This window comes from Perissodus microlepis, chromosome 17 (assembly GCF_051167445.1).
Source record: "Perissodus microlepis isolate ML-2025 ecotype Zambia chromosome 17, ASM5116744v1, whole genome shotgun sequence".
NCBI lineage: Eukaryota > Metazoa > Chordata > Actinopteri > Cichliformes > Cichlidae > Perissodus > Perissodus microlepis.
The window spans coordinates 28981900-29052736 of NC_140477.1; the positions used below are offsets into that span (position 1 = coordinate 28981900).

At 39.8% G+C, this 70837-nt stretch overlaps 5 protein-coding genes and 1 non-coding gene across 13 annotated transcripts in view; 4 read left to right on the forward strand and 2 right to left on the reverse strand.

Moving 5' to 3' along the window:
- The window catches only part of aspm (assembly factor for spindle microtubules), a 30461-nt gene extending 25532 nt beyond the window's left edge, over positions 1 to 4929 (reverse strand). The window contains exons 1-4 of the mRNA XM_084910410.1: positions 4126 to 4929; positions 3850 to 3993; positions 1545 to 3090; positions 740 to 835 (exon numbers count right to left, since the gene is read on the reverse strand). Of these exons, the coding sequence (XP_084766536.1) occupies positions 740 to 835; positions 1545 to 3090; positions 3850 to 3993; positions 4126 to 4401 (2062 nt within the window). The 5' untranslated portion in view covers positions 4402 to 4929. The remainder of the gene's footprint in view (positions 1 to 739; positions 836 to 1544; positions 3091 to 3849; positions 3994 to 4125) is intronic.
- Positions 4930 to 4994: 65 nt separating this feature from the next.
- Positions 4995 to 5066, forward strand: trnah-gug (transfer RNA histidin (anticodon GUG)). The gene has a single exon. It is a non-coding gene; the product is annotated as a tRNA-His (tRNA).
- Positions 5067 to 12275: 7209 nt separating this feature from the next.
- On the forward strand, positions 12276 to 20423 carry depdc1 (DEP domain containing 1). Its single transcript, XM_084910982.1, has 12 exons — positions 12276 to 12496; positions 13937 to 14202; positions 14326 to 14470; positions 14618 to 14748; positions 14864 to 14994; positions 15326 to 15373; positions 15530 to 15667; positions 16028 to 17029; positions 17575 to 17747; positions 17907 to 18083; positions 18306 to 18512; positions 18955 to 20423. Exons 1-12 carry the CDS (start codon positions 12449 to 12451, stop codon positions 19090 to 19092), a joined length of 2604 nt encoding a protein of 867 aa, XP_084767108.1. The 5' UTR covers positions 12276 to 12448; the 3' UTR covers positions 19093 to 20423.
- A 1839-nt stretch (positions 20424 to 22262) lies between these two features.
- Positions 22263 to 32747, forward strand: LOC146369831 (retinal Mueller cells isomerohydrolase-like). Of its 4 annotated transcripts, none has more exons than XM_084910335.1 (15): positions 22272 to 22373; positions 22491 to 22602; positions 23255 to 23337; positions 25361 to 25511; positions 25928 to 26035; positions 26938 to 27079; positions 27309 to 27456; positions 27893 to 27974; positions 28114 to 28246; positions 28524 to 28666; positions 28757 to 28886; positions 30202 to 30316; positions 30454 to 30548; positions 30654 to 30765; positions 31431 to 31707. In XM_084910335.1, the coding sequence occupies exons 4-15, from the start codon at positions 25399 to 25401 to the stop codon at positions 31574 to 31576; spliced, it is 1467 nt and encodes a 488-aa protein (XP_084766461.1). In that variant the 5' UTR covers positions 22272 to 22373; positions 22491 to 22602; positions 23255 to 23337; positions 25361 to 25398; the 3' UTR covers positions 31577 to 31707. The 4 variants fall into 4 exon arrangements, with proteins under 4 accessions (XP_084766460.1, XP_084766461.1, XP_084766458.1 ...); XM_084910332.1 differs by lacking the exon at positions 22491 to 22602 and adding an exon at positions 32660 to 32747 and having other exon boundaries at positions 22335 to 22373; positions 31431 to 31597; XM_084910334.1 differs by lacking the exon at positions 22491 to 22602 and having other exon boundaries at positions 22263 to 22373; positions 28757 to 28850.
- On the reverse strand, positions 31796 to 40458 carry LOC146369832 (putative methylcrotonoyl-CoA carboxylase beta chain, mitochondrial). Of its 3 annotated transcripts, none has more exons than XM_084910330.1 (12): positions 40334 to 40458; positions 38603 to 38767; positions 38179 to 38375; positions 37848 to 38026; positions 37630 to 37710; positions 37109 to 37287; positions 36816 to 37023; positions 36610 to 36701; positions 35840 to 35996; positions 35581 to 35703; positions 33796 to 34026; positions 31796 to 33684 (listed from the first exon to the last, which is right to left on the reverse strand). In XM_084910330.1, exons 1-12 carry the CDS (start codon positions 40360 to 40362, stop codon positions 33598 to 33600), a joined length of 1728 nt encoding a protein of 575 aa, XP_084766456.1. In that variant the 5' UTR covers positions 40363 to 40458; the 3' UTR covers positions 31796 to 33597. The 3 variants fall into 3 exon arrangements, with proteins under 3 accessions (XP_084766456.1, XP_084766455.1, XP_084766457.1); XM_084910329.1 differs by having other exon boundaries at positions 38603 to 38770; XM_084910331.1 differs by lacking the exon at positions 38179 to 38375 and having other exon boundaries at positions 37848 to 37983; positions 38603 to 38770.
- Positions 40459 to 44715: 4257 nt separating this feature from the next.
- fnbp1l (formin binding protein 1-like) overlaps positions 44716 to 70837 on the forward strand; it is a 50983-nt gene continuing 24861 nt past the window's right edge. Inside the window, exon 1 of one of the 3 annotated variants that reach the window (XM_084910850.1) lies at positions 44716 to 44876. In XM_084910850.1, the coding sequence (XP_084766976.1) occupies positions 44853 to 44876 (24 nt within the window). In that variant the 5' untranslated portion in view covers positions 44716 to 44852. The remainder of the gene's footprint in view (positions 44877 to 70837) is intronic. The other 2 variants (XM_084910848.1, XM_084910849.1) reach the window with 2 other exon arrangements.

Below are 70837 nucleotides of genomic sequence, written 5' to 3' on the forward strand. Positions count from 1 at the left end.
ACTCCTATCTGACCATACCTTTCAGCCACCCTGAAATTCCTACATGTCTTCATACATGTCTTGCACCACCCTCACATACTTCACTGTGACTCCTGACTCCCTCATAAATTACCACAGTTCCACTCTTGGCACACAATCACATGAAGTATTTGGTTCTTTGCTGCAGTTAAACATATATTATGTTATATGTGTTATATTATGCCCTTTTCCAGCTCCATACTTTTATCTTTGGACTCACACAGATCAAAATAATCTGTGTTTGTCTTATGGCTGTGATGGAGTAGTCAATTTTCTTTAAGGAGGATGCTTATTGAATGAAGTGACTCAAAGCATCTCTGATAACCATAATAAGAAAAAGCTAAATGATTGACTGGCAACCTGTCAGGGTGTAGCCTGGCATTCACCCTGTGACAGCAGGACTACGTCCATCCCCTGCAACCCTGAACTGGATAAGTGATTAAGCAAACAGATGGATGATAGCACTTCATGTCACTTTATAGGCTAAACACACTCTTTTCCAATCTTTTTAATTAAGCTGTTTTGTTTTTTTCCCCACCAATGGTACATTTCCTATCAAAGTCAAGGAAAAGAGTTTTGAGCTCGTATGAATGACTTGTATGCAAGCTAACTTATTACTTAAAACTTTGGCCCTGAGTTGTACGAATATCCATTTCTGTAACAGTGCAGAAAGGATTATAAGCATTATTTAACCCCAATTTATCAACATATTCCTGTATACCTTGTGAGATGGCTTTGGAGTGTGGTAGCTTAGCCTGGGCGGGAACTGCAGACTTCATAGTCCTTAGAGATGATGCGGTCACTGAGCGAACTGAGCCTACGGGGAGGGATAGAAATTGCATCAGACTTCAATAAATCCACAATATAAGGACATTAACCGTCAGCAGTTTATGCACCTTCAAACTGCAAATATTACAAACACGGCCTGAAAATAACACCCCGTGCTCCGAGTCCAGCACCAAAGTTTAAAATAACGATATCTTTTCAGTTCTTATTTTATTTTACAGCCCTGTGACAGACTGAGAGGAACTCCAGCTTCCCATGATGGATGGCTAAATTTTATTTTTTCTGTCTGTCATTTAGCCCTTTGTTTAGGGAATGAAATCTTTTTAAAATCAACTGAACTGTCACTGGTTTTGTAGCCAGTTTGCAAAACTGATGTGACAGATAAATATCAGCCAGTGACATCCACTAATAATCAGTCAGCAAGGACAACATTGGCTGATACCAACATCAACCGATACTGGCATGAGCCCTATATCACTATCACCAGCAACCCTTTTATTGAAAGTGAAATAAATAAATATGTGATACAAAAAGAAAACAAATGTGTTGAGCATAAGTAGCTTAAACAATTCAAAAGGTGCTGATTTAAAGTTTGTGGAGATATCGTCTAGATTTTTTTAATCCTCCTTTCTCTGAACATAATAGAGCTGTTAGTACAAAGCATATCTAAAACAGCAGACACACAAGCTACAGCCTCCAGCTCAACAAAGACATGAACAACCTTCTTGAAGGAGGCTCACCTGATGTTCTCTGCCTTTGTGATGCACCTCTCCTCTCCTGGACTGATCGGGAGGTCTCGGTTTTCCCAGGAACTACCTTGCTCCTTTTTACCTGCTCAGTTTTCCTGTCATCTTCAATCTTCCCATCAGTTTTCAGAAATTCCTCACTCTTCCTCTTCTTGCTCTTCGCTACTACGTTAACGGGAAACAAGTCTTCCTGAACATGAGGAGGTGTAAAAACTGCTAGGGGCTGCTCGTACACTTTAGATTTTGACAAAAGGTCATGATGATGAGGAGAAGATGAGCTCACAGGTGTTGGAGAGGCGATGGTAAAAGCAACAGGAGCAAGGACTGAATGAGGTGGGGACGTTACTGAGAAAGAAAAGCGAGAAGGAGCCACAGGTGGAGGGGAGGAGACAGGGAAGGTGATGGGTGCAGGTGAGGCAGCGAGCCTCGGGCTGGTGCTGGAGGAGATAAACTCTGGGACCTGAGGTTTGTCATCACACGGGCTGATTCCTTTGTCCGAGTCTATGACAGGAAGGCTAGGACTTTCTGGACCTGACTCACACGGACAGCTGCCATCAGACAGCTCCAGCGTTTTCTGCAGGAGCCTTCGTCGTGACTTCTTTATTTTCCTTCCACTCGAACCATTTGCCTCCACCGGTGCCTTACCCTTTGTCACTGTGGCAGAGGTGAAAGAACCTTTTTTTGTCCCTTCAGGAAGTTTATCACCCTCTGAAACACCCAGCTCTCTCACTTTCTCTGCCTTTTTGCTGACAAAGAAAGTAAGTCTGGGCTCGATGGACTCTGACAGCTCAGGGCTACCAGATGACGCTTTGAGGACATCTGTGTCAGGTCGACAGCCGTGTTTTTCACTGTTAGATTCGAGCGAATCTGAAAAGTTACAGCTCGAATTATTATCTGGAGGGCTGGTGTTAACATCGATCAGATCAGAGTCGATGAGAAACAGGGCCTCTTTCAAAGACGGGAGGGGGCTTCTAGGTAACTCACTGTCAGCAGCAGCAGCTGCAGACTTTGCAGTAGCAGGGAGTGGGTTTTCTGACTCAATCCAAGGCATGAGCTTCTTAAACCTCTCTGGCGTCCCAATTGGCGACAGCGTCCTGTTGAGGATTTTGGAAAGATCTTTGTTTTCAGGTTTTCCTGCAAGGACATCTGGGCTCGCTGACATGCTACCAGAGTCTACCACCTGTGCAGCCGGGACAAGCAAAACCAACGGAGAGTTCCTATTAAGTTGTTGGACGTTCTCCTTTTCTGGCAAGACCAGAGACTGTTGCTCCTGGCTCAGATTTAAGGCTTTCTGCTTGTCTGATTTCAGGCAGCGATCCCCAGCGGGGCTGTGCTTGGTTAGGGACCTCTCTATGGCACCTTTGCCCTCGTTAAGTGAAGCGAGCGGGCTGCGTGGCTTGTCCCGTTTGTACTGCGGATTTCGAGACACTTGGAAGGTTTTATTGGCAGCCATCTTGAGAGGCGGGTGCTCGACCTTCCTTCTGAGTGTTGTCATTTTTTCACCCTCTCTCTTGCTTTTGATTGTGTCCCATAAGGTCTTCTGAAAACACACACACATTTTCAATGATGTGTAAAGTTGCAGCCTACAAAACAAATCATACAAGCTAGGCCTCCAGTTAAGGCTATAACTGCCTCATAATAATCAGACTAAAGAGTCATACCAGTTATTACTGAAAGCACACGTCACAACTGCACTGAACTCACCAAATATCACCAAAAGCCTTACTTTTGTATCTTACTGTTGGTACAAAAAAGGCAAGGCATTTTCTCATTTGATGAGGTCAAATGTGATATTCTTTACCTAAAATAGCTTAAAGTCGTTCATTCACATACAGCCTAACTTAACCTCAAGCGAGACAGGCCAGTGGATGCAATGTATGTTAAAAACACTGTTACAATAGGCAACATTAAAATTAAAAAAAAAAAAAAAAAAGCTGAAACCAGACACAACACAATGATGAACATCCTGATATAAATATATCTCAGTTTTCACTGAGTCTGTCATTACGTGCACATTACAATTTACAGATCAATGACCATATTTCATATCCAACAACTTGTCTTGATCTAAAAATGCTTTTGTTTTACTTTTCACATGGTTTCACTTCTGTTTAGTGACTGACATGACCTCCGATGATTAACAGTGCATTTTGGAATAAATAATGTCTTCACTGCTGCTTTCTTACTTGGCAGCTGCTCATCAAAACATACTGCAAAGTGAAGGCAGAAAAAAAAAACTTCAGCTATCTGAGAGTAACATTAGCTGTAAGAGCCTCCGTGTAAAGCTGTGGATGCTTACCTTTTTCCTTTTTGGTGCCTCTGTTCTCCCCAGCAGGACAGCCTGGTGTTTGAGGACACCACTGGCATTTAAGACGATTAGCTCTCTGATCCCACCTTCTTCGGTTGGCGTCCAGGTCACCACCAGAGTGAACGAGCCCCCAGGCTGGAAACAAGGACCGACTCTTATAAACAGAAATCTTTAAGAGTGTATTTAATGATATGAAAATCCCCGTGGAGTTTGGAATCTGGTGTGTGAATGGGTACTCGTGTATTTTCTGTATAAGCTAAAACATACCTGGATTTTGAACGTGCTGCAGTCCACTGAAAAGCCTTTACTTGAGGGGATCTTATCAACAGAAACCTCCGCTGCAGCATACTCTGTAGGGTTCTCAATCCTCAGAACAGCCGACTTGGAGGTACCCAGCTTAACCGATCCAAAGGTTACGAAAGGAGCCTTTGAAAACTGGATCAAACTCAGGACGGGAACATCGTTCTCTTTGTCTGTGTAGTCTCTCCTTGTTGGACTGAAGTCCAAAAATCCTCTCTGTCCCGAATGTACGCCTTGTGCCATTTGTAATTAATAAAGTCAATCTTGTAGCTTAAAAAATGAATTAGAAAAAACAGCTTAGTTAACATTAATTACATGTTAACTGTTTCCAAATGGCCGTTTAGACCCAACACTTGTTAGCTAGCAAACGTTCACTCTCGCTTCCTTCGACAACACACTGACAGACAATCTAGTTTGAAATTCGGACGTCTTGTTTATTGAACCAATGATAAACGAGAGATAACGACCCCGTAACCAATGGGTAAAGAGAATGCATTGAATCCGTATGAATACACGACGGTTGACCAATCAGCAAGCGAATACGTTTTTAAAACGCCGTAGGCTACGCCCACACCACGAGGCACAGAAAATATGTCCACTCTACTACGTGAAGAAAGTAGAGCCATAAGCAAACAGACCGCAAACGTGTCTCTCACCGTTTTAGAAGTAACTTGCTGCTCGCTCAGCAAAGTCTGATAAAAACTGTAATTCGAATTTCTAAATGACTTTTCTGTTGGTCCCGTATTGGCCATAATTAATAGGATTTTAGTGTTTCACCACCATGCGAGCATAGGGGTTCTGTCAATGACCCATGCTTCTCATCCCACGGATAGCTCGCCGTGATCGTATAGTGGTTAGTACTCTGCGTTGTGGCCGCAGCAACCCCGGTTCGAATCCGGGTCACGGCAGATTTTTCCCTGCAAAAAATATTTTGCATCAATATTTAACTGAAATAAAAAGTAACACAATTCCTGTCGGATCAGGCATATTTTAAGTTATTTCTGAACTAGGAAGTAAAAAGAAAACATAACTGAATTGTAATTGGAAACCAACTTTAACTAGCACTTTGGCTGTCGTCCTTAACACTTGTAAGATCTTTATTCGCTCTCTAAGATACGATGAGATAAGATAAGATAAGATAAGATAACCTTTATTAGTCCCACACGTGGGAAATTTGTTTTGTCACAGCAGGAAGTGGACAGTGCAAAAGTTATGTAGCAAAAATTAGAATATAATAAGAATAAATACAGTACACAACTGTACAGAATAAAATAAAATACTATAGTGACGAGTACATACCCCAAAATATTCCCGTTTGTCTTTGCTATATATAAACAAGCGTAAAAACAAAAATACTGAAATTACCAAAGAGTGACTAGGTTTCCAAAAATGCAGTAGTTCCCTATTGTGCCCAGCTGGGGGCAGCCTTTCTCATTATTTCAGCAACAGCTTGTCGATTTCCGTTCAAGTCATACAGTAAAGACACAAATACAGTCTTCTCGGCTGGGAATGAATTAAATCAGTTCATTACGTAGTGAATGAAACGTTTTCAGTTTTTTAAATAATAACTATAATGATAAGCAGAAACTCGATATTACACTTTTCAGCACATACACAGCAGACCCAGAATTCTAACTTAAATCTTAAAAATGGTTGAAAAGGACCCCTATCAAGTATTGTTATATATGACATTACTGTAGATTGCCTTCACTGATGCATTTTAGTGATCTATGCATTTTATTTGGCATTTTTATGCCGATTGCCCTTCCTGACCCAGCTCTCCCTATTTAATCAAGCCTGGGCCTGGCAGTGGCTCAAGGCCCTCGCTGTAGCTATGTTCACTTATGCAGCGATCCAAAAGCAGCATTTTACTGTTGTAACTCATCCACGTGATGTTAGTTTTGTCTACTTTGTGCATCAGAGGTGGGTTACAGTTGCAAGCTGGCTTCCTTCAAGGGGAACCAAGACAAATTATATCTCAGTCTCTGATTTCCTCAGTTAGTCTGCTGACTTGATCTATGGAGCCCATCTTTTAGGGCCTTTGTGGCCTGAACATCTGGACAGCAGCTAACGCATGAAAAAAGCGTGAGAGGATTGGGGGGGAATTATTGTCTGGAAATCTTGTTTGGGAACCACTGGGGAATAAAAGTTATAATCTCATAATCCATCAAATGATCCACAGATATTTTCAATGTCAAATATCAATAGAAAAAAATGCAACTGTAAAAATACAAGGGTGCATAAAATAGGAAATATCTTGCCACTCAGAAAATAGGAGCAGCTCCACCAACCCCAACTTAACAAACCAAGATGGTGATAGTTCAAGTAGACATCAGTAAAACTGTAAAAGCTTCAATATGTACTGCCACTATTGAGCTTTTGTGACTCGCTAAATGAGCCAATCGCAGAGCATTGACCAGGCTCTATCATTAGGATAGAAAGCCAAGCATTCAGTCTAGGACTCATGTCACTTCCAACTCCAATATCCAACTTCAGAGGCAAGTGGAAGGAATCATTACTGTGTGGCCAGAGTCAACCACATCCTCCTGGTATCTATCCCTTTAGAATTGTCTCTAACACCCACTGTCTTTTTTGTCTTTCATCTCTTTGTGGCTGTAAATGATTTCCCCTACAGAGTGCTTTTAAAGATATGCTAATGTAAATTCCATGCCATGCCTATGCATCAGTGAATGCAAAAGGCCTCCCCAGGAGGACTTGCTCCTTCACTTAAGACAGGCTGGAACAGAAGGATAGTCCGAACAGTAAAACACTCACATCTTTATATAAAATGTATAATTATTATTATAATTATTATTTTTATTAGAAACCTTTCAAATAGAAACCCATGTGCAAAGAGCATGAAGTTTAAATATAAGCTCTGGTGATGAGCCTGGTTCTATAGCTGGGCTTTGTAGTCAAATATGTTTGAGTTTTTGGTTGAGGAGGAGCATCCAGTGTGTTTAAAAGCAAAGATTAATGAGGTTTTTAAGAGCCATCAGAGTGCAACAGTCAAAGGCATACTTTTAGATGTTACATTGGTTTACAAGTATAATTATACAAATCTTAAATTGGCATCTAGATACCAAATGCATTATACCACTGGCTTATAATTACTGAATCTTCAGGTCTAAAACACAAATACAGCGTATGATAGAGGTGGGAAATTCCTGGAATTAACTTTAACAGCTTACCCCCAGCCAACATTTATATGTGGGGCCCATATGGTTTGGAAATGGGCTGAAAAATGGGCCCCATATAGGATTGTCCGTAGGTTCCGTAATGGCCCCATGTTAAATGCCCATATAGGTGTTATGTTGGTAAAATCTGGGAACTAAATGGGCCCCAACTGGGCAAAGTACACAGAAACCCCCCCGGGCCCCATCTTTCAAGTTTTTTGTGGGTACCATGTGGGCACCACAAAGACTAAAAAGTGGGTTTTAAGTGGGATTGTCCGCGGGTTCCATAATGGCCCCATTTTATAAGCCCATCTCGGTGTTATATTGGTAAAATCTGGGAACTAAATGGGCCCCATCTAGGCAAAGTACATAGAAACCCACCCGGGCCCCATCTTTCAAGTTTTTTGTGGGTACAACATGAGCTAAAAAGTTGGAATGGCATTATCAGTGGGTTCTGTAGTTGCATCTTACTTCTAGTTTGAATTGGCTAATTTCAGGCACTGGGTGGGCCCCATGTAGCAAAACAGTGACAAAATCAATTTATCAGACGGCCAATACAACACCAAATATATTAAAGCTGACCGCAAACAAAAACAAGTTTGTAAATAAAACCATTTCAAAAATCACGAAGGTACACAAAACAACATTTTTCACATTTATTTTCTCCAACAACCGTGACTTTACGTAACTGTATTCCAAAGTGCGTAAACTTTTAAAAATTACACAGCCTTTGTACGTGCTATGGAGTTTTTACGTGTTTTGGGGTTTGTACGTGCTTTGTCTCTAGCAGGCACCATAAATATACTTTTATTTATTCACTCCACATAAAATATAATAAATAAATCATATAATACAAAAACCAACTATTTACATTTCAACTTTTAACCATTTAAATTTTCAGCTTTTTCCTTTTAACCCTTAGATGCACACGTGGGGTCAAAAATGACCCCACGGGTTGTTTTTCTTCAAAATCTTTAAAATGAAAAGTTGTAATATATTCATATTCCAGGTATTCTTCATAAAATATGTTTGTAACATGAAGCCATTTCTATTTTTATTTATTTTTTCATTAATTAAAAAAAAATGCAGTTTTTGTATCACTACCCCACTCTTCCAAAGTGGGGTCGAAAATGACCCCAAGCAGTTCCTATGGAATCTTCTATGAAACTTTCATTGTTAGCAACAAATAAAGAGGGTCTCGTACATTTACGAGCATTTAATTTCCTGGATTTAACGGTTTAAAAGTTTAATAGGTCTTTGAACTCGATAATAAAATTGAGTCCATTATTAGCAAAAAGAATAAAAAAAGAGCAAAAAAATGCTTAATAAATAATAATTGTTTTAAACTTAAGCTTTGTAATTGTAGCATATTTCATTATGTCTGTAATTTTTTATTTAGCCCCACAGTAGTAAAAGCCATAAATGGGAGTTAGATTTATTACTAGTATTTTACACAGCATTCAGCTATAGTAACATGTTTTGCATTTTCCTACTTCACCGAACAGCTGCACTGTCTTAATAAATTAATAACCAAACATTTCTCAGTAACCAAAAACTAGATGGAACAGCACAGTATCTAAGAGAGAGATCAGACAGTGTTTGAGCTAAAGAAGCTGTGTGCTTCTTTTGGGGGCTTTTTGCACACCGATCCACCACCGTTTTCCTATAGTACAACGCATATCTGGTAACATTACCGTAAACGTGACCAGTAGGTCCAGGTTCAGATCAGAAAACCGTTTCAGCTGCAGGCATCTACTGCTGTAATTTAAACAATCACCTCATACGCCTCATGTTTTACACCCCTATACGGTGAGCTTGCTACACTGCACATGAATATTACGTGACATGGCATGACTAGCTCATGTTCAAACATTTAAGATACTGTTCAGCCATTTTGTTTACTGGGTAGTGCATAATGGCCGAGTTACCTGAGTGGGAATCCAGTAAAGCCAAAAAAAGAATAATTTTTTTTAAGATAAGATAAGATACCTTTATTAGTCCCACAAGGGGAAATTTCATGTTAATTAATTACAAATACCTTATAGGAAAACCTAAGAAAAGGTTGCAGAAGTACAGAAAAAAACTGCCGTGTACGTTACAGTATGTAAATTCAAAAACTGTAGAGAGAGAATGGCAGAATGAAAACAGAATAAGAAAAGATGAACTTTATTGAGTAGAATATAGGCAGTAAGAGTTTAGTAATTAACTTTTAATTATGTTTGCCAAAGACAATGACAGTAAATTAACCCAGTTCTACCTGCTAGCTAAAGATGTTATGCTTCTCCCCCTGAGGGACTAGTAAAAGCGCTATACAAATACAGGTCATTTACCATTTATACCGTTTAGGACAACTATAGAAAGTTACTAAAATAATCATTGATGAAAACTTATCAAACTTTCAGTATTTAGCTTTGTCATAGTTTTTGATTCTTTGGTATCCTTTTGTCCTCCACGTTCTCAAACACCAGGGAGAGAAAAGGCCACAACTGACGAAAGACCGCGAAGACTAGACGCTAGGCGGTGCAATCTGCTCCTCCCTCTTTTTAAACGAGCCAATAGGAGCTGCTCACATTAAAAACAACTTTATTTAAAAAGTAATTTTACACCTGATACAAACATTTTAAAAGTCAAACAATACACAAGTTTAAAAGAAAAAAATTATTTTTAAGAGTTTTTTTTAAGCATAGGGATGGTTAATATGTTTAGAAAATTAATATATAATATTTGTCAAATAATTGTCACCCAAATCAACATCATGATAAAAATATAATTAATAAAATATATAATAATGATGATGAGAATAATAATAATAACAACAGAAACAGTTTACCTAAAAGCTCTTCTAACATTAGACTGCTTTTGAAAAGTTTCAATAGTGTCAATACACCATAAGGACAAGGGAGTTACACAGTTGAAGTGTGACTGCTTGAAAGACCCCATTCCCTCTCCTTTCTACTATTTGAAAGAAAATATAAATTATTTCTGGTTATATAATTTGAGGGCACAAGTTTGAAGAGTAACATTTTAACAGATCGGTAATATACTTCAGGAGCTTTACTGGATCTGATTAACCAAAACTTCCAACTTCCATGTACTGTCTTTTCTCTAATACAGTAGAGTGTATCTGATCTACTAAAAATCCTCAACCGCATGTTTGCTCAAGTAAATAGTCTTAATTGTTTGAACAACCAGTAATCCTTAATTTGCAAATGCCAAATCTGGATTTTGTCTGTGTAATTCACTTTTATCTTAGGTTTTTTATTTGTATTTTTTGCTTTTCTTTTTTTCTACTCTTGTGTCTGTTTTAATCACTTATTATTGCTGCTGTGACAAGTGAATTTACCTAAGAAGAATCATGAAGTCCTTATTTGATCTTATCTGAGCCTCACCATGCAGCCTACCATGCAGAGTACTGAAAGTTCAAATTAAGTACTTAAAATGAAATCTAAAATTAAAAAGTAACCAGTTTCAAACCAGTTATTTGGAATAGTGTGCGGAGTGTTTTGAGTAACATTGAACGTTCAAAAACACCAAAGTTCCTATAGTCTCACTTGACAGCTGGGTTGTAGTGTCTGATAACACATAACATCTTGAGGTCTCAACGTGGACTTTGAGTACATTCGCTAGCCAAGGCTAAATACTGAGAGGGTCAAAAATGAAGGGTAAAGAACATCTGACTGTACGTAAGGATAGCAAAAGTGATAGACTGAGGTTGTGCCAAATATGTTAAAGTTAGGGTGATTTGTTAGAGAATGGTACCCCATGGGTGCCGTCTGCAGGTTATAAAAGAGAGTTATGTTCATACTTTCTTTTGAGATTCTTTTTACAATTTGACTTTCAGAACTCCCTGGGTTGTGTGCAATCTGTGATGGGCTTGTTTGGAATGAATCCTCCTTTATTCAAATAACACTTTCTATGGCTCTTCACAGAAGAAGAATCCTCACATAAGCATGTGCTACCATTTTGAACCAATGTACACATTTACCATCACTGACCCAACTAGGACCTACATTGGATGCCCACCCATATGGCTTTAATGTGAGAAACCCAAGTGGGTCCCATATATACTAAACAATCTTGAGCCCACATAAAATATATGCCCATATTAACTTAACATAAACCGTATGGGGCCCACATAGACATTTTTCAGGGTCTGACTTGCATTTGCCCATGTGCGACCCATATAGTTTGACCAGGTGGGCCCCACCTGTGTCATCAGTGCTAAAAAAAATATATTGATTACCACAGTTTGCCCCATATGGGGCCCACATAGACATGTTTTCAGGGTCTGACTTGTATTTGCCCATGTGTCACCCATATAGTTTGACCAGGTGTTCCCCACCTGTGTCATCGATACTAAAACATATATTGATTACCTCACTTTGCCCCACCTGGGGCACACAACAACAGCCTATCCTTAAATGACTGTGTTTGCCCATGTCTATCCCAGGTGGAAAACCCAAGTGGGTCCTACATGTGTTTCCCATTTTGGACCAAGTTAAGTGTTTCCCATGTTTGACCCAGCTAGGACCTACTAAAAGTGCCCACTTGGGATTGCCCATATGGGTTTAATGTGAAAAACCCAAGTAGGCCCCATACAAAAAGCCCAGTTTGAGCCCATGCCCACATGGTACCCATTCAGACCAAGCAAAAACCAGGTGGGGCCCATATATACATGTTGGCTGGGACGTGCCGGTGATTTAATGAATATTATTGTATAAGAATGCGCAATGTAACGAAAACTGAAGAAAAGGGTACCGTAGCACACGAGGAAATACACCTGCATGGCCTTTCAACATATAGCAATACAGTCAACTGGAAGAATTTTCAAATAGCCTTACTACCAAATACCCTACAGTCCACTTTTTGTTTTGATCCTCCACCCTCTTCTGTTAGAGGCTGGTCACGTGACCAGAACGTCCATCCAATCCGGTGGCAGAAGCACAGGGCTCGTAATTTTGAACAGATGGGGAGCAGCCAGGCAGTGGAGAGTTTCTCCGTAACTAAACTAAAGGTTGTAGCGAGAAATGCGTAAATATTTCTTCGAGTGATGGATAGTATCCGTCGCTACAGTGAATGAAGGAAACCCTTAGCGCTGCCCTTCCGTGATAAATATGAGTTCTCATGTTATCAGCCCTGGACCGTACCGAGCCACGAAATTGGTAAGTTAAAGTTCACGAGCTAGCTAATACCTAGCTACTCAGTGTAAGATCGTCATCAACGGAAGCGCTAAACTCAGCTGCAGCTGCTTTTAAACACACGCGTTTTGCCGGCTTCTCTAAAAGCAATACTGCAAGAAATTCACAGTAAAGTATCCTCTCTGTGTTTCAGCGTTGCAAAATTGTGGCTCTCTCTGATTTAATATCATCTTCCTGACTTTGTTTCAGCAACAAACGTCACCTGTAATCCAGCTAACGAGACCGATTAGTTTACATGGCGTTTGAAAACCGGACCTTAAAGTACGAATTTTCATTAACGACACTGATGTGATTTTAATCCAATATATGCGGTGGTGTCTTTTAAATATATATGTCAACAACCTTTGTTCAGTGAGCTATAGTCACTCACATATTTGAGTTTCTAATAAATATTAGTTCATTCATTAAGATCAATCCTTATCCTAAACCAATAATGTTTGCAATTAACGTCCCATGGCTGCTCGATTACTCTGTTATTGTATAAGTGTAACAGATGCGCAGGTATCATAGGGCTGACATATATGGTTCTTAAAGAAACTGTGTTTATATGTTTTTAAAAAAGAAAATTCACGATCGCTCGTAATCGGAAGGTTGCCGGTTCGAGTCCCGGCTTGGACAGTCTCGGTCGTTGTATCCTTGGGAAAGACACTAAACCCGTTGCCTACTGGTGGTGGTCAGAGGGCCCGGTGGCGCCAGTGTCCGGCAGCCTCGCCTCTGTCAGTGCGCCCCAGGGTGGCTGTGGCTACAATGTAGCTTGCCATCACCAGTGTGTGAATGTGTGTGTGAATGGGTGGATGACTGGTTGTGTAAAGCGCTTTGGGGTCCTTAAGGACTAGTAAAGCGCTATACAAATACAGACCATTTACCATTCACCTTTAATGGTGTACCTAAAGGATAGATCACCTGTCAATCCGGTTGCTGTCAAACCTCCAGTCCATCAGTGCAGGAATTTATTCCACAACTTAAGTGACTTCTGCAGTGGCTGCAATGACAACAAGTAAACATTTGTAAATACTAACTTGTTTTTGAGGTCATTGGTCTTGTGATTCCTGAATCTGCAATATGCCTGCAGAAACCAAAATAGTTTGTTTTAAAGTAAAACTGGTCTTAACGCTGCACATGCTTTTTGAATTTTGAGCATAATGAGCTACCAGTTGATGAAATGTGTACCAACGCTTGGATATATCTGCCAGCATCTGAATCCGCAGATACTGTGCTGGCTTAATTACAGCTTAGCGATCTTCTCTGTAGTAGAAGCATCCTGTCTTACCCACTGTTACTTCTCACGGTCAATTGTCATTATATTGTTGTGCACTTTTATCAGCTTTCCAATGGAGCAATTATGTACCGTATGACACATTGTCATCTTGTTTCCTTGCTTGAACTGTGCCTGTCCTGTTTCAGTGGAATGAGGTGACACGTTTGTTTCGGGCTGGCATGCCCCTCAGGAAGCATCGCCAGAACTTCAGGCACTATGCTTCCTGTTTCACTGCTTCTGCTGCTGTTGATTGGCTGCACCAGCTGCTCTGTAACAACAGCAACTTTGGCCCCGACGTTACCAGGCAACAGACAGTTCAGCTTCTAAAGAAGTTTCTGAAGAACCATGTGATTGAAGATGTAAAGGGACGCTGGGGAACAGAGGACCTGGAGGACAACAATGTACTGTACAGGTAATCTGTTGGCAGAAATGTGCTTTTGGGGATTATTTAACAAAACGGGGCTTAATATGTTGATTGTGCTCCACACAGCATCAAGCAGTCTGTTTTTTTTGGTTTTGTTTTCTTTGTCCAAAGGTTTCCTTCCACTTCTCCTCTGAAACCCATCCCCTGTTCAGCTCCAGCCTCAGAGTCCAGATCCATAAAAAAGAGACCTTCATTCAAGGACAAAGAAGGTTTCTTCAGGTTTAGAAGCACAAGGAGGCAGGAGAAAGAAACCCAGGTGAGTTAGATTTATCACTGTTTCAATTTAAAACAATAATATGTTGCATTTGAGAGAAAAACAAGTTCATAGATGCAGTTTTGCACTAATAAAAAAAAATAAGATTCACTCTGTGATGTTGGTTCTTGTTCCGTACATGTGTTTCAGGAAAATGTGGATCCTGCACTCCGAATACAGCAGGAAGGCGACAATCAGCCAGAAGAAGAGAAGCAGAAACAGAGACGAGAGCTGACAGTGGAGGATGAACAGGAGATCTGGAGAGACATCACGCTGACCCAGTATAAACACACAAATCTAACCCCCCCCCCCAAAAAAAAAAAAATCATTCTGCGCAAAAAAAAAGAAAAAGAAAATGAGAAAGACTTCAATGTATATCTAAAACTTGTGTTTCAGTCTTCAGAGGATTCTGGATGTTCCATCTCTTGACGAGGTTTTAGACCATCGTTATGTGAATCCACAGAACATCATCCACAATATGACCAAAGTCAACAAACACGGAGTGGTCACACTAGACGACAAGACCAGTAGGTTCACACACCAGTATAAAGGAAAAAAATGTACGGGATAGTTTATGTATAAAGACCTCATCTTTGAAAAAATACTTTTTACCATAAGGATGTGCTTTGAATCACATACTAAAGTCCTAGAAGTGCCATTCTCCAGTGTAAAAGGCCAAAACAACATAATAAATATTTTTTTCTTCAGGTAAAAGTATCTGTGAAAATGTGGTGTTTCTGGGCAATTTTGAACCAAAAAGTCTGGACATAATTTAATCCAGAGGTCTCGAACTTAAATGAGTTTGACTCATTATACTGTAAACCAACAAAGAGTCTAACATTAGAACTGCCTCCATAGATGACCTTCCAGACTGGGTTCTGTCTGCCATGAGGAGCCTGGCCAATTGTGAGTAGCTGCAACTATGTCCTGCATTAACAGTTTTAAAAGGAAAAAGCTTTTTTTTTTATATAGATTTTTTTTTTTATGTGGTTTAATGGATCTATTTACTGAAGATATTATTCAGTGTTGTTACAGTTGCAGTAACATGGCGTTTATTTCCAGGGCCAAAGTACAACGGCACACAACAATCCTATCCTGGCTTTGAAAGAGATGTCTTCAAAACAGTGTCCGATTACTTCTACAGCCTCCCACAGCCACTGCTCACATATGAACTGTATGAGCTGTTTATCAATGTTCTAGGTGGGTTTGCTGCTTCCTGTTAATCTTTTAGGCCTTTCAGAATCTACATGTTGGTGTTGTGTTAGGATCAAATTTGGCTGCAGGTCTTTTCTGACATGTTGTCTCCAATGTGAGTTGAGTGTTTGACCTCTAACAGTGCTTTGTGACCCCCTAACAGAAGTTTTGGTTGTTTGTGGAATCCTAACTGTGATGTGAGCTGCTGCACTTTTTGTTTTTGTTGTGCCTGATCAGCTGTATGAACAGTAATGGTTTGAACTAACTAAACCTTCTCCTTCCCCTTTGCTGTCTGCTTGCACTGACACCCTGCCTGCCCCCTTGGCTTTCTCTGCCCCCCTTCTCCGTGTCTTCATCCACTTTCAGTGTTCTGCGGCTACGTTGCAGCGCCTTCTATGCGCCAACATTTGAAGCGCAAGAAATCAGACCTTCCTGCAGTCCCCCCTCCAGCCAAGTCGTCTTTTCGCTCCACGGAGTGTCTCCTCCTGTCGCTGCTCAGACAGGGGACATGCGACGAGACAGAATCCCCCATGAGCGAGGTAATTGGTGGGAAACTTCAGTCCCGGCTGGCAGCACTGAAAGGAGGCGGCGGTGCCGATGACGGCCCATTAGGAGGCAGCTGCATCAGCCTCAGTACAGTTGTTCCCACAAGACCTCAAACAAGGAGTTGCTCCCTGGAAACCATCCTGGATGACTCTGCCCCTCTTACTAGACAACAGCTGTTTCAGTCCAGTGACAGCCTGGCATCCTTTGCCTATAGCAGCAGGAGCCAGGACGACAGCTCTTCCATCACAACACCTCACACTCGTTCATTTGGGACATCTGTGTCCAAACCAGCACCCATTACTTCTGAAAACGCTCCAGGAGTTACAGCCAGAAACAGGCTGTCTGTCATACCCTTGGCTGGACTGTCAGCTTCACACAGGTCTCGTTCCTTACGGCCTCACAGCTTCAGCAGCTGCCTGGACATCGTCATAGAGACCAGGGAGGAAGATGTCAAAGAGCTTAAGTGGCAGGGTCGAGCAGCAAGCTGCCTCAGTGTAAACTCTCCTTCCAGTCAGTGTCAGGCTTCCTCAGCTTCACATCCTCCATCACTGTCTTCCTGTCATCCCTTCTCTTCCTCCTTTCGTCCTTTCCCTTCTTCTTTCTCATCTGCTGCAACCAAAGCACAAGGGTCTAATGCTGCTACAGGACCCAGACCGGCCTCCAGCACCTCTAACCTTTGGACGCTTCCTGCACCTGCTGCTGTTCGCCGCTGCCTCAGCTCTCTGGAAGTGTCCCACCTGTCACAACCTGTTTCACTGCTCAAAGCGCCTGTGTCTGTGTCCGCCGGCAACTCCCAAACCCCAAAAAACCAAAATGAGCACAGTAAGACCCTCTCACCTCTACCTGTCTCTGTGTCTATGTCTAATCAAATTAACCTCATCTAACATCTCACCCCTACTAGCTCCAGTTTGTTCCCTCACTCAAAGCAGGAAGGCCAGTTCCAGAAAATGGCCTCTGTTTTTGTATTCAGCAGTTGACCTTTAACATTTAACAACAGGAAAAAGGCAAAAGTCTGTTTCACAGATCATGTAGCTGCAGCACAGTTTAGCCAGATAAATAGACCTTGTTTTCTCGTACAGACCCACAGATTTCATTAAAATCTATAGAAACAGTCTAAAAGGAAGATGGCATAGGAGTCCTTCATTCCTGGATGACAGTCGTGCTGCAGTGTCATGTTCACAAGCTTTACCTGCCTCATTTCACACCATAGCTGTAGTCGATTCATTTTCTCATTCATACATTCATTGTGTAGTCTAGCAAGTGTGACGTAGCAATGGATGAATGTGGTCCTGAAGTGTGGTTCTTCAGTTTGACTGAAAACACTTACTTGCGTGTGCGTGACTTTCTAACGGTGTTCCTGTATGTAGGCGTTCTCCAGCCTCAGTGTGAACGTGTGGCCATCGAGGCCCTGCAGCTCTGCACCCTCCTCCTTCCACCCGCCTCGCGCAGGAAGTTGCAGCTGCTCATGAAGATGGCGTCACGCATCAGCCAGAATGTAGACATGCCTCGCCTCCACCCTGCTATCGGCACCCGGACATTGGTAAGGAGCTAGCAAATATTTTTTGTTCCTGTCTAATACTCTGAACATTCCCTAAAGAAGTGTGAGCACAGACATGTGTGTCATGTTCTTTTCTCATGATGTCCCTGTTTGTTTACCTTTTATTCACTTGTGTATCTGGATGTTTGTTGTGGATTTCAGATGGTTCACACATTTTCAGGCTGTGTCCTGGGCAGTGCTGAGGATTGTGATTTGGATGAGCTGTTAGCAACCAGGCTGGTGTCATTTTTAATGGATCATCAGCAAAGCATCCTCTCAGTCCCAGAGTACCTGCTTGGTGCCATCAGTGACCATATACAGTACCTACGAACATCACAGGTATACCTTCAAACTGTAAACCACAACCAACTAATTCTTAAAGAAGCAGAGTAAGTGATACCCTGCGTGTCTGTTCAAATACAACCTGCAGAAGCAAGCTGATAGCTGTGAATGCTCAAAATACACCTTTTCATGCTGCTGGAGGAACCTGCCAGCTTCATTGGGAGCTTTAAAATCTGTTAACATGTTGATTTCTTCATGTTTGTACTGTCCTGATTTCAGGTCCCAATTGACTCTGTTTCAAAGACTGACAAAAGCGATCCGGTTTGCCCTCCAGTGCCAGTCTACACGTTCTGCCATCAGATCAGTGGCGCTGAGTTTGAACAGCAAAAACTGGAGTCTTCTCAGAAGGCCATGGAGGAGCTGCTAGAGATCCTGGTGACAGATCAAAACATCAGTGAGAAGGACAGACGCAAGAAACTGAAACAGGTAACGGTCTACTGAAAGTCCAGGCGATGCCTCAAGTCTGGTTCTGTTTGCACAAAGATGCAAAGTGAATAAAGAAGTGTCCCTCTTCCTGTCTTGATTTGTAACCCTCGTACTTGACCAATGAGTTTCTCATCAAGTTTCAAATTTCCTTCAGTATGGCGTGATGTTTTAAACTGTAACAGTGGTAGCTAACATGCCAAACCCCATGGTTTTAAACAGTATCCCACTTACTTATGGGAGAGGTAACAGTGGCTATCTTTGATACACACTCACACATATTTGGTTTTGAGTCAATTTGCAGTGTTTTCAACTTGAAAGCTATTTTCAGTAGCCTTCAGATTCCTGAAGTTCACACAAGGATATAACAAGTCACTTCATATCCTCAAAAATGCTGGAAATCTGCAGACTCAGCAAAGTGTAATTTTCTTATTGTTCTCCTAAGTTTCAGAAGCAGTACCCAGACATCTACAGGCAACGATTCCCCTCCCCAGACCGAGAGAGCAAGACTGACAACAAACCAAAGATTAAACCTCCACTAATCAACATCAAGAAGACCAAAGCTTTCAGCATCAGGAACTGAACGACTGCAGGAGGCGCGCTCTCGCCGCTTACGTCGTGATCGCTGCACTGATATCACACTCCGGGCAGGACAATTGAGAAGTCGTTTTTCCCATGGCAGCCAAAAGCAGTGTGTTACATTGGAAATGCTGTTTTTACTGTTGTGTTTATTGTAAGTAAATGTAGACTGGATGATTTTAACAGGAGTTGATTTGTGTATTCATGTGTTGTGTATATTTGTATTGAGTTTTGTGTGCTGACTTAGATGAAGGCTTGTGACCGTAGCTCTACAGAGTCGTTCATACCATTTAGGTTCTCTGAATACATGTTTTATGAAGAAAGGTACTTTACCTGTTGTCCCCTCACTTTTCTTTTCTGTGTGTGTGTGTGTGTGTGTGTGTGTGTGTGTGTGTGTGTGTGTGTGTGTGTGTGTGTGTGTGTGTCTTTTTTCAAGTAAGAAGCAAGCTCAAAAAGGCAATTGGGAGAAAAATATGCAATTCTAAGATCACTGGTCAATATGGGAGCAATTAGATTTCTTAATTTATATGAATACTGACAGCAGGAGGGAGTGCTAGTTGTTGTTTGTTTTTTGTTATGCTAATGTTTTTTGAAGTTTCAATATTTTCTATCATAGATGCTTAAGTTTTATTTGAAACTATTTGTCAGGCCTGATGTTGAGCATTTTCTCTTTCTTTGCCCTCATCTTATTTTTCCCTCTGTCGAGTATGGAGTTTTTAAAACTCATTTTGAAATCTTAGTTTTATTTCTTGGTGATCTTTTTTCAGGATGCCAGCCTTTTCATATCTAGCCCAGTTATTTAAATCGCGTTAATCTTTCCAGTTTCTTTTTACTTCTTGAGCTTGTGTGTCTCATCCCTGCTTTGTTTAGGGGATTGTTTGCACTTGGAGCTAGGCCAGCATGCTTATGTCAATCACCAGTGTGGTCATTTATACATATTTAAGGCTTATTAGACTTCCCAAACCAAGTTTTTCCATCAGACACCTGATATGCCCTTGGCATGGGTAGTGCCTTGTGAGAGCTTGACCTGAATGCGCATCCATTCATTTCAGTGCTGCATGCTGACAGGTATTTGGTAAACTGAGGGGAATTACACAACTCATGTCAAGTGTCTGAAGAAATCTTAATATTCAAATGGTGTCAAACGCTCTTTTATTTATCTTAAGCTACATGAAGTATTACTTCTACCCTGGTATGTTTGTGTTTACCTCAGATCAGATGGTGCATGCATGTTTAACCGCACACGCATTCATCATCGGTGTTCTGTGTTTTGTACCTACAACTGTTCCTCTACATTGTTTACTATGCAAAGTCCTGGGAAATAAATTTTTTTTTAGCTGTTCAGTGTTTCAGTGGTGTTTGTATTGAAGTGACCGCTTTATTTAGAACATTATTATTATTAATATTATTATTATTTCTGGTGTTGAACATCTACCTGGCAGGATTTTTTTCCCCTTTGATATTAAATTGATGTTCATGTTGGAGAGAGTTTTGCACTGATTTTAAATTATAATTGAGCAACCCTTAAATGCATTTTGTATCCTGGAGCCTGTTTAAACCTAAAAGCAGCTTCACAGTTTTATATTAGTGGGCAGTACCATGTGACTTCTTGTTTCTAAAAAAACAGCATCCATTTATTCCAGTGTTTCATGCTGACAGGTGTAAGCTGGGGTGAATTACACAACCTGTGTCAAGTATCTGAAAAAATCTCGACAAATTCAACTCCCAAGTGTCAAACTCTCCTTTTTTTTTATTTATCTTAAGCTGCATGAAGTATTACTTCTCCCCTGATATGTTTGAGCTTACCTCAGATCAGATGGCGTGTGCATGTTTAACCACACATGCATTCATCATCGGTGTTTTGTACCTACATTGTTTCCATTGCAAAGTCCTGGGAATAAACTTGTTTAGCTGTCCAGTATTTCAGTAGTGTTTGTACTGAAAGGACAGCAATAAAGGTACACGATTACATCTGCCTGGCCACCAGATAGGTAATATTACCTACTTCTTTTTACGTTACTCTGATGCTCCTGGTGGGAAGATTTTTGCTCCAGTGTTAAAATTATAATAGAGAATCACTTAGATGCATTTAATATCCTGAATATTCCTTAAACCTAAAAGCTGCTTCACAAAGCAGCAGGCAGAACAAACACAGGCAGCCAGGCTGCTGCTAAAGAAGATCATTCAGTGTGCCTGAAGTTTTTCAGCTTTTTGTTACTTTTTAGAAGTAGCTATAATCTGAGTGTAGCCAGTCAGAATTAAACCACAAAGTTTATTTGCAAATGTGTAAACTTGCGGGCTTCATGATTTCATATTTTTATTGTCCTCTATTACCTCCGTGATCTTTCTTGTGATCCAATATTTACATGATACTTCTTCCATGGCATAATAATAACAACCATATTATTATGCCATGGAAGAAGTATCATGTATCTAAAAGATGGACACAGTAACCATGATTTCCGATTGATTTCTGGATTCTGCCTTAAAAATGTAGGTTATAGCATTTTGGCTGCTGTCTTGTTGGATTTTGTGATCCAGAAGCAGAGATATTTAGATGTGACAATAAGTTGCTAAATGCCTGATAATTTGTGCTAACAGATTATTAAAATACTAGAATTGAATTCACTAAATCTGAATCACAAAATAAATGGTTGTTTTGTGTCTTAATGTTTGTCAGATTATGCAACTGAACGCGCTCCAGTAGACAGCAACACCACGATCGTGTGTGTGTGTGTTACTCTCCTTCCTCACTGAGTAGCTAATTAAAATAGTTTCTCAGCCTTTGTCAAAGCTATCTGGAACTAATTAGATAAGATTCTTTCTGCAAGCATATCCACCTTCAAACACACTGCTTTTAAAGGCCGAATTTGCTAGTTTGACCCACATCACTGGTGACTGTTTGTGTTCCCAGACCTTGTTTAGGTGGGCCGGAGAAAGTTCTGCAAAGAGCCGGGGGCCTGGCGTCTGAAAGGAGAGGACACAAAGCTGGCTTGTTCAGCTCTGGTTAAGACTTGGGGGGGAGGTGGAAGAGGTTTGGGAAGGGGTGCTGAAAAGGGGGAGTAAAAGGCATGAAGGGAAAATAGGCGAGGAGAGGAGGAGAAGAAGAGGACAGGGAGTGAGGAGGGATGGAAAAGGGGAGGGGAGAAGGAGAGGAGGGTGGATGGGGCACCGTTTCCATTGCTTACCACAGGAAATCTGTGCAGGGTTTAAATACAAGCCAGAGCCTCTTTTGTAAGCAGCTTGTGTGAAAGTGTGCGAAGAGCGTAGCAGCATGGTCAGCCGGTGAGTAATATCTTCTCTTTAGTTTCTCAGATGCATGGCAGTGAAGACAAACGCTTGAAAGGTTGAAAATGACTTTTCAAGGTTGGGTTTTGCTGGTTTTCCCCAACAACATAACAGAAAGCAGCTGGCAGACGTGCTTTGTTCTGCTCTGCTTGAAATGATCTGATGATGAGTCATCGGAGCAGATTTCAAACAGTTTACCTCGGGAGTTTCAACCTGAAATTTCACAGTAAGTCACCGGTGCTGTAGTAAAATACTCGATGGATCTTAGAAAAGCTCAGAAAAGCTGATGTATGTACTCTGAAGGAATCTTGGTCGAGTAACTGAGGAATTTCAGCCCTGCTTCTACCACACAAATGCAACAAAGCAAGGAACAGAAAAACAAAACTGTGAGAAAGATTGTTGATTTTAAAAGGAATAGAAAAATGTAAGAAAACACAAAAATAATAATACATGACAAAACAAGACCACTCAGAACCCCCAGAGGAGGCCCACTGTACTTCTGTGAAGTTTGAAGACAGCTGAGGAAATATAATGCAGTGTGACCTTGACTTTGACCTGATTTTCACAAAAAGTAAATCAGCTCGAGCTGTTGTTGGTATCTACCATCTGAGAAAATGTGGAAATGATATCTTGACAGCTATGGATGCTAGACTGCAAACAAACAGACAGACAAACAAACAAATGGAACCAATTACATACTCCCTCCCTTTGAGGGGAGGACAATGGGTAAAATATCCAACAAAAGACAAACGAACTGCCTGTTAACAAGACAAACAAGGAACAAGCAGTTGAGAAAACTTGTAGACATATTTCATTATTTCTGAACTCCTTTAAGAAATAAGTCCAAAAAAGAAAAACTTTTTGTATTTTGTTTGCAGCGTGGAGCATCCTGCTGCCAGCTACAAGAAGATCTTTGAGTCTGTGGAGGAGCTGAATGAACCCATACCAGCAGTTATCACTGGTAGGAATGAGCGACTGACAAAAAGCAAGTAGCAATGCATGGCTGTGTCGATGGCAGTGTGGCTTCAATCACTAACATTTATGGTTCCAAGACAGCGAATCACCCGAAATTTCCTCCAGTACCAGTATTACGTGAGATTTCTGATTTAGTGGTAATGAATAATCTGCAGTTAAATATGCTTTAGATATTGTGAGAGACTCATGGTCCTCTAAAGATTTATCATTACAGGTTGGGCAATTATGAACAAATCAAGGATCACATGTGGGAAATTAGAAATTCTTTATTTTGCTGAGGAACATTTAGTTGTGACAGATCTCCTGTCTCCATAAACTTGCTTCTATGATCTGATGACTATTATGAGTGGCAGAAGCAAAGAACAATGTGCCACACTCCTCTGTTATATGTTCACATTTGCAATGTGAAGTTGGCGGGTAATGGCAGGTATACAAGGGGGAGCCCATTTTTCTAAACTTAAAAGTATATTGGTTTGCTTTTATAACTTGCGCAACAACTTTCAGGTCATGTCACTGCATATGTTTACAATGATGGACTGTAGGAAAGGGGGAGGGGAAGGATCCAGGCCATGCACAGTATAAAAACTGGACATACAGCTACTGTCACAATGTCATCTGTTGATTTCTAAAGTGCAGTTTTGAAACTTCATGATTGGTGTTTTCATTGTCACCATCTTGAGCTAAAAAAAAATACAAAATTTAAGCAGGTGCAACAAACACGGGCAGGTGTGATTGCTCTCTCCCTAACAACTTGTCAATCACAAGTCATCAACAAATTGACATGCCATTCTGAAACATAGTATAACCAAGATTTACAAAATAGACTTCACTGTTCTTCATGAAATAAGTGACTGAGCCCATAAACTCAGGAAAGGGTTAACACAGGGGAATGCAGGAAGACTTTTCCCATAGACTGCTGTGGGACCTGAACACTTTCAGTAACCACAGCTATCCCCATCTGGTGGCCTTCAGATTGCATGCAGGGCTAAAGCATTTTACACTGGCTGTGTTTTCCTCACATGGAATCTACATTTATGGTTTTCTAACCCCTCTTACTCTTGAAAACTTCCACTGATGGTTGCATTGATATAACAACAAAATTTCATCACAAGCGTGCGGTTTCTCCTATTTTTTTATCATCTGAAATGTCAAATGGAAACATCTGCAAAAGGCATTTCTCCTATGACATCCACAAGTGCACTGCCTATTTCAAAGTCATAGTGAAACAATAAACACAAGTTAGCGGATTATATTAACGTAATCATCTAATATACACTAAAATAAATATGTACGGCATAGTAGCTTAACGCCTGAAAATACACTGGCCAGCATTATCACTACACTAGTGTGGTTTTCAAATTACGTATAGTTATTTGTTATACCTACAGTTAGTTACGTATTTAGTGTTTACTCAAATAAAACTCCTTTGGTGACCATTAGGTTACTCACAGGTAACGTACATTGAACATGACATGCGAAAGACACAAACATCGCTATCACAGAAGGATAATAAAATGATCATAATACTTAAGAAAATCAATAGAGTTAGGATTTATAATAACATTATTATGTAACATATACGAATAAATATAAATATGTATATATGTGGCATGTATATGTACTGCCTCATGGAGTGTAATGTTTTTTGATTGAACTAAATGTTGTGCATTGGTTAACATAAAGGCCACTGTGAAAGTAAATCTTTTGATGCAAGGAAAATAGAGAGAAGACATTAGTCTGACTTAGTCTGAGATATACTCAGCTTCAGGCCTGACCTGTTCACCCATCTACGTGTTACTGCCAGGATCAGTCTTGTGGATAAAAACACTGTAGTGTTATAAGTGACACTGGGGTGTAAGAAATGGGTAAAGTTTGATACTAACCACTTGGTGTGCATAGTGTGAAAACAGGTGTAGACAGAATCCTATAGTCTGAGTTTTTAGACAGCAGAATGTGGCATCATGTGGTCAGGATGTGCACGGCTTCATTTGATGGTTTTATCACTGTAGGTGTTATCCCGTCATGGCTGGGTGGAAGTCTTCTGAGGATGGGTCCAGGTCTCTTCGAGGTGGGAGATGAACATTTCCAGCACCTGTTTGATGGACAGGCTCTCATCCACAAGTTTGACCTGAAGAACGGTCAGGTGACTTATTACCGGAAGTAAGAAAACGGATTAATCTACAAAAGCAGAGCAAATTATTTTTATATTTCATATTTCAAGTTGCAGTATTCTGAGGAACTACCTTTTAAAAACGTACATGTTTCTAGCTGTACTGACATCAGGACGTTAAGGCATTTTCTCTTTAATCCACAAAAAAAAAAGAAGAAGAAGAAGAAAATCTGGTTCTCATATTCCCAGCAGCTCCAATCTCCAGTTGTGGGTTTTTACGACATCTGATTTTGGTTTGCAGTTCTTTGCAGCTGAGGAAAAGTGGGATGTTGCAAAGAAACGGGCAACGAATGAAGAAGGCTTTTTGTGTTTCAAAGATTTCAGTCACGTGTCACAATGAAAATTTTTAAAGTAATATGAGTGGGATTCAAAAACAGCTGGCATACTAGTTGATGTTTGTGCTCAGGTTTATTAGGACAGATGCTTATGTTCGGGCCATGACAGAGAACAGAGTTGTCATCACTGAGTTTGGCACGGCAGCCTACCCAGACCCCTGCAAAAACATCTTCTCAAGGTAATCCCAAACCCATGCCCTAAAATGCACACAAAAGGAACATTACACTGTACAAAAGCTGTCGAATTAAAACAAATAGCTCAATAAATAAATAACTTAATATGCAATTCAATTAAAAAACATTTTATTTATATGACTTAAATTATTGTGCTTCATTTAAACATCCTTTTCTCATTTGATTTTCCATTTAATCAATTGTCAATGTACGGTTATTTCTTTATTATTATTTTATTGATGTATTGCAAAAAAACAAGATAAGAAGATAAAACCTTTCATTTGGCGCGAAGCTGAGGCCAGGAGACTGTACTGGAAGCATCCAACATTCCTGTGGTTAGGAAGTGCACGATGTTGAAAGCGTTCAATCCCCGGAGAAACCTGTTGGGGTTTTTTTTTCAAGATCTATTTATAGATTTAAAAAAAAAAATTCTTAGTGTTTGTCATTTATGTTCCACATATCTCCTTTCAGTGTTCTTAAATTAACCGTGCTCATTCCCAGTGCTATATTTTTATTCTTGAACTTCATATAGTAGTTTTCACGAGTCATAGTTATGAATAACTATCAATATTCTAATAAATATCCATGTTATATTATAATGAGCCTTGGTGCATCATCTCAGCTCATACAGTGTAAACAATCCATTTAGCTCCCTCCTTGTAACTCAACCTTCATCAGAAACACGTAGTTTTACCAGTAGGTGGGTTGGGGTTCCCTAAATGACCATATTAAGGTATCCTCCCTCTTTGATGCTTTACAAATCCCAGGAGTAAAACAGTGTCAAACTTGAGCTTTTGGTTCACATACACTGATCTTATCATGTTGTGCCTGTGTTGTTGTATTATTACTATGGGTTTAGGGAAACGGTTGGTTTAATATAAAGTTTTCCTCGTGCTTGTAATTTCAGGTTCTTTACTTACTTCAGAGGCATTGAAGTGACTGATAACTGTTTAGTGAACGTCTACCCGATTGGTGAAGACTTCTACGCAGTCACTGAGACCAACTACATTACCAAGGTTGACCCTGATTCACTGGAGACATTAAAAAAGGTGGGAGCTGATTGGTTTAAATTTACAGTAAGCTAGAGCCATCGTCATTTTCTGGTAGCTTTATTAAAGCTATACCCTCCCCAAATATGCCAGAAGGAAGAGTTCTAGTTTTCAACATTGCTACATTTTCAGTTGCTTTATTATTCTTTCCTTGCAGCATCTATGACTGTTTCCGGTTGTGATTTTACATATTTAGCTTTCAACTTGAATGTCTTCCAATTTGCAATAGGTGGATCTTTGTAAGTACCTCTCAGTGAATGGGGTGACCGCCCACCCCCACACTGAACGAGATGGCACGCTCTACAACATTGGTAACTGCTTTGGCAAGAACATGAGTCTGGCTTATAACATTGTTAAGATCCCACCTGTTCCGAAAGGTGAGTTTATTATACACAATACTCTCAATGACTATCAATGGATATGTTTTAATTGATTATAATTTTATTATTATTATTATTATTATTATGTTTATTGATGTTTATTGACCTTTAAATTATATAGTAAATTTTTATCTTATAGAGATTTGGGTTTGAGAGGAGTATCATGCCTGAATTTTCCAGATAAGCTTTTAAGCACTGACTGTTTGTTACTGCGATGATAGACTGTCAAAAAAAAAGAAGAATATGATAGATAAAAAGGGAGCGAACAGGATAGAAGAAAACGGTGGATAACAAAAAAAAAGAAGAAAAGAAAATGAGACAAAGATTTTAAAAAAGAAAAAGGTTTAAAAGAAAAGTTGAAGCAAGCAGAATGCAGAGAATTAAAATAAAATTGTCAGGAACAATGTATATGTTTGTATCTCTGTGATTCCAGATAAATCAGACCCCATAGAGAAGTCCCAAGTGTTGGTCCAGCTGCCAAGCAGTGAGAGGCTTAAACCCTCCTACATACACAGGTACAGAGTTATCTCATACATGTACACAAAGCCTGTTTTTTGTTTTTGTTCCTTTCTCTTTGTATTTGACGTTTTACCATTAAGATGAACTGTGCTTTGGCTCTGAGTGTCTTTCACTGTTTTGCTTATCTGTCTCCAGCTTTGGTATGACAGACAACTATTTTGTATTCGTGGAGCAGCCGGTGAAGATCAACCTGCTCAAGTTCTTGTCAGCTTGGAGCTTCAGAGGAGCCACATACATGGACTGCTTTGAGCCCAACGCCAGCATGGGGGTAGGCAGGGCACAGGCATTAAAGAAGGCCCCTGGAATCCAGTCTGTTCTTGAATGCTGGAGTTACAAACACCTGCAATATCTGAATATAAATTATATTAGATCTTTTGGACTCTTTTGCATTAATTTCACTAAAAGCCACACAGCTGTACTATTTACTAAAGTCACCTGCTTGCTCCAAGTTTCTAAGCCTTCTCCTGGGAAAAAGTTAATTGATTGGTCATGTGTGTCTGCTTGGTATCATCTGGTCAGTGAGTATGTGTGTTTGTGTGCTGCAGACATGGTTCCACTTGGCCAGTAAAGAGCCAGCGGGTTATCTGAGTAGTCACAAGTTCAGAACATCAGCATTCAACCTCTTTCACCATATTAACGCCTATGAAGACGAAGGATTCATCGTTGTCGATCTCTGCACATGGAAAGGGTAAGTGTAAAGCTGTGTGTCTGTGCAAGTGTCTTACATGCAATTATGTGACATCTCTCTCACTCTCTCTGTGTCTGTGTTTCTTTACAGTCATGAATTTGTGTATAACTACCTGTACCTGGCTAATGTGAAAGAGGAGTGGGAGGAGGTGAAGAAAGCAGCTGCACGAGCTCCACAGCCTGAGGTCAGACGATATGTCCTTCCACTGGATATTCACAGAGTGAGTCTACACACAGAGGCCATCAGTTATATGTTCAATCATTAATAGTGATCATTTAGCACTGTAACAGGATCCATCATACTGATTAGGCAGGCCACATTTCCTAAAATGCAGAAGAAAATTCTTTATAACAACAGTATTAGGTATTGTAGCAGCTAGATAGTGTAGTGGTAAGACTACAAACCTTTAGAGCAGGAGTCGCAAGCTCAATTCCAGTAAGGGTCCTGGCTTTTTCTGCAAAAACCTGACTTGTTGCTTGCAAATTCCACATAAGTACAGGATACTTGCACCTTTGTCGTGGGTCTTACAGTGTCATTGTTTCCTCCAAACGCTGGCCTGCAAATTGCATATAATTACAGGGTACTTACACCTAATACACAGGTCGTATTATAAAGTGTTACCAGTTTTTTAATCTAATATGTCATAGGATTGATCAGAAACATTGTAAATGACAAATAGTGATTAATGGACTCATGGAATCGTTTCTTCATATCAGTTTTAATTGGTCAGCTCACAGCCTCTAAAGCAAATTTTTGCTACTACAGTATAAGTGGAAAAGGTGTTGTCACTGTTATTTATGTGTACCTGTTTATCTGAATATAGGTCAAGTTAAATTAAATCTACTTATATTAGATACAATATTATATTATTATTATTATTATTATATTATATCATAGTATAATTGGGAATAACAATCATTAGCATCTCTGTGTAACCTAAAATGTACTTAAAAACTTAATAATGTATTTAAATACCTTTTGTTTCACCTGCTGAACTCTTCATCAAAACTGTGAGAGCGGTATTAGACATTCATGAATCAGAAAATAATGAAATAATGGGATCTGTTTTGAAAGGCTAAAACTTGCTTTGGGGCAAATTTTATCTTTGTATTTTCAGCATTTTGTTGTGTTGCAGTTTGAGATATTTACCTTTAAAAGTGCTATATAAATAGATTTGTATTTTTACTTTGTATTTCTTTTATTAGATCCTTACTGTAATGGTTCCCATAGAGCTGGATTTACAACATTGGACTAACTGACCAATTAGTTAGCTTGTTTGTCCTATCAGGAAGTAACAAAATAACCCAAATAAAAATCTAGTTGTAATATTACATACAAGATCTGAGATCTGAGAAAATTGTGCAGCATCACAAATAATTTTAATTTGTGACAACAAAATGTTCTGTTGTTCCATATTTATTCAACCCTAAAAAAAAAACTGCATGAAGCCAAAACATTTACTGTAACCTAGGAATGATATCTCTTTATCTTTAAGCTCCATGGTATTCTGTACACAACTTTGTGTGTGTTTTCAGGAGGATCAGGGGAAGAATCTGGTATCTCTGTCGTACACTACAGCGACCGCCGTTCTTCGCATTGACGGTACTATCTGGCTCGAACCTGAAGTGCTGTTTTCTGGACCAAGACAGGGTATCACATATACACTAGTTTACATGTTCTCTGTATATTCAAATATGTGTATCCTGAAGGGTACATAATACACTGATTGTTATAACATATTAAATATGTGCTCATATTCATTTATTTTCTCTGTGTCACTCTCTCAGCTTTTGAGTTTCCACAGATCAACTATTCAAAGTGTTGTGGGAAGAAGTACTCCTTCGCCTATGGCCTGGGACTCAACCACTTCATTCCTGACAGGGTAAGAAGGGTTTTCATTGAACACATCAGGAGACGAGGGCAGTTGCAGGGCCCATGACGTTAGCTAACTCCACAAGACATTAAAAGCAACTGGTTGCTGCTTTAGATCGTCAAGCTGAATGTGCAGACCAAAGAGACCTGGGTGTGGCAGGAGGAGGACAGTTACCCATCAGAGCCACTGTTTGTGCCGTCACCTGGAGCTACAGAGGAGGATGATGGTAGGACACATTCTCACATCTTAGCCCACAGAATTACACACTTACACTAGTCTTCAGTGTGTTTGTGGCTTTCAGACCATATTGAATCAAGCTTGAAATTCATTTATTAAATTATTGTCTTTTTTATTAGATGCTTATCATTTTTGTTGTTATTATATTAAGTAAAAAAACAAAAACAAACAAGGATAATCTAGAATATGCTCAATGGGTAAAGTGACCACCTCCATGTTTTTATATACAGTCTATGATCCAAAGGCGCATTATTTTCTATGTCCAGTAAGTGGAACTCCTGTAAATGCTTTAAGTTTTCATGGAAAATTAGTTGAGTAAGGCTACATTTTAAGCTACACTGCAGTCATTCACACATTGGCAAGTGTTTGATATACAAGTCGATTTTGTGTAATGTATGTTTCAAACCAAAGTTTTTTTTATTAGCGCTACATAAATCTCTGCCTAGCACAGATGACACAACCTAAATATGGGATGCAAACTTATCCTTTCTTTCATTCATTCAGCATCAAACATACATATTTTATAATCTTTACACACCCAAACTCTAACTGTAGACACATTACGCTCATTTGAAACAACTTTTTTGCGTTTTTCCTTATGAACGTTTGCTGTAGAACACACAAGCAGTTGCCTCCCGTGTCTGGGTTTTACAGGTGTGTTGCTGAGCATTGTGGTAAAGCCAGGTGCGCAGAGACCAGGTTCCCTCCTGGTGCTGGATGCCAGAAACCTGACAGAGCTCGCCAGGGCAGAGGTCAACACTATCATCCCCATCACCCTGCATGGGACTTACAAGCCATGAAGCTGCGTTTCTTCCAAACAGGTGCTTCATGAAATGCACCAGTCTGGCTCTTTTCTCCCACCATAGACGAGTTTTCTTATGGAAATGAAACCCCATCATTGCTTTACAATGCTGCTAAAAAAAAATCTTCAGCAGTCTGTCATGTTACCTGGCCACACAATGCATGTTGGTTCTATTTTTCCTGTAGCTGTAGCTGGTGGTGAGAAGAAGCCCAGCGAAGCATTACATCAACCACATTTACTGCATAATCAGTTTATGTTTATGTAATTGTTGTTGTAAAGCCACAAATGTACACAGACGGTATTTTTGCTACAGGTATTTGAAACAATTTTGGTCAAATACAAAAACTGCTAATGTGTATTTGTTTTGACAACACATGTTGTAAAAATAAATCTGTGCATACATTCATCACTCATCACAAAATTGAGGCAACGTTTGGGAATGTGAGTTATAAAAACATGTAATCCTACCAATCCAGTAAAATCATATGATGAGCAGGATATGGGTCTGGCCACGTACTAAAACAACCCCACAAATGTGTCAATCCAAAACTGAGATTAACATGATATTAGAAAAGAGTTATATATTGGTGCATTCATGTCATTTGGATTAAGCACCATTGCTTGTTGCGTATGGACTTTTGATATCACTTTAAATTTGACTCTTCATTGCATTCAAACTTCAGATTTCAACATCTTTTTAGAAAATCAACAGCATGTTATAATACCAGATGAATAGTTGTGGATTAACTGTACTTTATACATATATGTTCCTAAACTTGTTTCTGTGTACACACTGTGGTTGTTACAACTTAGTTTGGCACCAAATACAGTAAATATGAAGTATAATCAAACTTCCACAGTGCTTTGTGAAAGCTAGCTGTTTATCGTTGACCTTCATGTATATGCAGCACTGTTTATAAGCCAATTATATTGTTGACTTTAGAAGAAAAAATGTACATGCAAATAAAAGCAGTGCTATGTTTCTACGATTGGAAATAAAGCTGGCTGCAGGTCCACAGCTTGCACAAGCAGGAGGTCAAATGTTGGGTTATTAAACTAAAGCAGATCTCTGTTTATTCAGCAGCGTACCACCCTGGCATCAGCACTCCCACTGACCAACGACATGTACGTGTCTTCTCTTCTCATATTACATGTAGTTTTTAGTTGATATAAGATGATGTTTTTAAATTTTATGTGAATGTGTAATTTCACTTTTTGGTTAATAATAAAAAAAAAAAAAAAAACGTGTTCTGTGTTCTTCCTCAAAACATTACAATCAAATGACTACACAAAATGTTAAAATTCATGATAATTACACTAAAAAAAACTGTACTACAATAATTACATTATAATTTTTTTTTTCTAAACTGGGTTTCTTTTGGAACAAACTGACACAAATAGAGTACACGTTTCTAGTCAACTGTTTTTTTTTTTTAGGAAGAAACTAATTTTAAACCAAAATGCAGGCTGCACTGATCCAACTTTTCCAGTTCTGATCCAATGCAGATACGTAGCTTAAGTACCAAAGTGATGCTCATGTTACATTAATAAGCATTAATCCTCACTGTGAGAAAGAAACTGGAAATCATTCTTTTACGTGTAAGGCTACAGGTAAAAGGAGCCAATGCACTGCTGTTCATGCTTTGTGTTGTAAAGAACAAACAACTGAACTGATTGAATCGCTTATAGATCAATTCGCTGTCAGGCATTCTGAGTGAGGAATGATCCACCACTAGGCTGCTGTGTGTAAACATCCCAGAGAAATATTTTGTTCTGCAACTTGGTCTGCAAGTGCTGACAATCAAAACCTGATGAGGAACTGTGCAGGATTTTTTAAATCCCTCTCTCCAGAGTGGTTTGACCTAGCGCCTACATTTACAGTACACAGGATTGATTACATATTTGTTGTGGAGACCTCAACAAATTTACAGAGAAGCTTCTTCCATTACAAGTGAAAACGGGATTGTTGTGAGTCCAACAGGAGCAGTTAAATCTGATGTTTGACGGGGACAGAAGCCTCTACATACGCAGAGGTATCGATTGCAGAGTCTCTGTAGACAGCTGATACCGCTGCTGTTTGATGATGTCCAAAACGTCTCTAAGAACCTGAAACCAAAAAGCAATAAGTACAACAACAACAAAAAAGAAGCGTTCTTAAATGTGCTCTCGAATGTTCCCAAAGACACAGATAATCGCTTAAAAATGGGTCATTTTTACCTTCCGGGTGTTCTGCGGCAGAATGACTCCATCATCCCACATCCTGCTGGAGGAGAAGAAAGCTGAACTCTCTTCCACCAACATCCTGTTTAGTTCCTCTTCCTGCTTCTTCTGCTCTTCTTCTTGCTCACCATCAAGGGGAAGCAGAGAGCCAATGTGACCCGGAGGGGCAATAGAAACTTTGGCATTGGGCCACAGGAACAAGAAATTAGGATCAAATGCTCGGCCACACTGGTGAGGAACGAAGAAGGAATTATTACTGTAAGCCACATTCTACAAGATTACAATGAATCGGTAAGAATTATCATTATGTGCAATTTCTGGTTTTTTTTAATGCATATCTTCTACTGGTGCAACGGATCAAAAGTCTCACGGTTCGGATCGGATCACGTTTTTTTCGTCACGGATCGGATCAATTTTCGGATCAGCAGAAAAAAAGAAGACGACAAAAATTTAACTCGCCATTTACTTATTTAAGTATTTTTTGCCTATTAAAAAACATTCAACTCAAAACTCATTCCACGCAATTATATAAAAACAAATTAAGATGCAATATAGGGAAGTACAGGGCTTTCTATCTCCCACTCCGCTGTGATATAATGAGCGGTCACGGTCACGTGGCTTTCCGTTGCCCTGGAGGTCCAACCATTTGTAGTTGGGCAACAGAAGATGCCTGGGACAGTTCAGCCATAACTTTGAACTTTTCCTGCTCATACATGCTTGGAGCGATCTTGTCACTGAAGTGGATGCGCGACGGGATATCATAGCGTGGCTCAAGCACGTTCATCAGAGTTTAAACTAGTGCTGTCAGAGTAAATCTCGTTAAAATTATGTTAATGCTATAACTGCATTAACGCGGCAAATCTCTGTTAACTAGTTACCGCGGATCGCCCCGTGCGTGGGGCTGCACGGCGTCAATGCGTCAACTAACGCGTTGACTAGTTTAAAATCCTTGTTTTGCACAACGGAATACGGCCTCCCATCTGCAGCTAAATACGAATCACGTGCGTGCCGAACCGTGGAGTGGGATCGGTTCGGATTACGGATCAACCGTGATCCGTTGCACCACTAATATCTTCTCTAAACTCTCTGCGGTAGAGACTTGAGGCTGTCTTGTGTCTTTAAGCAGTCTTAAGGAATAGTTGAAGGACATTCAAATCTTTTTGGAAGTTGGCTGCCTTTTATTCTGTTCACTGTCAAGATGATCCTGCACGGCTTTAGTCATGTTGCGGTCAGAGCTCCTGGCAGGTCAGTCCATGACATGACTGATAGTGTTTCATTGCTTGCTTTCCTATCCAGAAATGCTTTTACTGTAATGGCAGCATGTTTGGGATCATTGTTATCCCTAACATCACTTCCGGATATGTATTCTCAAACTATGACATTTGTTTATCTTCTAGTTTTTTTCCAGGCATGTCACTTATTTTGTCCTTCACTTTAGATTTTTTTTTAAGAACACACCTCACGCCAAGCTTACATATTCCAAGTTTTTGTTTAAAAGTTCTTTAGGAAGCACCTCCCTGTAAAAATACTATTTTATGCCTGTGAAACTGTGTCACTTTTGTTTTTGCAGAGGCGACCAGAAACCCACTGGCACATTAAAAATGGACTCTTTGCCAGGTTGTCTGTTATATGGGGACACAACACTGGTTCATCCCTTAATTTAGGTGCCTTTTATATCACGTTTGATTCATCGATCAGTGTTACATGGCTTAACAAACAGAAAAATGATCTGAAAATGGTCATGTACAAACTTTAGACTGAAAAATAAATTGATTCGCTCACCATAGCATAGCTGTCTGCACCATGGCAACCACCAATCACCACAGTGATCTTGGGGACAGAGGCGGATGCTACTGCTGACATCATTGAACCCTGAGCTTTTAGATGGTTACTGTTCATCTCTGCCTGGGAGACACACATGAATAAATGGTACTTGGGATGGTTTTTTTACACTTACTGGGGACTCAAAGTGATTCTAAACTCTTCCAAACTTGAGTCCCTGTGCATTTGTTTTTAGTGAGAATGAAGTGAGAGTGAATACCTGTTTTGTGGACAGTGTCAGTGCTGCAGTGGGTGCCGTGTTCTGGAGGAAGAGGAGTGGGACGTCTCTCTGGTTGCACAACTGGATAAAATGGCTTCCTTTCAGTGTGGCCTCATATGACAGCTGTCCATCATTCGCTAAAATTCCAACTAGGTGACTAACGCAGTGAACACAAAGAAAGAATTACCTTAAGTTTAGGTGAAGTATTACTTATGGTATTCATTATCAGCCACATGTAACAGGTGTAACATCATATTTTAAAGTGAAACCAAAATCATATTAGCAAAGCTACTAGATGAAAGCTCAGGTTTCAGGCTATTGTAAACGCTTTTAAAAGAAAATGTTTCTACTGTTTCAGTTTGATGTCAGTGTGAGCCAATTTCCCTAATCTGGCCCTCTCTAGCGCACAACTCTGGCTATAACATACACAACAAATCAATCCACCTACTGTTTAAAATTTCTGCACACAAGGGGCAGCCAATCAGAGGAAAGCTGGTTTAAAGGGAAGAGAAAGGAACGGCAAGTGCTTGTTTCAGGCAGAGGGTGAAATGAGAAGCTCCATCATGGCCCGTATGGGATAAATAAGGATTATTTTAGATAATCATGCAGAGCTACTCTAGTCGAGTCCAAGAATAAAAAGCAGGACTGCAGTAAATGTAAATCGTGTCCTCAGTATTACAAAAAACATTAGGAACACAATGTCAACTATCAGAGTTTATGTGCTAGAAGAAGACTTCAGTGAGCGTATTGGTTGTGTTTATATCTTTTACCCATGTATCTTTGCAAAGCCAGTGACGAGTGAGGTTCCATAGCGAGCTTTAAATTCCAGAAAGCGGCTCCCATCTACCAGTCGACTGACTACCTGGGCAGAACAACAGAAACAACCAACTAAAGGTCACTGAGCCGCAACTCAGCATAAGAGTAACAAACTCATCAGACTAGAGCACTTTGTGCATTTGTGTCCGTCACATTGTACCATCTTAACATCCAGGCTGTAGTTGTAACTCTTAGGGGCGAGTCCTAAAAGCTCTTCCAGACTGTGCAGTGGCTCCTCCTCTGCGTTCCTCTTCTTTGTCTCCTCCTCTTCCTCAGGCAGCAGGAAGTTGAGGGTTGATATAATGTTTCTAGTGTAATCAAAAGCCTCCTTCTCCTCCCACGCAAAGTGATCCACGCAGCCACTCACTCTGGAACAAGATGGTAACTTGATACATGATGATATGAACTAATTCTTCTGTTACTATTCAGGACTGATTAGATTTACACACATACTCAGCATGGAGCCTGGCCCCTCCCAGGTCCTCTGGTGTCACCTCCTCTCCAGTAGCAGCTTTCACAAGTGGCGGTCCACCCAGGAATATGGTTCCTATTCTGTGCACCATCACAGCTTCCTCCGCCATAGTGGGCATGTAAGCTCCACCCGCCGTGCATGACCCGCACACAACAGCTACCTTTAGGATGATCAATTTTCATATCAGAACTGCAATTTGAAATAGTGAAAAAACCAAAAGCAAAAACAAAGAAAAACAATGAGAACTTAACAATGGTAACTTGTTCTCTCTTCATTTTTAGACTGAAAAATTCTCTGCCTGTGGAGATTAATTATGCCAAAATTTTAAATAGAATCACGGTCTTCAGATTATGGTCTCCCTGGAGGAGCACAACAGTTCACAAATTATGAGAATGTTTTAGAAAACAAGTGTGTGCATATGAAACATTTTAAAGGCAAAGTGTAGCTTATAAACAGGAATGATAATCTATGTAAAGACCAAAGCCTTCTAACTCATCCTTACCTGGGGGATCTTCATGGCAGACATGATGGCTTCATTGTAAAACGTCCTTCCTCCATGATTCTTATCAGGAAAAATCTCTGACTGGACATTTATACACAGATGAGGAATAAGAAGCGGAAACAGCAGTCAGTATAAATTTCACTAGCATTCACTTACTCTAAAGGTAGAACCCTTACGCATATTAAATCGGAGATGTGCTTATGTGTGCGTGTGCTAACCTGCAGCGGCAGGAACGCTCCACCGGAGTCGACCAGGTATACGCAAGGCAAACGATTTTTGATTGCTATTTCCTGCGCTCGGAGATTCTTCTTTACCGTGATAGGATACGATGTGCCTCCTTTCACCGTAGCGTCACTGGCAACAAACACACACCACAGGCCATTGATCCTGCCGATGCCTGAATGATGTTTGTACAGACGAATAAAAAAAATGCATAAAGTGTCACACTCGGATCCCAGAAGATGTGGAGTAAACAGAAGACAATCTGAAATAAAGAAATTAAATGAGGGTATTTAGCTGCGGTCACACTAATCTGTAGTCGTTTCTGACCAGTCATACTGCCAGCTGAAGGTATGTCCCCGTACGGAAGACCCAAACCAGCAAATAGTGACAGCTCCAGAAAGTCCTCGTCATCCAATAGGAGGCGAAGCCTGTCTCTGACCAGCAACTTCCTGTTTCTCTGAGTGTGTCTGGCTATGGCCCTCTCCCCTCCCCCTTCCATCACCTTCTCACTAAACTCTGTGTACCTAATAAATGGAGATAACCAGGGATAATGAATGAATGACAACAAGTGCAGATCTGGCAACACACTGTCACACACAAAGAAGCAGGGAATTTATTTTGAGATTAAAAAAATAAATAAACAAAAATCCACTTAATAAATCTAAAATAGTTGATTAGAAACACCAAATTGCAACAAAGCACATACTAATACACTAGGAAATGTGAGAGCAAATGTGTGAGCAAAACCTACTTCTTACACCAGGCGTTGCTATTTCTGAGGTTTGCTTCATAAATGTGTTTGTGGATGGGCAGAAGGGGCAGGTCCAGCACAGGGAAGGCACTCGGCAGGGCTCTCCTCTTCCCTGCAACAGAGCTCATACCGCAGACTGAACGCTGCCAGTACCGCTCAACAAACCTGCTAAATAAGAATCAGGGAAAAAATATTTAAAGACTTATTTGCAACATGACAACAAAAGAAGAGAGAACTGCAAAAAAAGATTATGAAAATCTGGAGAGTAAATTATTGTCCAACAGTACACTGAAGAGTTCAAATTACTGTTTTAATTCCAGGATTTTGTATGCAGTAGTGCAGGGGTAGCCAACTCCAGGCCTCAAGGGTTGAAGTCCTGCAGGTTTTAGATATGACCCTGGGTCAGCACACCTGAATCAAATGATTAGATCATTACCAGGCCCCTGGAAAACCTCAAGAAATGTTTAGGAGGTAATTTAGCCATTTAAATCAGCTGTGATGGATCAAGGACACATCTAAAACCTGCAGGACACTGGCTCTCGAGGCCTGGAGTTGGACACCCCTGCAGTAGTGTTTAGGGGTTTTTTGCTCCTGGAGGGGGCAAAGCTGTAATGGGTTCTCCCTCATTTGGTTACATCAGCTTAGATTTGCTGATTCTAGTTCTTGTTTTGTCAATTGTTGTTAGTTTAAAAAAAATCATCAGGAAAAAAAAGAGGGAAGAATGTTGAAATTTCTATTTCTAAGTTTCTAGGCGTATGAACGAGGACTTTTCCATTAATTAGCTTCTATATAGGTTCTATGAAATAATGTCTTTATATACACCGGGGTCTCTAACTGAAATCAACTGTGGGCCACTGCTGGCACTGTCATCTCATTGGAGGGCCAAAAAACAAACAAGAAAATACCAAGAAATATTTCCAAAAATGTATTGTTTTGTTTGTTTTTTAAAATTTCAAATGTTGTATAACAAGACAAAACTGCCAAAATGAATGCCAATATTTTCTTCTTGCTCTTAACTAACTGAAGCCTTTCATTGAACTACCAAATAAACAAATTAGTGCTCTCTTCCTGGCCAGACACATGGCAGCACTTCTGCTATAACTTTCTTTGTATTTAACAAAATAAAAATGCAGACATAAGTGTGCACATTAGTTTTTGACTGCTACTTAAATTGTTTTCTTTACAAATAACTCTCACTGAACTAACACAGCCAATCCCTCAACATGTTTGTACTTCCTGCTCATTAAATAATTTGTTGCTTTTTAAAGAACTTATTTTAACATTTCAGTCAACAACAAACAAATCCTCCCTAACAAAACAAAAAGTAACTTCAAGGGCCAAATTGCATATTTCTTCACGTCAACATACAGGCCGCAAGTTTGAGCCCCCTAATTTACACTGAAACCTGACGTCAGCCAGGTTTTCTATTGAATCCTTTGCTAGGGACGATGATTGGCCCATGCGTTAGCATGTATATGATTGGCTGCTTTGGAACTTTTGCCCCCCAATGCAAAAAAGAAATAAAATAAGTCTGTAATATTTACGAGCTTGAACAAATTTGATTAAACAGCAAAGTGTTGCTGAAGCGTTAACCTCTATGTGCCAACAGTTGTGTTTTTGTTTTGTTTTTTATCAGAAATTAACGCACCACCAGAGCTCAGCAGTTGCAAAGTGTGCCAAAGGTCAGTCTGCTGATAAATGACAGTTAGGGGACATATAAACACCTCTTACCTTGCAGTGTAGCGGTGCATATCTGTCATACAAATAAATTCCAGATTATTTAATTGTTCGTAAGTGCATTGCCAATCAGAACCAAACAGAAACTCAATCCCCCTCCAGATGCTTCTTCTTCTTCTTCCTCGCGGTATACTGTAGGGTGGCGCAATTCCGCCACCAACTGCTACGGAGTTTGGATTAGACGGTAATGCTGTTACTTCCACTCCAATATAATTTGGAGGCAAATAAAATTTACCTACTCTACTCTCTTCCGTTCATTTCAAAGCTTTAGTTTCTTATTATTTTGCAGGTGTAAAAAATATCATGCGGTATTATTAAAAACTCACCCAGCAGCTCCCATAATTACTACTTTTACTATAAGTGTAATTTGTGCCTTTATGCTACTGAATTAGGTTTATGACTAGACATGGGCAATTTGTTTTGCCTCTTGCCTTAGCAATGTTTCATGTATTGTGCAGTGTCAATAAAACATTTCATATTTGATCATTTGTTGCTTTTGGTGGTCTTAAATTACTGCAGTATTTGAGCAAAGAAACAGGGACGCAGTGGAGCCTATCTCAGCTTCCAAAGCTGAGAAGCAGAGTACAACTGGGACAAGTCCCCAGGCTATTACAGGGCTAGCATAGAAACAGACAACCATTCATACTCACATTCACTCCTATGGGCCTATGTACCTGGAGAGAACCCACGCAAGAAACTTGAGAAACACACAGGACTTAGAGAAGATGTGGAGGGTGAAGGCGATAGTGATCCCCGTGGTAAATGGAGCACTCAGGAGGGACCCCCAAACTGGGAGCTTGAAGGATAAACAAAGACCCCCTGCAGGGCAAGCAGGGATTTAAAAAGCATCAAAGGATATCATTGTTTAAAGGTATCAGGCAGGAGAAGGGTACAAAAAAATTCCACAGCATTGGATATACTGTGGAACCCAGTGGAGAAAACATGGGACGAAAAACCTGGATGCCCCCCAAAACTGATTAAAAGCCAAGATGAATACTGGTCAGTGAGGCTGCCAGGGGACTCGCCATGCACTAGTTGTGTATTACACGTGGCAACAATGTCATGTATTTCCATATGTAATTATGTGATAGGGTTGCAGGACAGAAGTGTTTTCTGACAAAAATACACCCTAAAAAACATTTTTTGTTGTTCAATTCAATTTTATTTATATAGCGCCAAATCACAACAAAAGTCGCCTCAAGGCGCTTCATAGATACAGAGAAAAACCCAACAATCATATGACCCCCTATGAGCAAGCACTTTGGCGACAGTGGGAAGGAAAAACTCCCTTTTAACAGGAAGAAACCTCCGGCAGAACCAGGCTCAGGGAGGGGCGGCCATCTGCTGCGACCGGTTGGGGTGAGAGAAGGAAGACAGGATAAAAGACATGCTGTGGAAGAGAGACAGAGGTTAATAACAGATATGATTCAATGCAGAGAGGTCTATTAATACATAGTGAGTGAGAAAGGTGACTGGAAAGGAAAAACTCAATGCATCATGGGAATCCCCCGGCAGCCTACGTCTATTGCAGCATAACTAAGGGAGGATTCAGGGTCACCTGGTCCAGCCCTAACTATATGCTTTAGCAAAAAGGAAAGTTTTAAGCCTAATCTTAAAAGTAGAGATAGTTTCTGTCTCCCGAATCCAAACTGGAAGCTGGTTCCACAGAAGAGGGGCCTGAAAACTGAAGGCTCTGCCTCCCATTCTACTTTTAAATACTCTAGGAACAACAAGTAGGCCTGCAGAGCGAGAGCGAAGTGCTCTAATAGGGTGATATGGTACTACAAGGTCATTAAGATAAGATGGGGCCTGATTATTTAAGACCTTGTATGTGAGGAGCAGGATTTTGAATTCAATTCTGGATTTAACAGGAAGCCAATGAAGGGAAGCCAAAACAGGAGAAATATGCTCTCTCCTTCTAGTCCCTGTCAGTACTCTTGCTGCAGCATTTTGGATTAGCTGAAGGCTTTTCAGTGAGTTTTTTGGACATCCTGATAATAATGAATTACAGTAGTCCAGCCTGGAAGTAATAAATGCATGAACTAGTTTTTCAGCGTCACTCTGAGACAGGATATTTCTAATTTTAGAGATGTTGCGCAAATGGAAGAAAGCAGTCTTACATATTTGTTTAATATGTGCGTTGAAGGACATGTCCTGGTCAAAAATGACTCCAAGGTTCCTCACAGCGTTACTGGAGGCCAAGGTAATGCCATCCAGAGTATGAATCTGGTTAGATACCATATTTCTAAGATTTTCAGGGCCGAGTACAATAACCTCAGTTTTATCTGAATTAAGAAGCAGAAAGTTAGCGGCCATCCAGGTCTTTATGTCTTTAAGACATTCCTGCAGTTTAACTAATTGGTGTGTGTTATCTGGCTTCATGGACAGATAGAGCTGGGTGTCATCTGCATAGCAGTGAAAATGTATGCTATGTCTTCTAATGATGCTGCCTAAGGGAAGCATGTATAATGTAAACAGAATTGGTCCTAGCACTGAACCCTGTGGAACTCCATAATTAACCTCAGTGTGTGAAGAGGACTCTCCATTTACATGCACAAATTGGAGTCTATTAGATAGATATGATACAAACCACTGCAGTGCAGTACCTGTAATACCTACAGCATGTTCTAATCGCTCTAATAGGATATTATGGTCGACAGTATCGAACGCTGCACTGAGGTCTAGCAGGACAAGCACAGAGATGAGTCCACTGTCAGAGGCCATAAGAAGATCATTTGTAACCTTCACTAAAGCTGTTTCTGTGCTGTGATGAGCTCTGAAACCTGACTGAAACTCTTCAAATAAACCATTCCTCTGCAGATGATCTGTTAGCTGTTTGACAACTACTCTTTCAAGGATTAAAATTATTATTATTAAAATTATTATTTTCTCCTAACACATTTGTTCATCAGTTGAATTATTACAGGTCACATTAAAGTGGGAAAACTTTTGAATCATTGTGATCACATTTTTTAACATTGCAAAAATGATGCATTTAAACAGGGTTGTGTAGACTTTTTTTTTATATCCACTGTATCCGTGTAAGCAATATAATTATAAGGAGGCCTCATGCTGAGGTCAGTAATTTTTAGTTTTCACTGGCCTTTAGTTCTTGCCAAGCTCTGTGGTGCAGTTTGTCCTGCTGCGGTATTAATCTTCTACAGAAAGATTCAAGCCAGCAGTTTAAACTTAATGCCTACGTAATACAAAGTTTTCCGCTGGAAACGTGAGTTACTATCAAATTTAACAGCAAATAAATATGATAAATCAAGTTGATTTATGGCAACAAAACTTGCAACTATGTAGACAGGAATGGAGCAGAATTAAAAACATTTATTTTTAATTTTAAACTTAGTATTTAAATTATTCAACCTTTTGGATTATTTCCAGGTTCAACTTGCAAAAATGTACAATATTTATTTATTAATTATATATAAATCAAGGTCTGTAATAATTCATCTTGGCCGCTAGAGGGAACCACTAAATCATTATTAAAGAAACTGTAAACGGATTATATTTAAAGCGTTTTTAATGCTCTAGGTCATCAGAAATACTTTTCTGATACTTTTCAACACTTTTCAAATAAATATTTTGCCTCGTACGAACTTTTAATATACGCGCTGATGTCAAAATAGTAAAACAATAGAAAAATAAAGCTATCCAAACACGTAGCTTTAAACATGACTTTTTGAAATAAAAGGAACTATAATCAATTGTAAATTAATTTATTATTAACACCAATAACAACCGGCTTTATAGAAATGATGTGTAATGATGGAAATATGGTAAGAGATCAGGACAAATAAAAAAATAAAAAATAATAATTAAAATACACCAAAGACAAACGAAATTAAAATATTTATCTAAACTTTGCAAACTTTACGACGCTGTTAATACTAATATTTTCATTATTGTGTGGTTTAATGGCCTGTAAAATGGGACAATGTAAATTACTTTTTATTTTAATTAATTTTAAATAAACAGTCAACAAATGCGCCAAAAGAGAGCTTCGTGAAATATGAAAATGACTGAAATTAAAATGTATTACATTGTCATACCATAAAATCTGTTTTTGTAATTTTTTCCTGCAGCATTTCGTATTATGCCGACTAAATAATTCATTCTATTTCTATACTCGAGTTTGTATCCAGTTAATACATTTAATCATTGTTTGAATTAAACTGAGCTGCTGAAAATGTGTCTTTTTTTTATTTGTATTTTTGCTTTACTATGTTCTTTCTTTATAGTTGGTTTCAGGTAAATACACTTAATATGAAAGACCTGATTAAAAATGTTCACTGAACATAAATCCGTTTTTCTCTTTGTAGATTGTCTGTGGTCCAGGGCCCCTGGAAGGGCGTCCCTGCTGATTCAGGAGGAGGAGGTGAAGGAGGTGGAGTGTGTGTTCAGTCGGCAGACAGTCGGAAGGACCGAATCCCGGCGGCCGTTTGGAGAGTCTGAGCGGGGGGAAAACTGCTTCCAGTACTGGAGAACTCAGAAAGAGGATTTCGCAATGAGTTGGGGAACGGAGCTCTGGGTACGTTTCAACTCTTCTTAAGTGTGCTTGTGAGAAAGTGCTGGGCTTGTTTTCTTTGTGTTTCGGCCCGGACACCGCCGCGACTTTGGGGCAATAGAGCGGAAGAAAGGTGCCGTGTTACCTTTTTAGCTTTGTGTCGCGGAGAGCGGCTAGGCGCTGGTGCTAGCCTGGTCGCCTGCGGTGCTGTAGCCGGCGAGGCTAAAGCTAAAGCTAATCCGAGGCGCACCTTAACGGCTGTGACAGCGGAGGAAACAATAGGCAGGCACGGCTGCAGACACACGGCCACGACAGCGAGCCGGGGTGCGGGTCACGCTGCCTCCACCACCCGGCTATTTGCCAGCTTTAATAATATCTGTGGTGGTAAATTGATTTTAAAAATTTGTTTGTTTGTCTAGCAACTTACTAAGTTGGATGTTGACGGTTTTCTTACATGTGTTACACCCAGTTTCTGGCAAGGACTCGAGGGTGGAGGGGAGAGAGACCACTGTCCTGCTCGGTCTCCTTTTAAACGAATCGCAACTTCACAGCCGTTTGATTCACTTACTAATTGGCATAACGCTTCCCTTTGTTGCCAGTTCTCCAGCCTTTTGTCCCAACTTCCATGTTACTGGAAGGAAAACATGGTTATTATAGACACACACACGGCGTTAGATGTGGACCTCACGCCGTGTGTGTCCTGCCTTTATAGTGAAATCATGGCTAAAATGTGAGTAACATTTAAATGTTACAAGTGTGTCAAACACGAGCTGCAGCTGATATTAGAAGATGAATTTTTTTACCATCCCTTTCTCAAAATAGTGTTTCTTAGTTGCAGTGTATGCAGATTTTAGCTTAAATTAATCTTGCGGTGGGGCTCCATCCTGTATTTTTTTTGGGTGTTGGCCATTACGAGCTGTGTAACCAGAAAGGCTACCAGAAGCACTCCCCCCTCTCTCTCTGTATATGTGTGTGTGCGTGTGCAGGAGGAGGAGGAGGGAGCACTTCATCTCCCCAAGATGATACTCCTCCTGCTGACCTCAGTGATTATTATCTGCATTTTAAAATAAATTCATATTTTTTTTCCTTTTCTTTTTCTTTTTGCTTGCTCAGCTCTCACATGTAACCCGATCATCTGCTACCCACAAAGAGAGATCTGTTTGGTTGTCTGAGATGCAAAAGAAAAAAAGGGGGGGAAAGACTTGGGAAATAAAGCACACATGGACTCACATATGATTTGTCAGGGGTTTGTTGGCCTCGCGTCTGCTTTGAGAGTTTCCCATTCAGTTTTTCTTCTGTGGATCAAAATCACAAAGAGATGTGAATGAATGGTGATCCACTGTGCTAATGTTGTGGTTGTGATGAGTTTGTGAGGTGCAGAAATGCATTGATATAACAAAGGAAAGCAGTAAGTCTGTGTGGGGGTTTTACATGAAATGCTCTGTCTTGTTTACCACAGCCCAAGCAGTGTACTGTATATGAGTAACAGAAAATTATGAATGATGAGATACGCTGTCACATGCTCCAGTCTGTATACCATCAGTGAAGCGCTTCCGATATGCTGACTGTAGACGCTGGCTGACACACACCGTCATAATCCCCGAGTCCACTGATGGGATTAATGTGTTGGCTGTCTGATGTCAGATTAGGGCTTATCCTCCACAAGACACCACATAAAACTGTTGATTGGCTGTTGGCTTTACAGATGACTGCCCCTCTAATGTCAGGAAGTGTGCTTTTATTTTCTGTTTTTGTTTTATTCTAAAATTGAAGTCTCAGATTTCAAATAAAAGTCTGAGAATAATAATAACAATAAAACTGTGTCCAACTAAAAGATTACAGTTGGCTTAAAAAACTGTTATTCTATGTACAGTTGGGCAAGTGGCTGCTTCACCTATTAAGATACTGGCTACATTTTGCTATATTCTAATGTGAGCAGTTCAAAACTCAATCAGATTAAAAAAAAATGAAATTCTCACATTTGGGGTGGCAGAATTTAACACTAAGTCACCCCAATCGCAGTTTGTTTGTTTGTATTTCACCCTGTATCACCTTCTTAGGTGTCGTCCCTAAATGAAACAGGAAGAAGGGAAGCCAGCGTCGTTTTCAGTGCGGCTTTGTGCTTTTACCCCACTCTTTGGCTTTAGCCCAGCTCTTTGAGACGCTACAAAGCGAGCAAGGAACATCCTATTACCTCGCTGGCTTCCTGCCGTCCGACACACACTCGTGAAGTAGGAAGCGTTTGTCTGAATTAAAGCTCTTCTGTGTGTTGTATGAGTGTGTGCGTTAGTGCCAGGATGCTGCCATGCTGTGCTTTGGTCTCTCCGGACGAGGTGAGCTGGAGGCCAGCACAGTGGAGCAGCCAAGTCTGACTGAAGGACAAGAGGCTGACGGGCGGTCGTCTCTGCTGATCGGCCAAACCGAAAGACTAGGATAAGGGGATCGAGAATGGGAAGGTGTGGGGTAGTTGGAGAAAGGACAGGCTGGACATGATTTCACTTAAAAGGCTGTCAGATGGAAAGGAGACTGATTGTCGAGGCTCAGATTCAGAACAGCGACCTGGCTTTAGCTTCATGCACAAAGGCTCACAGGACTTTGGTGCTCTTTCCTTCATCTGTCGTGCACATTTTCAGAAAAGACTCGCTATTTTGATTCTTCACATGTCACACGGGAGGTGCTGTACAGGGTAGTGGGGTTACGTGTAAATGATTTCATGCATTTAGCAAGAGGATTGTTTGCGTTCTTGGCATCAGGTGGCCTTCAGACTCATACAAGGGTGTTTGTTATCATTGCTCGTGTTGGTGATATTTATAGACTGGCCTGCAGTATATCAGAGTCTAGCGTCATCTATTTTTATGGCACTATTCTTGCTGCTTTCAGCTCTTTTTGTGTCTTTTATGCAAAAGATTAGATACTTTTGAATAATGTTGTATACAGTAGTAGTAAAAAGTATACTTACTATATGGCATTGTGCCATTATTAGAGAAAGACAAAAATCATTGGGAAATTGAACAGGGCTATACATTTTACCCAGGCTGGAATTAAACCTGAGACTCGGTGCTGACAGCTGGAAGCTGCTCCTGTTTGTTGTCTTTTGCAGCCATTCAGCTATCGATTTGCCACCAAACACCTCACATTTGCAGCTTTTATTTGTTCATTTTTTTTGTTTCATCATCATCTTTTTCTTCTTTCAGCATCTCACCCTGTCCCTCCTCTGTCACACCAACCCTCTGCATTTTCCTTCACTACATGAATCTTCTCTGTGTTCTTCCCCCCTTTCCTCCTGCCTGGCAGCTCCAATATATCCACTATCCCTCCCCAGAACAGGTCCAGCCTTTTTTCTATGAATTTGTCTCCAAATCAATCAGCCTAAGCTGTCCCTCTGATGTGCTAATTTCTAATCTTGTCCACTTTGGTCACGACTAGTGAAAATCTTAACATCTCTAGCTTGGCCTCCTGTCTTTTTGTCAGTGCCATCTCCAAACCAAACCAGCAGGACTCACTACCATCTTATAAAACTTTCCTTTCAATCTTGTTGCTATGCTTCTCTAACAAATCCCTCTGACACTCATCTCCAGCTGCTCCACCCTGTGTGCGCTCTCTTCTTATCCACTCTTGCACATTGTCTGTTGCTTTGGATGTTTAAACCCATGTATCGACCCTCAGTATCGCTGCTCCTATCTTCACCGTCTCTGTTTACCTTTCCACCTGTCTAAGTGTCAGTTGCACACATGTTTTTTGTCTTTCTTCTAGTGACTCTTATTCCTCTTCTTTCCAGAGTATTTCTGACTTTGTTGCAGTGGGTATTATTGGGCCATTTCAGTCTGAATCTTTAAAAAACAACAAGTCCCTTGATCATTTTCCAGAGTTCTCCTCACTCCTTCTCCCATTGAGGCTGTGCCTGGTTTTAGTCTGATGTCCACAGACTTCTGATAATGTCTGCTTCCAGTTTCCATTGACTGTAGCCCAGGGTCTGTTATTCTTATGATGGTATAAAACTGATAACTTAAGAGTACATCTGGTTTGCAGCATGCAGAGTAATTATTCAAATTTTATGGGGAGTTCTTAGCTTTAGTTTCTGAATGTGTAAAATATTTTGACAGCTCTGTGTGACTGTCTGTGTAGCGTAAACAGAGAACAAATCTCAGGCTTTTATGGGCAGTGTCTTCTCTTTGTCTTCCACTTTGATAGCGGAAGGTCTTTTAAGAAGGTTCCTACTGTTTAACCGGGCAGTGGTCCGGTTCGTTGCAGGTCACAGCGGGTGCGAATGATGTCATGTTGAAGCCAAGGGCAGTGGACTGGACATGACAAGCTGTTACAGTCAGGCCTGGCCAAGCTTGTCAACACATTGCATGAATGTGGAGGGGGTGTTTTTGTAGGTGCTAGTGAGAGGCACGTTGTTTTCAGCTCTGGATGTGTGACGCGACTGATGCTTGACGCCCACGTTGCTTCGTGGACGTCCTGCTTGTTAGGGTGGATGTCTTTCTTAATTAACTGAAGCTGTGCCAACACACATTTACTAAAGACGGGGACGAAGATGAAGGTGGACAGGAATGAAGGAAGTGTGAGAGAAGAAACGCTGCAGAGGGAGAAGGTTAATGATGAGAGAAGAGGGAGGTGTTGGGTGGTAGGAGGTGAATAGATGAAGGCGGATGGATTGCGTAGCAAGTAGATTTTAAAGACTTAATGGGTGAGATGCAACTCTAATCATCCTAGTGGGAAAATTTTAGTCTCACGTTTGTGTCTATCGAAATATTTGGATTCAATGACTGGAACATCTAATTTTCTAATGAAGAGATGCCAGCATGGCTCAGTAGATGTCAGTCAATCAGAAGTGGGCGCTGTTAAGAGTGTTGCTGTTAATTGTGTCTGTTTTTTGGTGCTGCGATTTAGGTTATTAGTTTATGGATTACATTAGTTATATCAGAGCTTATACGGTCTGAAATATGAATGTAGCCACTTTGCTCGCTCTCTTTTGGTTAGTAGAGAAAGCAGAAATTACTTGTGATTGTCAGCCACTGAGCATGGAGGACTATGATGGGTATTATGAACTGTGATAGTCCCAGAAATCACAAACCTACCTTGTAGTTAGAGCTGGGTGATATAAGATTTTTTTCATATCACGGTATGTTTTTTTCATTTCAGGCGATAACGATATATATCACGATATAAGCCAAATAACTATATTTGTAAGATTTAAATGTGCCGTTGCTCACAAGTAAAATGTGAAATAATCAGCAGCTTGTTTTGATTTAAATATTTATTTCCAATAATAAGTTCAACAGGGTAGATGTACCTAAGGAACATGAGACTTTTTCAGATAAATAAAGGCAAATATTGCAAACTACACAAAAGGCAGCCGCTAAAGCATTTAAGTTTCAAAATAGAACAAACAAAACAGGCTACTAAATTGTCAATTCCACTTAGAAATAAAATATTAATTCTAGAAATAAATCTTAGTTTGTTTTACAGAAGAACAGACAAAATTGACTAACTTTTGTCAATATCAAATAAACTGAGAACTAATTGGTTCGGCTCTGCGATACTTAATTTGGATTGGCTGTTCTTCTTTTCTTTTTTTAAGAGGACAAGAGAGATGAGGCCTATCGCAATAGTTTAACTTTTCTATCAAGAAAAAGTTATTTCGCAATACATATCGTAAAATACTTCCTGCTGAAGTTTTACAACTTCTCTCATCACGTATATACAGTTGTTTTGTGCATGATTTGAGAGCTCTTACTTAAACTGGACATTTTAGACCATATTTAAAGATCCCAACCACGTGTGAATGACAGTGATTTCAGTTTATTTCAGCTTTGTTTGCAGCTGTCAGAATAGAGATCGACAGACCACGTGACTTTCGCGAATTGCATGCCGGGTACTCGTGGCAAAACAATCAAAGCAATGCATCAAACGCAAGCATTTGCAGCACCGCAAAACGTTTATTCTCCGATTCCAATACCTTCTTGCTTTCTCTTTGTCCCTCAAAAAAGTTATGTACAAAATGAAGGAGAACAATGCCGGTCCGTACAAAGACAGACTTGATGAAAAGTCAAAGAAAAGATACGAGAAAAAAATCAAAGGAGTGAAAGGGTTAGAACCGTACGAGCACACAGAGTGGGCAAAATACGTTAGCGTGCTGCCCAACTTTCACCACGCTCATATTTATAATTATACGGTTCTTGGAGTGAGTGCATACACTCATGAAGTTTAGTAACTTCAGGTCACTGCAACAAGCCCAGCTACAGTTTACCGACAGATGGGTACAGGACCTTGACATGTACATGTACTGCACTGTTGGCCACCAGGGAGCAACGAATTTGGTTGCAAAAATAATTCTGGATGTGTTAAGTCTTTGAGAAAATTGGCATTAGCTCGCTCACTATGTGACCTCAGAAGAAAATTTCCTGAGAAGTTTTTAACCTTGGTTGATAGTTTCAAATCATGCTGTTGTAATAATGTTCGATTTGGATCCATCCATCAGTATAGTGACCTAAATGCTCAGCTGAAGGCTTCAATTTACTAATGTGTCTCTCACATGCATCTGTCTACGTTGCTGACAGATTTCCTGAAATTCCAAAACACAGCATATGTCTAAGCAGACTCATTGAAAACACCTGTCAGGTGTACAGAGCTTTGAAGAACTCAGAAAGACAATGTTTCAATTAGTAATCAACTAGTCTCGCTGGAAAGTGATTTTAGCACACCCTATCCCCGACGTAATGGTGAGATTTAATCAGAATCTGTGCGTTTGAATTGTGCCAGCAATGTCAGGGATGCCGTAGACAAGGAAAGGGAGACGGTGAAATGAAACAGTTGGCTACAAAAAGAAGAAAATGAATTACAGAATCACCATCCCACCTAATTTCATTCCTGCAGGCTAGCACACACACACACAAACACAGAGCCTCCTTCCTCTTGGCATTTTTACAGAATTTATCCCCACTGTTCCACTCGTCCCTTCTTTTCTTCCTTCCTCTTATCCTCCTATTGCCTCCCTCTGGATTCGATCACAGCTGCATCCATCCTCCCAGCTGTTTAGCAGTCAAGCTCCTCTTGAGTTCAGACCACAGGACACCTGTGCCCCTTTCATACCAGCACTGTGACCCAGGATGAACCCTTGTCCCATCTGTCTACATGGGTCAATGTGTGCTACATGACCTAGCTGTGTCAGAACTTATTGTTGGTGTGAACGGTACCTTTATTTGCTATTAAAGTTGTTCTTTTTTAAACTTTGGGATTGTTATTACTGTTTGTTCTTTAGCCAGGGGACTAATTGTGGTTACAAGTCTCCTGGAATTTCCGTACTGGTTCCATTTTGGGAATTGGCGAGTGACGTTTGGCCTATTTTTAGATGCATTTTAGATTTTTGACTTTAACTCATTAGCTGTGTTTCCTCATACTAATCATAAACATAACATCTTACTATTTATACATTTTGATGTTTCATCATTTATTGTGATTTATTTTCAGGAAGTATAAAGTGATTCACCACAGACAGAACCAGTTTTAGACCTTGGAGCTTAGAGTCACGACTTGTCAGAGCTGCAGCTGGGTTCAGTGTTGCGCTGTCTTCCAGGAGTCAGTCAGTCTGTCAACTGTTTATTAGTCAGTTACTTTATTAGCCAGTGGATAAAAATGCTGCTTTAGGACATGTGGAAAATTGGAAGCTGTTGGGAATTTTTCTGGTGAATTTTCCCTAGAACTCCAAACCAGTCATTACACTAAACCTCTGCTGAATGTCTGGCTGCTGTCAATCTCTGCTTGTGTAACATGAAAACAGACAATGGTAAATTTTATATTAATTCTCTTTTAATTAATTATCACAACTAGTCTTTAAGAAAATACAGCTTCAAATACAATTATATCCATGTATCTCTTTAATATATGTGTATATTTGGTTTGATTAGGTCTTTGTTTGCAATATTTTGACTTTATCTTAAACAGTCCATCAATTTAAAGGAATTAAGCTTGCTGTAATTATCAATGTAACATCTTAGAATTTGGCACTTACAACCAAGTGGAACCCACAGGGGCTGAAAAATGAAGACAGCATAGAAGATTTGAAAATTGCAGTTTCTTCACAAAGCCACCTGAGGCTGACTTTAAAAGCAAGTTAAACCCCACGGGCTCGGATTAAAATGCCAAGCCTTACAGCATCACCTTTTGGAGAATTTAAGTGGTCTTATGTGACAAAACACAGTTTACAGTGTGCAACAGCTGCTGTTTTCTTTACTGAATTTTGTAACTTTGTTTGATAAAAAACAAAACACAGTGCAACATGTTGAATCTTTAACATGGAGAGTCTAAAGTCAGTGGGGGTCTATGGCCATGACATGTGTATTTAAAGCCTGCCTGGTTGAAGTATGGTATTGAGCATGTTATGGCCTATTCCTTTTTAAAAAAATAAATAAATATGTATATTAAAAAATGTGAATAATTTTAATAAATAAAGTTTAAAAAAGGAATAAGGAACCCATTACTTGTTAATAATTAATATTGTATTACCTTTTAAGAGCAAATCCTATAACTGTGCCCGCTTATTAGTGTATGCTACATTATTTATAGCTGTGTGTAAAATTAGGTCAAATAATCGATTTACTTATTAAATATAAGCATTTTAGGTCACACTTTATAATACTGTCCCCAACCAAGGGCATAATTCCCCTGTCATTCAACAGACTTTCAATGTTCTAGAATAAGGGAGCGACAAATCCAGTTTTTCAAGGAAGCAAAGAAATGATTATACTGCAAGTATGAAATGTTCTGTGATTCAACTGTCCTTACAGTCTACTAATATGAATTTAATGAGGACTGTTCTCCCTTACCAACTTATAAGAAAAAATAAATGACATCAACATTTGCAGGCCTGTGCAACTTTATGAAGATGCAGTCTAACCTTTTTTTTTTCTTTCACCATCACTGTCCAAACATAACTTGGTGTACAGGAAGGGAGGGTCCCATGTCCTGCAAAATACCTGGAAGTTAGGCAAGGTTAAGCCACTTCATAATACAGCCTGGACCCCAAAAATACAGTGTGTGATGGGAAAATATTATTAGTTACCATGAGATTACACAGTATTTAAAACCACTTGCTTCTTGTATAATTTTCTCCTTTTCTCTAAAATACTACTTACTCAACTTACAATGACTCATTCACTACTTAAATTTACTTACCTTCTAATTAGTTCTTATTTCCTGTAAAATACACGAAGCTGGGTACTGCTTCTTTTCTTTTACTTACAGTATACATTTTTTTGTGTGCTGTAAAAACTTGACTTGTTACCTCCTTATTTTAGTGTACCAACCTTCAAGCTGAAATTCTCTTTAATGGAATAAGCCCCCTGCAATTAGTCATATTATAACATGTTTTTTTTTATCTTTGTAAATCAGGTTTTTATTTTTTTTATTTATTGATTTTTAAAATATTTTTGCTTGTGTGGTGTTACTGGGTTTCTTTCTTTCTTATTGTTATTAAATATTAAATCAACAAAATAATTAGCAGATCATCTACCTGTTAGGGAAACAGCTCAGTTGCAAGTTAGTGAGCAGAGTCCTTTTTATCAACATCCTGTTTACATCACTGTGATGACAGAAGCCACTACTACTATTTCATGTAATATAGTATTTTATATAATTATATTATTGCCTTTACATAGAAGCAGCATGCTTTGATAAATTAGATTAAAATAGATCCAAGCAAGGTTTTAATAGGCTGTGGAGTCTTTGGTGAGCCTGATAGACCATGCAGAGGGGGCTTCATAGATGATAAATGCCCTCCAGCTGATGTCCTTTGCTTGTTGTGTACTAAACATGTCAGGTGCCGGCTAAACTTGCTCACCTGCTGGACTGATGATATCTGCTGTGCGGCTGGACATGATACCAAATCGCTACAGACTTAAACACAAAACACCGGGACTTGCAGTGTTTCACAAAGACAACATCGAGACGCTCATTGTCCTCAGTTTCAAGTTTAGTGATCTTTCTCAGTGTTTTCCCTAAAGGCGTCTTCACCCTGAGAAATTTATGGCAGGCTGAGACTTGACTTAGCAATCAAGTGATGAATGTGGGAAACTCACTATTCACCAATCCATAACTGTAATCCCTGATTACAGAAGGAGGAACTTCTAATGGTGTTTTTATGGTTGTCATGCAAGCATGGCGCTTGCTGAGTTTGACGTTACATCATGTGCTGTGTGGCATAATATTTGTTGTACTTCGGTCGGTCGTGGGCCTCTCGATTTTTGCAACCTGCCGCTGCAGCTGGGTTAAAGACACAGGTGCAGGATTATGCTGGTTTTTACCTCTATATACAGAGGGAGAGGTTGCAACAGTTTGAAAACTTGAGACTATGTAAGGAGGAAACACTTGGCAAAGTCTTTGCTTCCATTGTTGAGATATTTTCTTCCTACATCAACACGTATGTGGCGGTATTGTCTGAGTGGTGAGAAATATCGTTCAGGAGAATACCGCAGCAAGCTTATGATGCCTTAACGGCTGGCATAAATAGACACAACTGTGTGATGATGTTGCTACGGCAAGCGAAGCAACAAATGGGGAGGGGTTTCTGGTGCTCTAAGAAGATAAAAAGATGAACTGTTATGGAAATTCCAACTTCACGGTCAAGTCATGGCATCGAAGGTGTGGATTAAATGGTAAAATTTGGAGACAGAATGTTGTCATCTCATGGCTGATTGGTTTGTACTGTAATTGTAACGACTCCATTCTTCTCCATTCTTATGCTAACGCACTTCATCCAACCCATCCTCTTCTGTCCCGGGATCATATTTGGACAATTCCAGCACAGATACTTTTGGTAAGGGGTTTCCCACGGGCCAAGATAAAATAGGAAGTCTTTCAAAATGGTTTAATGTCACAGAGCCTCAAATAGACTTTAGTGATGGTGAAACGCTTTTCAAAGAAGTTTTCTCCCATGGGCTGCATGTGGGAAGATGTTTTTCTTTCTGTCTGTTTGAGTTAAACTGGATGAAATCCTGGTGTGAGTAAAGTATGCGAAAGAGACAACAAAACGCTACTTATTTGGTTTTACTGATCCATGTGTAAAGTCAGGAAATTGTGAGAAATGCCTAAAATTTTGATATGTTGAGCAAAGTGTACAATTGCATAACTAAGTAAACAGAACCTGGCATAATTATTGGAATATTTTCCAGGATCATGGAGCTTAATGTTGAGATGATGAAGAGTTTTATGAAAACTTTTGTTCAGGGCTAGTGTAGTTTGCTCCTAATTCATTTTCGTCAGTGCAGTATTAGGAAATCTAACAAAAACCAAGCCTCCTATGACATCAACTGGATGTCAGTCCCACAGGTCTGATATCAGCTGTGGTTTACAAGAAACCTCTCAGTGATTTCTATAAATCCTGATTGTTTAGCTTGCTGCTCACACTGCATGGGAAAAATACAGTGGACGTATTTGTGGGGTATTTCTTGTTGTGACGTAGCATGTATGGGAATCACTGGCCTTTGTCAGAGGTTGGCCATATTTTGCATACCCTAAATATAGTGACATATTTAGAGAATGCATATACATGGCTCGAGTGAAATTAGGACAGGCCCCTCTCCCCTTTCCTGTCTTTCTTTTCTTTCACCCTCCCTCCCGTGTCCAACATACAGCCTGCTTGCATATGAGGAAACAATGCTCATTCTAGCAGCAAGAGTTTTCCCAGGCTGTTTATTTGGCCAATGAAGTTTCAGAGGCCCATAAAAATGCTGTGTTGCTACACTCTGAGCTGCTCATTTGCACATACTCGCACTAGCTGCTCAGCATGGAGGGTTGCTGGTTACCTTGGTAACCTGTCTACCAAGTACCTCCTGGTTACAGCAGGCACCCCAGACCATAATATATCAGGTAGTCAGACTGCTGAGAGTAGCAGACTACCTCCAAATTCAGGAAACATGATATGAGAGCATGTAAAAGACCTGTTATTCTTTCTTTGAAAAGTGGGAAATATACTTACTATAGCTCTTTTTTTTCTGACAGCCTTTTTTTATCCAGTACTTGATATTGTGTGAAACCCAGTGTAGTGAGATGGCAACAATAGCCTCCAAACAGGATTCATATTACTGAAGCCATTTGTGAACCAATTTAAAGCCATTTGTGACCCTGTATTGTCTCAAGGCAGTCTTCAACAAACACTACTTTATTCTCATTTAGTCTAGACTCTCCATTGTTCATTTAAACCCTCTTGGCAAGAGAAACGATGTTAAAAAGGTTAAAAAAAAGAGATGCAGTAAAGCTAGTAATGGTCTTAGTACTAACTAGGAAGGCATCCAAACCATTCTTCGTTGCTACCAGTGCTATTAAAAGTCATTGTATGATACCAAAAGTATCAATGAAATGTTTTAACATTACCTTTTATTTATAATACAAGAACTTAATATGAACATGTACTATATTGTTACTCCCTAGCAAAAATGAAATGGTTTCCTAGTCACTAGTCTGGATAAAGGTCGGATAAAAAGTGTTCCAAGTTACATTTTTAACACCGTCCTACAATTGAGTGAAATTTTCAACTGCAATAATAAGACTGTGTGGCTAAATCCAGACTGTTCATGTTTTTAAATTGAAATCTGTGTTTGAAGTCCATGTATTTCATGTATGCCTGCAGACGCTTCAGGCTCACACAATGCAATTTTCCAGCCTAATCTTCTGATTGACTCATGTTCAACTGACCATTTAGCTTGGTCAACTAATAAAGTGGTTCAGTTACTGACATTTAGTTGGCCATTAAAGCGCATGCCATACCCTTATTCCGTAGAGGGTTTGGACAGAGGATTTGGAGCATGTCTTAGCTGGCTTTTGGTAAAAAGGTGTACAGGCCGGATAGATACGCCATCAGAAAACACTGCACAAATGTTTTTGTTGCCAGACCAAAATTCCTGGAGTGATTTCTTGAAAAGAGCTCAATAAAACAGTCATTGAGCTGATATGTCAGTCAATTTACTCACGGGAAATTCTCCTAAAAAAGTGATGCAACCATTTCTCTAAAGAGAAGTCAACGATTTACTTGTCTGTGTTACATAGTGGGGTTTTCCTTGCATCATAAAGAGTATGTGACTGAGAACAGGTACTGCCCACCAACCACAGAACAGCCTAAAGTCTTTTATCTATAGCCTAAGTACTTGATAAAGAGTAAAAAAACATAAAAATAAATCTGAGTATCTATATACACACACAGGCGCGCACGACTTCAGCACAGTGAGTTTCAGTGGTTATTCACATTAACCACCACACATCCTGTTTGTGTGTGTGTGTGTGTGTGTGTGTGTGTGTGTGTGTGTGTGTGTGTGTGTGTGTGTGTGTGTGTGTGTGTGTGTGTGTCCACAATATGAAAGTGCAGGATGTGATAATTACTAAATCTGTTCAGCAGTCCACTGAGTTGTGTCATCAGGCCTGTGTGTACAATCACAAACAAACAGCTCATTCATCTCTGAAAAAAAAAAGCTCAAGCATGATCAATTTATCCAACCGCTAACTGCAAAGTGCCTTAATATCACAGTCAGGGTTCAACATGAGGGTCCAGCTGTGTGTGCGTGTGGTAGAGTGTGTGTACTGATCATGACACCTACCCAACACAGGATACATACTGGTTAATGTGGCTGACTGGAAGTTATGACGCTTGTTTTGGGTGCTGAGAGCGGGCATGTTTTTTCTTTAGACAACAAACACATCACATCGGTTTAAATCGACTCAAATCTAAAAAAAAACCCCAATTATTTTTATTGATATGGGAAAACGCTTGTGTTTGTTTACCTCTGTTGAAATGTGAATAACAAAGTAGAGTTACTATCAAGGATTGGGTCGATTATTTATGCAGCTCTTGTCTTAAAAAAATGCTAGACAAAATTATGACCCATTCCTTTCAGCAAAATAGTTCAGAGTCTCAGACAAATGTTTAAATCTGTGTGTGCCTCTCAAATGAAGAGCGCCTCACATAGCAGTATCATTGGAATATTCCTTACAATGATACCACAGTGTTCCCGTATAGCCAGTGGAAAATTTCCTTAAATAGCTTTTTAACTCAGAAAGTGCATGCCTTCAGTGGAAACATCTCAGATAACTCTTTACCCTGGTATGCATAAGTATGCAGAAATGCCCTTCTTTAGGGAGTGTCTGAGCATGATTGCACTCATCATGTGACTGTGAACAGGGTTTTTTTTCCCTTTGGTGTTTACATGTTGAAACGACAACTTGTGTAGGCCAGCCGACTGAATGTGGATCATGTGGTTTAACCATTAGCTCTATCTGATATGACTAATATATACTAGGAGGCTACAACTTGGATATAGAATAGTCATCACCTAAAGGGATTGGTAGTAGTTTCAGTTGAGAGAAGGCGTGTTAGTATTAAAAGAGCTGTCAAAAATCTGTATTTTTACTCTTTGTAATAGAGATACCACTAATGTGGCGTGGCACTAGTTAAAGATGCTGACAACAAATTTAGCAAAACAGATGGACTGATATGCTTAATATATTCCAAGTTGTAAACTTTTACTGTCTCAGTAGTGCAGAAAACTATAAACACAATGCTTTCAGCTGTTCTGAAGCTACAGTACTGAGCAAAAGTCTGGTACCGGTCTTTGAGTCGTTTGGTGCTGGGCCGCGAGAGTTGAGGCTAGGGTGAAAAATTTATGGTTTTCAGGGGTTTTATCGGTTTTTATCGCATTTTTTTTTTTTTTTTATTGTTAACTCACTTGTACTGGTTTCATTTTGTTGTATTCATCCGCGACACCTTAAAGGCCGGTTCCTGACATAAACCGGTCCGCGGCGCAAAAAAAGGTTGGGGACTGCTGTTTTACAGTGGTCTTTAGCAGTAGATCTCCAGTGAATTCTTTTTAAAATTTGTCTTTGGACCATTTTAAGAAAAATGTTTTTTGCCAAAACCATTACCCTCCCTACTGGGTGGTAACTTCTGATCTACTCGAAGTTCATGAAATACTCAGAACAGCCATTCTGGTATCAACAATTGTGTCACTTAAATCACCTTTCTTCCCCAGTTCAGTCTGAATTTCAGCTCACCGGGATGTATATATTGGGAGAGCTTCTGGAGTCCATGTTCATGCAGTATAAGTCATAACTGTCTCTTAAGACTTGTATGTCTCATGATTTACTCATGGAAGTTGGCCCTTTGCCTTTTTTTTTTAATGTAACATTACATTTACTTGATTCATACAGAATTCTTATAATTATGCTGAACTGGAAAAATGGAAAAGGAGCTGTTTCGATGAGCAAATCATGAGTAACGATGTGAGACTTAAGTCTGAGATGCATGCTCATGTAAAATAAGCACTTGCTTAAAGTTTTTCCCATTTTTGTTCTGTGTGGGTTATATTTGTTCATATTCAATATAACAAATTACAGAAGCCTTAAAAAGACAATGTAATGAGCCCAATAACTGTTCAAGCTTTGTAATAGTCATGTTTCATCAGATTGAAATCAACCCAGGATTTGAGTACCCACATACATACATGTATGTGCAACACTGAAAACATTGAATTAAGGGTAACCCTTGCTTTTCTTTTCTGAACTGAAGGCTTTCTGTCATATTTCATTGACAAATTGAGGATGGATCAGAAATTAATGAGGACGATCAGCTTACCAGAGAAAACCTTGGAAAAACCCAGAACTTGTTCTAATGGTCATCAACAACACAACATATATCAACATTTTAACTGATGTAAGGAAGTCTCAAAAGTCATCATTAAGGGTACAGGGGAGCTCATCAAATGTTGTCTTTTTTGTGGGAAAGAGTTAAACCACACAAGAAAGCCACTATAATATTTTTGTGGGCTGAGGGAGAACATGTATAGAAAGGCTGTGTAACTGTTGGTGGCTTCACATTGTAAAAATATTCAGTCCATCCTGTCACGTGCAAAAAAAAATGTCTTTTTGCACATCTGCTTGCTCTGTGAACTGATGTCATCCTCTAACACATCTGGCCTTTTAAAGGCTCCGAATAAAAGGACCCTCACACATCTGTCCAAAGGGTTTCCCCTGCTGCTCCTTTTCAGAGTCAGATGGTGACCCAGCATCACCCTTCAGTGTCAAAGGGTCGCCCGTTTTCCCCAAGCATCTTTTTCTCTGTTCACATTTTGTCTTCATTAAATATCGCAGGACAAGTGTGACTGACTGGAAAATTTTGTTCCCTTTCAGTCTTGAAAACAAACTGATAGCACTTAATTATTTATTTAATTTTTTTTAAGCAAATTACCTGAAGTTGACCAACAAGATGTTCAAAATTAAACAGCGGTCCTTTCCCCTCCCAAAAAGTTTCTGTCGTCTCCTGTGAAACACTACTACGATCTGTCACCAGCATCATCATACCTGCATGTTTTCAGTTGACATTGAAAGACTGGTTAGAATAGCCATGGACTATGTTACTTGTATTGGTAACATGGTTAAATTTTTAAAAATGTGCTATAACCAGAACTTGGTAGAACACAATCATATCATTAGATTCATATCTCTCTCTCTCTCTCTCTCTCTCTCTCTCTCTCTCTCTCTCTCTCTCTCTCTCTCTCTAGTCTAACTAGTCTATCAGGGTGTGTATGCGTGGCAGCAGGGTAGCTAGACAATGGTAGGGATCAGGTTGCAATGAAACCAGACTAGATAGGCCCATGCAGGAGTGCCCAGGTATAAGTTTGTTTTGCTCGTACAGGTATTAAATATAACATGAATGACGTGTAAGAGCAAAACCACAGTGTTTGGAATTAAAATGAGTGGGTGGTTGTGTTACCAGTTATCTATACCAGCTGTAAATAGTTTCATTCAACATTGACCAAAGGCCGTAACTTATTTGGTATTGTTAAATGTTGCCTCGTGTGTTCATTCTTTTTTTTGTTGCAACAAAATGCGAGGTTTATTTTGTTTGTTAGCATTTTTGTGTGTAGCTACAGACGATGAATGTGTAATTTCATAGTAAAAATATGCAACTATGAAAATGTTACTTTATATATCTTTGAATTTAAGCAACATTTTTTTACAAGTCACACAGTCTACTAGACTAGGCTATCTATCAGTTTTAGCTTTAATAATGGCCTATAAATGAACATTTAAGGAAGAGACATTATTTTATTTTTTATTATTATTTTATTTTAGTTAAAAGAAAATAAGTTACAGGGATTGTTGTTTTTTCATGGGACACATTGGCGCAAAGATATTCATATATTGTTCTGCTGATATGGAAAGAATACAGGAAAACAGTGTGTGAGTGTGTATCGTGGTAAATGTGGTCAGATGATAAAAAATCATCCATCCATGTTTATGATCAGCATATGACACACATGTGCACTCTGCTTAAACTAGTTTAATATTTTTTCGTCTGTCAGCAACAAAAGCTTGTTATGCACTGAGTAAGTCTGATGTGGTTAAAGTGTAACTGTTAGTGATTTATGGTTGGATTGTAATGGCAGAGGGGGAGGCAGCTTTTCTTTGACATGACCAGAAAACAGATGTGGGTTTAAGAATCAAGAACAAGAAAAATTAGAAAAAGTGCACTACATGAGTTTCTAAAAAGACACTAAATACGTAGTTTTGTTTGTTTTTAGGTGTGTGTGTGTTTTTTTTTTTTTTTTAAAGTCATTATTTGCTGGAGTTAACAGTGGCTAAATTACTGATGCAGGGGTAATACACGCCGGGGTGTTCTTCTGTGGCAGGGAAGCATTTGGTTAATGTTTAAACACATCTCAATGTTCTATCTGAAATGGCTCACTAGCTCAAGTGTAGCTGGTGTGCAGTCGTTTTTATTCTTCATTATTTCTTTGGACTGCTTAAGAACCCAGTCACAGAGGCTGGAGTCCTCTGCAACCATCTGGCAAGTATCAGTCATGAAGTAATAAACAAGTATTACTCGATCAGTTGGAAGTTGATGGCTTTTGTTGGGAAAATGACTGCTAAGCCCCCAGTCATACAGGCCTACAGACTGGTCGGTGATACCTTGGCAAGCACTTGTCGCTACGGGAAAAATGTGTATTCCTTTAACTGGTTGGCAAAACCCTTGTGATTTCTTTGGTCACTAGCACATTGCTGTGGTCATAGTTTGAGTGGAAATGACAAGGTTCTAGGCTAGCTAGTCTCAAAGCTGTAGTTTTGAAGTTGGTTTGTATCTTGGTTCAAGCTTTTTAGCAATGTACTTAAAGTCCTGCATTAGTTTTTGGAGTGTAACTAGCTTGTGCTCAGTGGAGCACCTGCTAGCATTTTCTCCTCCATAGCCTGGTAGTACTTGATGGTGTGTTTTTTTTTGTTTTTTTTTTCAAGTGCTGAAACAGATTTGTTACTTCCACCTTCAGCAGACTGATCTCAGCACAATTTCAGTTGCATAGGTTACACAGTTAGCCACTGTGTTTAACTACCATATTTTCCGCACTATAAGGTGCACTTAAAATCCTTAATTTTCTCAAAAATCGACAGTGCACCTTATGTATGAATTCTGGTTGTTCCTACTGACCTTGAACCGATTTTATGTGGTACACGGCACTAAAATATCTGTCAAAAAATGTTTTAGTACAACTTTGGTAAGCTACAAAGTTGCAATGCTTGATGGATTGTCGACCTACTGTAGTCGGGAGCCCCGCGGAGTAATGTGGGTCCAAAACTCCGTCCACTTCAGGTCCCAAAGTCAAATGAACACTGCGGCATCACTGAGAGTTAAAAACTGTCTAAAGTTTTTCATCTTTAATAAAATGATCAGCGTTGCTGCTTTACCAGGCGTAACAGTTAAGTTTAACATCCAGGCATCCATAAAAACAGAATTTATGAAATTTAACAGAGTTAGAAGTTAACAGGAAGTTAGCTCGCTAGTTTCCACCTAAACATGATATAAGCATGTTCTGACTGAGAGATTTCTGAAAAATTAAAACTTACAGCTCTGCTATCACTTCTACCATAAATGAAGACAGAAAACTAAACAGCAGTGATGTTTGTAGGGTTACTGAAGTTTGGCTAGCTGGTATATAATGTTGTGCTACGTGATCGCTAGCGAGACAGCTATGTTAGCATAACATAAACACAGTGAAGCTGGAGGATGAACGGCAACTTTTTTCCACTCGGTAAAAGTTAAGGCAAGGGTTGCCAATGGTTAGGGACAAATGCAATTGCATAGCAGGATGCTGTAAACGGACCAAACTTCAGTCAGGAGAACAACTGAGATTATTCATCCACAATACGAGGTTAGTCATTAATATACTGCAACAACATGGAATAGAGCAGCTGCGAGAGAATTCAGCATTAATGAATCAATGGTACAGAAAGGTGTTCCTACACGTGTAAGGTAACCTCTTTATATATTTATATATTATGGATTAATGGACGTTGATCTTGTATTTGATGACGTGCTTGGAAACAGATGGACATCCACTGTTGCACTGTTGCATTTTTACTTGTAAAAGTACAGTGTTTTCAACCAGCATCTGTTCCAACTTTCCATTTTTCAGTTTTTGTTAAAACATCTGTGTTTATAGTGAGTTTTTCTTTTTAAGCATCTGTAAAGCTTTTTTTCTTTCTAGATGTTTTCCTCAAAGTCACAGTTGCTGGCACACAGCAAATGCTGGTTTCTATTAAAGGGGGTCCAGGACCAATGATGGGCCAAAAATGTATGACCTGTCCGAGCCACTTAAGGATCGAGAGCACATATGCTAGAGAAGTATCTGTTGACAGTGGTTAATAATATTCTCAGTTACAATTAGGGCCGGGCGATATATCGAGGTTTTTTTTTAAAAATATCGATATATTTTTATACGAGATATAAGATGTGACAATATCCTTTATATCGATATATACGTTATAATTATAGTTGTGGAGCCATAAGTTTGCCTCTCTTTCGTCCACTTTTGTCTCTACGCAACGTTACTCCGCCTCGCCTCTCCTTCACTGAACACAACTCCCCCTCCTCCCCCATAGCTTCACCTGCAGGCAGCGACAAGATGAACACGGCAAATCTCCGTTAACGAGTTACTGCGCATCGCTCCGTGCGTGGGGCTGGACGGCGTCAACGTGCTAACGAGCTAACCACGCTAACGAGCTAACCACGCTAACGCCATGCAGCCCACAGGGGCTGCACAGCCTAAAATCCTTTCATTTTCTCAAAAGTTGACAGTGCGCCTTATGTATGAATTCTGGTTGTGCTTGATGACCGCGAACCGATTTTATGTGGAACACAGCGCTCAGCAATCTGTCAAAAAATGTTTTAGTACAACTTTGGTAAGCTACGGAGCTGCACCGCTTGATGGATTGTCGGAGCATTACGGCTACCGAGGAGGAGCCTCGCGGAGTGATACGTACTGTGCTTCAACGTAATATTACCGTATTGTGTGTGTATAAGGACCATAAATGGCACCTGAAGCGGATTTCAAACTCCAGGCTGTCAGTCACGCAGTAGAAGTTGGGAACAGAGCAGCTGTGAAATCTTTGTTATTATGCTCAGCATCTGTTAGTTTATATTTTGACTGCACAATTGTGAGCTTTTTGTTATGGACAAAAACAACATAGTTTTCTTTTATTTATGGAGCATTATTATTTAATAAATGCTCATAATTTATTTTTGAGTAGTTTTTTTCATGTACATCTATGCTGTATGTTAATAAAAGTGCCTGTGTGACATCTGGGACACAGCTTTGACTAAGAACTCTCTTTTTGTTCTTACTTTATGGCTTTAAAAAAATATCGAGATATATATCTTATATCGCCATCCAGCTAAAAAATATCGAGATATGAATTTTGGGTCATATCGCCCAGCCCTAGTTACAATCCAATTTCTTTGCTTTGAACCTCTGCGGATGCCAAGTCATGGTTGCAGTCATGTGAAACCAATTAATAGTTTCCTCTGTAATAACTGCACACATCTGTGAACTCTTGGAGATAATCCTCAAATCTGACAGTAAACACGCAGACTGAAAAACAAATGCTCTGACTATCACATGAGAGGAAACACCCGTGTGCTCACCTCAACCGAACCATTTGCAGTGGTAAACAAAAACACACACCCTGACTGGACAAGAGCTTAGCGGGTTTACATGGGAAAACAGTCTCAGTGTGTGTCTGCAGGCCTGAAGCAGCTCACTGACTCAGAGCAGAGTGTAATCCACAAGAGTCACCGATTCGTTTTAATCCACCAAAATGATCTATAATTTGGACACCTGTGAATCACAGAGTTCCTTTAAGGTTTGTGTGGATAGGCAAGTTTGTTTGTGCAGGGTCACAGTGATGCATGCACTGGTTTCTATTTCTGCTGGGCAAAGAATGAGGCCTGCAAGGGAAAACAAATAGTAGTAGAGGTATAGGTGTGTGTTTTTGCGCATGTGTTTACAGTGTGTAGATAAAAACTGTGTGAAAGGCTCAATTAACTATCTCAGTTAACTGTGCAACCTGGCTAATCTATCCAAACCCCCCGTACTGTATTTTTGTTGCTGGTTTGAAAGCTAGAAGCTGCGTACGAGAACAGGTGAAAGAACGTGCAGTGCTGTGTGGAGTACTTAAGCATTTAGTAAACCCTCCACCACAGAATCATACTAATGGGATAGAAGAGCTCTCTGAGTGCTCTCTGGGGAGTCAGAGTTCGAAAAACTGAATAAAACCTGTAGCAGAGAGTGAAATGGGTTCAAGAAGCTGGCTGTTCCTGCTGTCTGCAGCACAGTTAAGGAGGTAAAGTCGACGGCATGCCAGAGCCCCCGTCTGCTTTGCCCTTAGATGGCAATTGGATGCTGTTCAACCCAACAACCTTACAGCAACAAACCCAAGTCTATTCAAATCCACATGCTCACATCAAGGGAAAAAGCAATGTGTGTGTGTTTGTGTAACATTCAGGTACACACACACTATGTGTTTTTACCTCTTGCTCTCTAACAGGGCTGAAGGTAGCCAGGAGTTTTACGCTCAAAATGAACCCACTTTTATTTTTGATGGAGATAAAACAAAATAAAAGACAAAAAGACATTTTGCTATCCTGTTTTTTGGGTTGTTTTTTTTTAGTATTTGACTTGATCAGTATCCTCAATAAATCTAAAATCTGCTGGGCTTCTTCTGCTGGGCTGTGGTTGTCATGGCTCACCATCTGCGTCCCTGTATGCAGACTTAGACAAAATAATTATCTCAAACAGGGCTCATGCACCAATCTTCCTCCTGTTATCCACTTGTTTTTCTTACCTCCTCTCGCTCTCCAGGCCTCTCCTCCCTCACGCTCCCTCTTCAGCCTCCAACACACACATTTCTGTCTCATCTCCCCACCACATTCCTGGTAGAAATGTCTTTTTTTCTTTTTTTGGTTGTTTTTGGGTAGCGTGAGCGCAGATAGACACAGTAAACACACACACACACACATACACACAGTGCAGACATAGCCTGAGGGTCTTCAGTGTGATGCCAGTATTTCAGACAAGTTGACATTTCCCACCCAGTGTCTGCCTTGTGCACACCAGTGTGTGTGTGTGTGTGTGTGTGTGTGTGTCTGCGTCTGTGTCTGCCTTGTGCACACCAGTGTGTCTGTGTGTTTGTGCGTGCGCGCACCACACTCTTGAATGAAACAGTGTGTAATTAGTCTATTGTCTTAGTAGTATTCTCTATGCTAATTAACCTCGCGTTATCCCGTTGAATGCTCCCAGGCTGGCTGAGTATCTGATTGGCTTTGGAAGTGCCGTGTGGCCGTCTGATTGGTTAGCAGGAGGTGTATTTGCTATATAATCTGCACACAAAGAATCTTTAGCCCCTCGCAACTGGGAGCTAAATGACTAATTTATTCTCTCACCCTGAGATTTAAGTTCATTAAAGCAGAGCAGTGCTTTGTTAGAGAGAATCTCAGCAAAAGTAGATTTTCTGACCCATTTTTATCATGCTGTGAGACATTTTTTAGAGATTTCACCATATACCAGCTACAGTGTCATGTGTCCAATTAGTCACGTGTCAGCCTAAAAGTTAAACACTAGTTGTAATAGCCTCACCTGTACACTGACTCTGATATATTGGCTGACATTTTTCTTTGTATGGAATCACATTTGACTCTAAAATACTTTGCCCAAGTCCTGTGACTGCAACACAAACCCAAATCATCACCCCTCCACCACCGTGCAGTTTGTATGAAGTGTTTGTGAGTAGGGCTGGGCCATATGATACCGTTCACAGTAATACGGGTATAATTTTGGGCAAGGATAAGAAAATGAAATATCGCGATAGAATATGGTTAAAACGAGCATGCGCAGTGCCGTTGTTTTCATACGCACATGACGGAGAATGAGAAGGGCGAAAGCAGGTCGTTAAATGAAACGGATGAACCAGAATTGGTTTGTAAAAATGCTGCAACTTCATTGGTGTGGAACTGGGTTAGCTTTCGTCCGTCAGATACACAACAAAGCACTATTTTTGGTAGAGCGTGCTAGCGGGCCGTTGTTATTACTGTGTTGTTTGGAAAATACGGCACCCTTAGAATCAATCCTTTGATTTTTCTGAAAATCGACAGTGCCCCTTATAATCCCGTGTGCCTTATGTATGAATTCTGGTTGTGTTTACTGACCTCTAAACGATTTTATGTGGTACACGACCCTTGAAAATCTGTCAAATGTTTCAGTACGACTTTGCTAAGCTACGAAGCCGCACTGCTTCATGGATTGTCGGAGCATTACGGCTATCGTAGGCACGAGCCTTGCGGAGTGATACGTACTGTGCTTCAACATAATATTACTGTATTGTGTGTGTATATAACCTCTTTTTAAGTTTTGTGGATATTATACATGGTTAGGCTCAGGATATGTCGGCCAGTTTCCACTGGAAATGCCTTTTGGTTCAACTGTCAGCAAGGAATTTGCATTTGCACTGTTAAATTTTTATATAACTTTAATGCACATAAAAAAACAGCTGCTTGTTTAAGTGAAAATACATTGATGTTTTTTTTTTTTTGCACTAATAAAGTTGTGGAGTTGTAAAGTATTTTGTCTAGTGTCAATTATATCGTCATTTATATCGTTAACGCAAATTTTCAAATGTATATTGTGATAAATATTTTTGGTCATATTGCCCTGCTCTATTTGTGCTGATATGCTGTGTTTGGGGTTTTTGTGGTGCTGTGCATTATAGCCAGACAGCTTCACATTGGCCTCAGCTGTACAAATGACTTTGTCCCAGAAGTTTAGTATATTTTTCATGCAAACTGAAAGCTGTGCTGCGATGTTTTAAGAGAGAAGAAGCAAGGCAACCCATCCAACTAAGCCATACTTGTTCGGTCTTTTTCTAAGTGCATTATCATGAATCCATCATGAACATTTAACATGCAAATGGAAGCCTGTAAAGTCTGACTATCTGATCTTGTGGTGAATTTGCTGGGACATCCACTCCTGGAAAGACTATCTTCCATGTTTTCCATTTTTGAATTCTGTTTTTAACTGTGGAAAGATTGGAAAATTGTTTGGAAGTGGACTTAAAACAAGTTTCCTAGCTTGATGGCCAACAACAATTGCTTCTTTAAGATCGCTGCATCTGCTTTTATAGAAGTTCTCACAGTTGCTTATGATCAATTATTCAAGTGTTTTTGATTATCATCACCTGACTATAGGGCTGCCACGATTAGTTGACTAGTCACAATTACGTCGACTATCAAAATCGTCGACGACTGATTTAATAGTCGACGCATCGTTTGAAGCTTTGTAAGATCCCAAAAGATGCAGGAATAAGTAGCAGGATTTAAGAGTGTAATAACGGACTGAAACAGAAGATGGCAGCACTGCATGTACAAGGATGCCAGCTGCCGTTAAACCCGAAGAAGAGGTAGCTCTGTCCCAGAATTCATAGCGCGGCCCAGCTCAGTTTCCAACAATGGCGGCAGCTAGTTAGTTTTAATATTACTCTTATTATTCTTTCTGGGTCACAAAATAAACATTTAACATATTTTCAGGCGAGAATGTAGCTGTGTAAACCTCAAATATCTGCTCAGTTTATCAAGACACCACATGTTTTCAAAAGCGCTCCGACGTTTTCGGAGACGTCTGTTACCCACTAGCTCGATAGCTAGCCGGGGTTCAAGGCTCACTAGAGCCGGTGAGAACACCGGACTCCCGGCAAATCGTTTTCAAACCCACCGCCAGCTTTCGCTACTCAGGTTAAACGTGATATATAAGTCACTTAGATAACTTAAAAATGTTATTGTTTGGCTTTTTTTCAGTAATTTATTTGTTCCTGAGTAAATCGGTTTGGCTGAGATTAAAGTTATAGTTTTTACACAGCTGGAGACAACTGATTATCAGAAGTGTGAGATGCTCGAGAATATACTCAGGTGTCCCGTTATATTTTAGATAGCAAGGAGTTTATTAAACTTCACCGAAACAATCTGCAAATTTCAATAAAAATTTAATAAACTATCATCTTGTCTTTATTTTTAGTTAGCACATACCTTAAACACTTAAAGCTTTAAGCTAATGATAGTTATATAAGAGCAGATGCAATAAGCTGTACGCTGTACGTCCAATGGATGCATGATCTGATTGACTAATCGCAAAAATAATCGGTGACTAGTTGACTATCAAAATAATAGTTTGTGGCAGCCCTACCTGACTACCGCTCTCAGTTCCTATGGAACAGCGAGGGTGTACTTGGTTTTGTTTTGTTTTGTTTTTTAAAGATTGCATAGAGTCCGGCTATGTTCAGACTGTTCACTAGGACCTTTGTCTGTATCTCCCAGCAGAAATAAAGGCTAACTGGAATTGGTCGCCATTATTTTTATTTTTTGCTCCTTAGTTTCCTTATAGTGAAATGTTCATGTGTGTTAATGTTCAAAAGCATTACTGCAGCATTATTGATGTCATCTATGATTCTCAGTATGGGTTATATAAAGATAATGACAATCTTTTTTTCCACTAGTGAGTCATAAAAGTGGAGTGTGTTATGATTTGACTAGACAGAAAAAAAAAATCTGTAATAATCTTTCATCATATTATAATTAACTGATAGGGAACTAACACTGTTACACCTTCTCTGGTCCGGAATTTTGT

Bases quoted from the DNA above. Each gene is read 5' to 3' on its own strand.
- LOC146369831 (XM_084910332.1), top strand. The intron at 26,036-26,937 runs GTAATCCCAAAC...TTGTAATTTCAG, and splicing joins TGCAAAAACATCTTCTCAAG to GTTCTTTACTTACTTCAGAG. The intron at 30,766-31,430 runs GTAGGACACATT...TGGGTTTTACAG, and splicing joins AGCTACAGAGGAGGATGATG to GTGTGTTGCTGAGCATTGTG.
- LOC146369832 (XM_084910329.1), bottom strand. From the start codon at position 40,362: ATGACAGATATGCACCGCTACACTGCAAG. The intron at 37,288-37,629 runs GTAAGGATGAGT...ATCATCCTAAAG, and splicing joins CTGCCATGAAGATCCCCCAG to GTAGCTGTTGTGTGCGGGTC. The intron at 37,024-37,108 runs GTATGTGTGTAA...ATCTTGTTCCAG, and splicing joins GGGGCCAGGCTCCATGCTGA to AGTGAGTGGCTGCGTGGATC.
- depdc1 (XM_084910982.1), top strand. From the start codon at position 12,449: ATGAGTTCTCATGTTATCAGCCCTGGACCGTACCGAGCCACGAAATTG. The intron at 14,203-14,325 runs GTAATCTGTTGG...CTTTGTCCAAAG, and splicing joins GACAACAATGTACTGTACAG to GTTTCCTTCCACTTCTCCTC. The intron at 15,668-16,027 runs GTGGGTTTGCTG...ATCCACTTTCAG, and splicing joins GCTGTTTATCAATGTTCTAG to TGTTCTGCGGCTACGTTGCA.